This window comes from Phodopus roborovskii, unplaced genomic scaffold (genome assembly GCF_943737965.1).
Source record: "Phodopus roborovskii unplaced genomic scaffold, PHOROB, whole genome shotgun sequence".
NCBI lineage: Eukaryota > Metazoa > Chordata > Mammalia > Rodentia > Cricetidae > Phodopus > Phodopus roborovskii.
Window position 1 is genome coordinate 4,493,227 of NW_026126408.1, and position 72,089 is coordinate 4,565,315.

The window sequence follows — 72,089 nt, forward strand, 5'->3', positions numbered from 1 at the left end:
TTAGCCCCCACCTGGGCCTTTTGTTTTATTGTTATTGTCTACTCCATTAGAAGAGATTCTACCAGTAGAAGAGAAACTGAGAGATGCTGTAGTGCATTTATTTTCTGAGAATCATTTCATTTCACGATACTCATTTTAGTATGGCTTTAAGAGAACAACAGCAGAGTATAGATTTAAAAATAATACTTGGGATGGCTTGAACAAAGAATTTAGGCACTGAATTGCTACAGTGTTTACCTGTTAAATTCTTGAAGACAGGGTCAAATAAGTACTTAAATCAATTTGCTTGAGCCAACAGGAATTAGGAATTTGAAGCATCATTTTTAATCCATTAGAAAACTGAAATTCACTATTATCTTTACTGAGCTCCAAATGGTATTAGCAATAGAAGATAACTAGTTTTTCCAGTCCCTCTCTATTTTGATTTTCCATTAGCCTGCTTGTCCTATTTGATAAAATGTTCCTCATCATCTGAACTCTTAAAGTTTATATTATACTCTTTGGAACATAAACTTGAAACTTTATGAATAATTATAAATTATTAATTGTAAATTACTGAAGCCAACTGCCTGCCAGTCATGCCTTGGTCCACTCACTGAATATATCAAAGAGAGCTCTCTTCATTATTAGGGGTCCTAAAAATTGGACAGTATGATTAGCCAATTAAGGGTTGAGTGACCAGGGACTCGGTGTTGGCTTCTCTGAGGTTGCTTTAATCCTCTTTTGCCTCAGTTTCTCTATAAAAATGGCATGGTAGCTTCTCTGGTCCATTAACATTTCAATGTTAATGGAAAAAGAGAATATATAATATGAGCGTCAACTACAGTGCTGGCTTTGGAAATGGTGTGTGATTCATGCTGCATTTTAAACTGTCAGTTCATGAAAGGCTGGTTTGCAGCACTTGCCTCACTAATGCCTGAGTTTTTCTAAAAATAATCACCAATTTCAGTAAAATGTAGATAATTTTCTCAGTTTCATTTCATAATGACCGTGGATGAGCTTGAAAGAAATACCATTTAGATATGGGGAACATAAACCAGGAAATTCTCTATAACTAGCCCTGCTAAGCAAAGAAAATCTCCACAGAAATGTACTATGTTACCAGTATCTTCCTGGGACATGATAAGCCTTTATTCTAACTGGTGGATTTATTTGAAAACATATGTCTTTTTGTAATATTTAAACTTGCTGAAATACAAGTTATTAGCACTTTATAGTTTATAACAAATGCTATGGTAGTGATTGCTCAAACTGTCCCCCAATTCTTTATAACTGTTTTAGAATTAAGCCCCCCTCATTCATCAGCTAACTAAACACCTTATATTCAACATATCCATGCCTAAATTTATCATTATCCATGCCCAAACTTCCTTTTTGTACATCCAAAATCTCCCCCAAAAATGAAGTGGGAAAGCCCACTGAGCACCAAATGCCCATTTGCAGTCTCCCTTGTGTATCTCCTGGTTGCAGGCCACATCCTAGCTTTTCCTAAGCCAACTGTATACCATCACCTCCACACTTCAATAACTACTAGGGAAAGGACAGTGATTGTGTTCCAGCCTAGTGCTAAGAATTAATGACAAACATGTCTACAGATAATGAAAAAGAGAAACTTTATGTTAGATTAAAATCCTGTTGTCTAAGACCTTGTGGAAATCAGTACATCATGCCCCAGTTGTGTTACACATAATAACTACTATTCTCCCTCCTTACACACACACACACACACACACACACACACACACACACACAAACACTTTAAATAGTATGAATTCAACAATCCTTTCATCAAACTTTCATCTCAGGATTCCTGTCTATATCTATATCCACCTGTTTCTTGTGTGTCAGGCATACACATGGTACACAGTCATACATTCAGGCAAAATATCCATATTCATAACATAAGTCTTGAAAATAATGCATGGTTCTGCAGATTTGACAAATGCACAGGGTCTTATCACTATCCAAGACAACCAAACCAACATAGCACAATTTTATCTCCCTAAAGAACTTCTACATCCATCACAGAAACACCCTTCCCAGTCCCCAGCTCTGAGAAACCACTGATCTACTTTCCAGGTCTGGAGTTTTGCCTTTTCCTTAATGCGAAACAAGCATAGTAATACAACATGATGTGTTAATGACTTTCCTCCTACAGTGGCTAAACACTTGACAAGAAGCACCTGAAGGTTTATTCTGGCTTACAGTTTGGATTAACACAGTTCATCATGGGCAGGGAAGACTTGGAAACAAGAACCTGAAGAGGCTGGCGACACTGCACTTCAATTAGGAAGCAGTGTATGAGCATGAAGTAGGGCCAGGCTATAAAACTACATGTTCACCTTCAATATCCCACTTCCTCCTCTGAGTGTGTACCTCTGGATGGTTCAGTGACTTTCCAAAACAGAAACATAGTTTGGTGGAAAGTGTTCATATACATGAGCCTATGAGGGTCACTTCACTTTCAAACTCTGGGTAACTTCTTGAGTCCAGCTTCTTTGAGTATAACATTTTAAAATAACCACAACCACACTGTATTTTTAAGGCACTCACTTCCTTTTATTGCTGAACATTATCATATGGATTTATTATTTCATCAGCTACCACTAATCACATTATGTAAGAGTCTACCTTTTGGCCATGGGACCTGTGAATATGTAACCTAACATGACTAAGGCAATGTTCACTGATCTAATTTAATGTGCAGTTGAGAAGGGACTCCTGGTTCACCTGAGTGGGCCAAACATAAGCTCAAAAGTCAGATGGGTGGAGCATCAAAAAGTACTGAAGTTCATTTAGTTGTTGATGACATAGGAGGCTACAGTTAAGAATGAGAGGGAATTCTCATATCTGAAGCCAACATACACTCATCCAGTGGTGAACAACCAGATCCCAACATCACCTGACAAAGCAAGGACATTTATTTTCCTGCAGAACTTCCAGAAAGGGAGACAATTCTAGAGTTCAATGTAGTGAATCTCCTTCTAGACATCTGTCCACTAGAAACATAAGGCAGTAAAGTTTGTGGTTGTATGGGATTATAGCAGCTGTAGATATATAATGTACCAGGTCAAAGGCATTTATTTATTTCTGGCTTGGGATAATTATAAAGAAATCTCTGTGCCAGTCAGACTTTTTGCTGCTGTGACAAGTGCATGACAGAGACAATTTTAGCACAGGAAAGATGAATTAGGTATCAGTTCAGTATTACTGGCCCATGTTTGGCTTGCCCCATGGTGAGACATAACATCATGGGAGAAAAACAAGGGACACAGCTGTTCATACAAGATGAACAAGACATGAGAGAGGAGTAGAGAAAAGGGGGCCAGAAACCAAATACAGTCCCTGTGACATTTTCTCCAATGATTCCCCATCTCCAAAAGTATCCAAGATTTCAGAAGAACGCTATCAAATAACAAGCCCCTCTAAAGATTAATTCATTGACAAAGGCACAGTCTTCATGGTTCAATCACTCTCTACCCCCAGTGGCTGACATCACCAACTAGGTACTGAATTTCAACATAGGAGCCTGTGAGAAACATTTTATTCACACATCATAAGTCACCAGTACATGTAGAGGATGCTTTTCATTGTGAACTTGAGGCTTGGCATCCCTTAACTGGAAGTGCTGAAGTGTTTACAAATATATTTAATTAAGTTGAAATTACAAAATGGAAAAGTCCCCAGCATGAGTGACTTCATCATTTTGCATTTTCCCAGTCAATGCTTGAGAATCCCATTCATCCTAAGTGTTCATCTGTACTTGATATTGACAGGGACTTTCTCAGTCATTGACTTTATTCTAATAAAGTTCCTGTTACTTTATGGTTTTGCTTATGTTTTTATAATGACTAATGATTTTTACTCTGAAGAGTATTCATTTTTATTTTTTACAAATTTGAGTTAGGTCATTTATCTTCTTAGTATCAGATTTGGAATGTATGTATTTTGGGCTGTGGACTAATGCTAATAATTGACTTGCAACAATACCCATTTATTATCACAGTTTGTGTGTCAGAAGCCAGGCCTCAACACCCCTGAATTCCTGCCACAGGGTCCTAGATGAATAATCTGAGATGTCACCAGGCCACAGTCTCATCTGGCCCTCACCTGGAGCTCAGCAATCCTTTCTAAGCTTCTTTGGGTTGTTGGCAGAACTCAGCGCCTTGTTTCGACAGACAAGTTGAGATAAAAATTTTCTAGTTGGCTGTTGGGCAGAGTTTGGTATCAGTTCCTAGGGGCCACCCTCAGGTCCCAAACAGATGTCTCTCACAATAGTGCTGTTTTCCCTTTCAAAGCAGTCTAAGATGGATTCTTAACACACCAGTGACTATAGCCATATTTTCCATGGAATGAAATTCAATCAAGGAAGTTATTGTCCTGTAAATGCTAGAAAGTTATGTCAGCACTCAGTGAGAAAGGGTTACATATGGTTATTTGCCAATTCTTAAAAACTCTAAGGGCCATCTTTGAATTCTCTACTATATCTGTGTACAAGTTCACTGTCAAAGTTCTAAGTACTTTCCTGAAGTCCTTTCATCTTCTTAGGCAAAAATTGAAAAGAATTCTAATGTTTACTTTTGAATTCTACATGTTTTCTCTTATGGGTCATGTTTTGGGTGTTAAAGCTAAGGAAAATTTTGGACATTCAAAGTGTTCAAAGATTTTCTTCTGTAATGTTCATACTTTTTGGTTTTATAATTTGAATAATGATTTATTCTAAATGAAGTTTAGCATACAGTGCATGAGTAGAGGTGAAGGTTTTATGTTTGCTCTTTGGTAATACGTTCATGAATGTTATTGCATTTGATTATACAAATCTTTGTTAAAAATTGTTGGGGCATGGTTAAAAGAAAGACACATGGTGGAAATGCCTTGGGGGAACTCTGAGAGAGGCTCTAAGAAAAAGGCAGAGAGCCTTTTACCTCAGGTGCATTGGTTCCCTGGATTGTTCTTGGATGTGATTTCATGCCTTCCATGACAAACATTATTCAGTTTATAAGTCACATTCATTCTTGATGGATATCATAACATAGCTATAGAGTCCAATCAGGTCAGTGTACCCTGAATCTGGATATGGCCTCTGCCTTGTTTTGGGGTTTTCCCAGTATGTGTCAGGCAATTGTGTTTAAATTGACCTTTCCCGGGAAAGTTCTGGGAAAGGGTTGTTCTGTTACTATTTAGGATGAAGTTATTGATGCTTATTTACATGTTTTTCTGACTCTAACAACCTTCCTTAGATCATTGCTTTCTTTGTTCCATTCATGTATAAAATCACATTACAACAGAGGTAAGGTTGTCTGTAGCATTAGACTATAGTCTATCCCATTCTTTCAGGTCCTAATTTCCCACCCAGATCCGACAGATAACATCTGCACAGGTTGCCTAAGAAGCCAACAAAAATATTTTTTTCCTTTGTACTGATTCCTAACTTTTTCAAATATTACCTTTTACAACATACAGGCCTATTTCTAGATCCTGTATTCTACTCTTTTTATCTGTGTGTTTATTCCCACGATACTGTTGGAATGACAACAGTCCTTTATGATAATTTTAAATTATAATTGTATCATTTCTAACAACAACAATTATCAAAACAAGAAACTTTTCATAGACTGTGGATCTGGCTTATATTGAATCTATATACAAGTTAAAGGAAGTTTGATATATTAAAAATAATAAACTTTATGATCTATAAATATGATACTGTTCACCACTTAGTTTTAGTATGTTTGGGTAGTTTATTTAACAACCTACAGTATATGTCCATACTTGTAATATTTTTTGCCCATATATTTAATATATTTAATGTTTCTTGATGCCATTGTAAATGATGCTTTTAGTTCAATATCCACTTGTTCATCACTACTATATAGAAGTACTGTCAATGTTTAGATATTGATTTTTATTAACTTTTCTCATTTTGCATTTTGTATACACTTTTAAAAATTCTTCAGGATTTTTCCACATAGACAGCCATGGCATTTGAAAACAGGAATAGCTTTACTACTACATTGTGTTCTGTTTTTTTTGTGCTTCATAGACATTTTACCTCTCATTCCACTGCCTAGAATTTTCTATTAGTTATGTCTCTTGCTCTACCAAAATGCCTAACAAGTGCAGCTTATGTAAAGGGCTTATTTCTCATTACAGTTTCAAGGTACAGTGCATTGTGGTAGAGAACACATGGAGGCAGGAGATGAGGCAGTCGGTAATATTACATTCATGGTCAGGAAGTAGAAGGGGATGCATGCTATAGGGTAGGTCTCCAAAATGATTGATTACACCACATCAAGCTGTCATTAACAGAAACCATCATGGACCTCTAGTATATTGTTTAATGGGAGAGTGTTTCTTGTTCCTTTATCCTAATTACAGATAAAGCTTTCACATTATCCCCACTAGTACTGTATTAGCTACAGATGCTATGTAGATGCTATATTAGACTAAAAAAGTTCCCTATTTTTAGACTGCTGAGTAGATTTTACAATTAAAGGATGCTGCGTAGTGACAAATACTCTTTGTGCCTCTGCTAAGAGGATTACAAAGTTTTTCATTATTTTTCTGTTGCTATGATGAATTATATGAATTGAATTTTGAATAGTGAATTAACTCAGCATTGCTGGGATAAACCAGAGATAACTGTTATTAATGCATTATTTTCACTGGCATGCTTAAGAATTTTCCTCCTAACTACCTTGTTTTTTTTTTTTTTTTAGTTCTTGTTTCCTCCTGATATTTTACTTGTTTTGTATTTAGGTTAACCTTGATCTTAGGAGTTGAGAAGTGTTCTTTCTATTTTTTTTCCTGAAAAAGTAATAAAATTGACATTGTTTTTTCTTTAAATTCTAGCCCAGTTTACTGGTAAGACCACTAAATTGGGAGCTTCATTGCCAATATAGTTTTGCCATTTTAAATGGTGAATTCTATTTATTTTAAAATTAGTGATCTTTAGAAATTTTGTTTCTTTTCAAGGGATTTTCTATGTTTACATTTCATGGGCATACATTGATTTATAGGACATTCTGACTACCTACTTACTACCTGTCTTATGTCTCATTCCTGATGACGATATATGTTTTTCTCTACTACTGTTTGTCCTGGTTTACCAAATTTAATAATCTTTTCTTAAGAGTCAATTTTCAATTTCACAGCTTTTTGGGTTTTTTGTTTGTTTGGAAAATTTCCTGTTTTAAATTTCATTAAAATTTGCTTTCAATGTTACATTTCCCCTTCTATTTAGTTTGATTTGCTGTATTATTTTCTGATTCTTAAGGAGACACTTGAAAAAGATATTTCTTCTTTTCTAATATATAATTTATTTTTGTACATTCTCCCTAAACATTGCTTTAACCAAATAACAGAAATTTTGATATTTGTATTTCTACTTAAATCCAAATACTTTTAATTATCTTGTTTTAGTCCATAGGATATTTAGAAATTATATTTTTAATTTTATAATATTTAGAGGTTTCCCCCAAATAACTAGTGTTAGTGATCTGTATTTAAATCCACATATATGCTCAACTTTTAAAAGTTTATTGTTTCAATTCTATTAAATGCGTTATCATTTATTTTACAATTCACTTGGTGAATGTACATTTTCAGTTGAGAATAATGAGTCTCCTGATGAAGTTTGAACACTGAATATTTCATATGTCATTTAGATCATCTTCACTGATAGTGTTGTTCAAGTGTACTGTAGTGTAACTAATTCCCTTTCCACTTGGTTTGTGGAAAAATTGTTGCTGACATCTCTAATTTTAATGGTGGGCTTTTCTTTCAGCCTTTTAATTTTTGCACTTTGTAATTCAAGCTCTGATTCTGGATAAATCTACACGCAGAGAATGTCTTCCAGATCAACTGATACCTTTATTGTTATGTGACACCTCTAATTCAGGTGTCCTATGTGAGTGTGTGCATGGGTGTGTGAATGTGTGTGTGTGAGAGAGAAGGGGTGGGTGGCACTAAAACTAGGGCTTCATGCTCTTCCACTGAGCTCCATCTCTGGCCTTACTTTAACTTTCTTTTGTTTGGTGTTAGAATACTATCTTTCTTCATAGTTTTAAATTTTAACCTACCTCTGTATTCATATTTAAAATACATTCTTTTACAGACATAAAATGGTTAGGTCTTTCTTGTTTTTGTTATCCTTTCTTCTAGCATCTGTTGTTAAATTGTAACTTTGAGCTATTTCTATGAACACCACTAAATTAATTTTTCACATGTTCTCTTTTTTTCTCATTAGCTTTCTGATTTCTTTTGGGATAGATATTCAGTTTTGGTAATATATATAATCTCTACTACTCCTCATCTCTCATTTGTGCCAGACAGCTAAATGATCTAAAATTATAGGAAAAAAAAAAGATTTGCTTTGTTGCTTTGTTCACAGCTTGGGAGACTTGAAGTTCAAGGTGTGAAGAGATGAAAAGAATCGGATTTGGCCTCTGGTGAGGACCATGCATGGTGGCATGACATGTCATGACAAAAGAATTTGTGGGGCAGACCTGTAGCAACACAGGAAGTCAGAGAGGAAGTATGGTTTCTTTCAGGCTGACCATGTCTGAGCACATGTGCACACACGTACATCATACATGTACATGTGTGTGCATATGTGCATTGTGAGCATTTTTATTTTCTCCTTGTAGCTTCTCTTGAGTTGTTTGTATTTATGGATTTATACCATTTGTTATTTTGGAAAAATTATCAGTCCTTGTCTCCAGGTATTCTAAGGGCCCATTATTGGTGTTTTTTTTTTTTTGTTTGTTTGTTTGTTTTTTTTTCCCCTTTCTTTCTTTATGAGAGAAATCACTAAAATCACATAAAGATTAGACCCTGGGGTGTTTTTTTCTCCAGTATTGTGATGTTTCATTTAGTCTTATTTTTGTATTATCTTTTCTGGCTGTTTTCCAGTTTAAGCAATTTAAATTGGGTTATTTATGTATTTTTCTAGCCCTTAAGTTTGGAGTCTACTGATGAATTATTTAATGCCATGCCTTATTCCCACTGCTGTATTTTAATTCTTTCCCTCCACTTGACATTTTCTTACATTTTTCATCTCTTTGCTAAGATTCCCCAGGTATTTATGCATGGGTTTTATTTTCTTTTTCCACAGGTTTTTAAAAAATGTTTTAATTATAATAATCTTAATTCTTCTGCCTTATAGTTATAATAACTTCTCAGAGTCTGTTTCCTGTTGGCTTTTTGCCTTTTGGTCTTGGGATGCATTACTTTTCTCTACTAGAAATTTGGACATATGCTACATAACAGGAGACACTGAGGGAAACAGCCTTTATGTAAGTGTCTAAGCACTCCTTACTCTGCATGGTCATTGGTGAAGAGCTTCAAATCTTCTTGGCCTACATTTCAAACTATGATTTCCACAGTCTGTTATCCAACTGCCAATGTATTTTATTTCATCAAGTGACTACATGTGGAACAGCCTGTATGGGGTTGCAAACTACTTTGTATGCAAGGAACCAAGGATCTTACTCAATTTCCTATTAAAATAGTAACAAGACATTCAATATTTTATCTGATTTTTTCTCTCATCTAAAACACAGAACCTGTGTTCTTCTGCTTGACTTAGCTTCTGTCATATATGTCCACCTTTCTTTCTTTGTATTTCAGGCTATTAGATGGTTTTGCAGCCTCATCTCAATGAAAACTTGAAGTCCACAACTTTTTAAAGATGATGGAAGCAATGTATGCTTTGGTGTATATACTAATCAAGTCAGTCTCAAAACAAGTGAAATCCTTAGCTGTATAAAGTGAACTCAGCACTAATGGTTCTATAAGTTGTACTACATACAAAGTAATTAAAAGAATTTCAAGGAGGATTTAGAGTTTATTTCTGTTTTTAAAGAGTTTTTAATCTACTGTAAAAAAAAAAAAAATCCAAAGACAACTAAGGGAGAAAACCACCAGGAGTGAGTGCCTGATTCTCTTTGTTATTGCCTGGTATCAGATTTAAATAAGAAAAATAACCAGACTTTCTGCAAGAAAGACACTGTCTAGGGACTGGTTTCACAAGCTATATGTAGTCTCTTTGAGAGGCACTTTCTAGAATTCTACCACCAATGTGCAGAAATTTATTTTAACAAATCACTCTAACTTTAACATTATCTAATGACTTAGATAATAGATTAGTAAAATTCAGAATGAAACACAGCTTTAAAATGATTCTGTGAGCTTTCTGCCTGTTGACGCGACTGAGGAAGCATCGCTGAAGGCTCTCATTTCCCTGCCGTCATGTCTAAGTCGGAGTCACCCAAAGAGCCTGAACAGCTGCAGAAGCTCTTTATTGGAGGGCTGAGCTTCGAAACAACCGATGAGAGTCTGAGGAGCCATTTTGAGCAATGGGGAACACTCACTGACTGTGTGGTAATGAGAGATCCAAACACGAAGCGATCCAGGGGTTTTGAGTTTGTCACATATGCCACTGTGGAAGAAGTGGATGCCACTATGAATGCAAAGCCACACAAGGTGGATGGAAGAGTTGTGGAACCTAAGAGAGCTGTTTCAAGAGAAGATTCTCAGAGACCAGGTGCCCACTTAACTGTGAAAAAAGATCTTTGTTGGTGGTATTAAAGAGGACACTGAAGAACATCACTTGCGAGATTATTTTGAGCAGTATGGGAAAATTGAAGTGATTGAAAAATCATGACAGACAGAGGCAGTGGAAAAAAGAGAGGGATTGCTTTTGTCACCTTTGATGACCATGACTCTGTGGACAAGATTGTTATTCAGAAATACCATACTGTGAATGGCCACAACTGTGAAGTGCGGAAAGCCCTGTCAAAGCAAGAGATGGCTAGTGCTTCATCCAGCCAGAGTGGGTTCCGGAAACTATGGCGGTAGTGGTGGAGGTGGTTTTGGCGGCAATGACAATTTTGGTTGAGGGGGAAACTTTAGTGGTCGTGGTGACTTCGGTGTGGTGGTGGTGGATATGGTGGCAGTGGGGATGGCTATAACGGATTTGGTAATGACGGAAGAAATTTCGGAGGTGGTGGAAGCTACAATGATCATTGATAGATTCTGGATTCTGTGGGAGAGGGAGTTGTCTTTAGGCATGTACTCACCCATCTCTGAAGGATAGCTCCACACTCACAGCCACACAGACAGGACTCATTAAACCTGAAATAAAACAAATAGACATTAATATAGGAAAGTAGCTTATAGGGAAGGGAGGGATCAGATAGGACTCAGGAGGACATGAGAAATGATAGAATGGAAGTAATCAGTAAGCATTATATGACATAAGAAATGTCAAAGAACAAATATGAATAATAAAAAAATTCTCATTGACCTTTGATAAATATTGGAATATATTTTCAGCAGTTAAATTCTCTTCTTCCTTGATCATACTTAAGGTGGGAAAATTAAAAATGTAGTTGCAAGTACATAGGGAGGAGGGACAGCCCAGTAAAACAAGAGCTGACAGGATACTTACCATTCTGATATCCACAGAGCTTTTCTAGTCTCTCTAAATTCGTACTTAATCTTATGTTACAATATAATATGAACTAAGGGAAAATTTGGCAGACAGAAAAGAATAGCACCAACCAGATGTTCAAATAAGAGTCTGAAGCCCCAAAGCAGTCCTGCTTAATGCCACTCTATCATCACTTTCAGTAAAACTAAGATGGAAAGCACAGCCAGACTGATAAATACATTTGTTCAAAACCTCCTTCATTACAATTCCATTAATATCTCTAGGCTCAGAGCCAGACAGAAACATCTGGATGGATTATGTTTTTGAAGAGATAAACATGCAGATGTTCAGAAATTATTTTTAAGAAAATTTATCCCTAAAATATTGTGATGACCAAACAAATGGCAAATATGTAGTGGGGAAGGTTATAGAAGTACTGAGAAGGGATTTTTAAATAGTTAAATGTAATAAAGCAATATTTCATGGTTATAAATTAACCCATAAAGAAGGATAAAAGCAAATTTAAAGTTTGTCTCCCCAATTCTTTATGAGTTAATTTCACTTGCCATTTAATTTATCTTAGAAGTGTTTGAAAAATTTTAACATTCTTAGGAGTCCAACCCAAGGCCTTCTGCATGCCAGGCAAAGACTTTTTCCTTTTTAAGTGGCAGAGTACTTTAGCCAGCAATGATTTAATAACTTCAATAGTTTCCCACATTGCCAAGATATAAATTCATGGCTCAAGTTTTTAACTATAAATATTGTTTAAATACTAGCTCACCATATTAATTTTAAATGTTGACTAATTTAATCTTGTTTTTCCCTCATACAATTTACTCTTTCTGGTATTAATTTAGTTATTCTGTTTTTGTTTTATAGTTTAAAATAACACACTTAACCCAATGTTTCATCTATTAAATAATTTATTATACTTCATATCTCACCACTGTAGAAAATGAGATATAGGCACTTTTTTCAAGCATCAGTTGTCCTTAAAGACAGTTGTCAATACTAGCCCTGTTTTCTCATTCCTACAGTTGTAACATTTAAAATATGATTCAAAATTCTGTTTAAGATATCCCCAGAATTATCAACAGGGAGATAATAAAACTGAAAACCAAGCAAGATAATATCTACTGATCAAGCAGAATTTATTCCAGGAATGAGGAAGAGTTGGGTAACATTTAGAAAGGGCAATGTATGCAAATTATATTATTTTAAGAAAAAGAAAGAAAAATAAAGGCATTCTGATAGTTACAGAGCTGTCATTGGGCAATATTTCCCATCCACACATGGCTTAAATGAAATCATCTGCCTGAATTGAATAGGATTTCATGATGGTTGTGGTCAGACATACATGAAAACCTACAGTGGTAGACACATGCTATGGTATAGAACTAAACAATGTTCTTCCAAGGAGCAAGAACTGAGCTCTCACTACCCTTCTGCTTAACAGAGAAGACAACCATTGATGTGAAGTCTCAAGAGACAGAAACAACTTTAACAACTCTCAGTCATTTTACACCACTAAATACATAGAAAATAAAATAAAAAAAATGAAGCTGGATTTCTCTACTCAAGCATCAGACTTTTGAAGAAATAATTCAAAAGAAAGCCAAGCATGATAATTTGACTTCAATGCCCAAGACCCAGATTGTGGAAACAAAAGACTGTTTCTAGTAAATTGTCCTCTGATCTTCACGTGTGCACCATGGTACAGGTATACCATGCACGCCCCCTCCCATATACATACTACACTTATACATGAATAAACAAATATATATACATATATATGTATATATATATAGGCTATTTATAACAGCACACAATACTGGTGCAGAGGTAGGTAAAGGGAGAGATGAATATAACAGTATAAAATTGAAATTTGATTTTTGTATGATATATATGTATTTGTATTGCATGCTCATGTGTGTGTGTGTGTATGTATGTATGTATGTCTCTCTCTCTATATATATATATAAAAATTGATAATATCTGTGCATGCCTATCACAGTTATGCAGGACTTTTCCATACTCAGCAACTGTTTAGTTGCTCAGATCCAATATGTAAAGCAGCTGTGATCTAGCTGGCACCCTTTCTTCTTCTTTCTGGTGCCTTCCAGTGACTCAGCAGGTAACTGAACTCAATCACTGTCTAAGGAGTCACTGCATGCTCCTGATCCCTCCTTGTTCCCTCCCACATCCAGCATATGCTTCATGCTCTGCAGCCTCAGTTTCCTTCCTTGTCATATTTACAGGAAAATCTCCAAGATGCATAAATCCAAGGGCCCAACATCTTTGTACCATGGCCTTTTTCATTTTCATACATTGTTGAAGCAAATTTCAGTTACAAAGTCTAATGCTACACATAGCCAAGGTCCCCATCATGAACTGAAACCCCAGGGACTCCCCAAATACATACATTTTATGTAGCGCTAACAAACACTTGTTATATAGTTTAGCTTAAAGTCCACAATTGTTAAGGCATAAGTTCCATTCCAACACTATGGGCTCTTTCTTTTCTCTGTCCCTTTGTCTTCCCTGTTGTCTTGGTTCCCTTGGACACACACACCTTAAAAAATAACTCTGCCCACATCAGACAGAGGTCTGCTCTCCAAAATATACAAAGAACTCAAGAAACTGTCACCAAAACACCAAATAACCCCAATTAAAAAGTGGGGTACAGAACTGAATAGAGAATTCTCAATAGAGGAATTCAAAATAGCTGAAAGACACTTAAGAAAGTGCTCAACATCCATAGCCATCAGAGAAATGCAAATCAAAACAACTCTGAGAAACCAGCTTATTCCTGTAAGAATGGGTAAAATCAGAAACACCACTGACAGCTTATGCCAGAGAGGATGTGGAGAAAGGGCAACAAACTTGTACAGCCATTTTGGAGAACAGTGTGGCAGTTCCTCAGAAAAATGGGAATCAATCTACCACAGGACCCGGCAATTCCACTCTTATGCATATAACCAAATGAGCCATACCCATGCAACAAAGACATCTGTCCAACTATGTTCATAGCAGCATTATTTGTATTAGCAAGAACCTGGAGGCAACCTAGATGCCCCTCAACTGAAGAATGGATAAAGAAGATGTGGCACATTTACACAATGAAATACTGCTCAGTGGGAAAAAACAAACAAACAAACAAAACAAAAAACCAATGGAATCTTGAAATTCACAGGCAAGTGGATGGAACTTGAAGAAACATCCGGTGTGAGGTAACCCAGTCACAAAAAGAGTAACATGTACTTACACATAAATGAATTTCAGACATAGGGCAAAGGATCACCAGCCTATAATTCTTACCACCAGAGAAACTAGGCTACAAGGAGGAACCTAAGTGATTCATACAAGGTCTCTCACAGAAGGGGAATGGAACAAAATCTGAGCATATTGTGAGTGGGTGAGGGGGCCAGTGAGTGGAGAGGGAGTTAGGAGAATGAGAAGCAGATGAGAGGATAACATGTGGGACTAGGAAGATTGACTTGGGGGATTGGGGGATGAATAGAAGAGAAAGAAAGACAGAGAGAGAGAGAGAGAGAGAGAGAGAGAGAGAGATGCACCAGAATAGAGGGAGGGAGAGAGAGAGAGAGAGAGAGAGAGAGAGAGAGAGAGAGAGAGAGAGAGAGATGCACCAGAATAGAGCGAGCCATTATAGGTTTGAAGAGAAATGTCCAGAGACCTACAAGGATGACCTCAACTAACATCTGAGCAACAGTGGAAAGGCTACCATAAATGCTCTTCCCTGATAATGAGATTGATAAATAACTTATATCCTATCATAGAACCCTTATCTAGTATCTGATGGAAACAGAAGCAGACACCCACAGCTAAACACTGAGCCAAACTCCTGGAATCCAGTTGCAGAGAGGGAGGAGTAATAAGCAAAGGGGTCAAGACAAGGCTACAGAAATCTATAGAGACAGCTGACCTGATCAAGGGGAAGCTCATGGACCCCCAGACTGATAGATGGGAAACCAGCATTGGACTGACTCAGACCCCCTGAACATGGGTCTCGGAAAGCCTGGGCAGTCTAAGGGACCTCTGACGGTAGAACCAGGGTGTATCCCTGGTGCATGAAAGGACTTTGGTAGCAGATTCCCCATGGAGGGATGCTCCCTTAACCTAGAGGCAGGAGGGAGGATCTAGTCCCTACTCCAAATGACTTGACAGATTTTGATGATCCCTCCTGGGAGGCATCATCCTCCCTGTGGAGTGAGGAGGTTGGAATGGGAGGGGAGTCAGAGGGCATGAGAGAAAGGGAGGGAGAGCGAACTGGGATCCATATGTAAAATAAGAAAAAATAATAAATATATTTTAAAAAGAAAGTTTAGAATTAAATGTTTTTCCTGCAAAATAAAAAAGAAAGAAAAGAAAAACCAACTCTGTTGAGTCTTCTCTTCCCCTTTATTGTTTGTCTTCCACTGCTTTCTACAAAATATTATCCACACTCACATACTGTTCCTCTTACAAGACCTCTGTAGTTACCCTTGCTTGCATCCCTTGACTATAGAATTTTCTTTTCTCTTCTTGATAAATTTATACAAGCTACTCAAAACTGGTTTTACCTTTTCTCCTTATCGTTGCTTAAGCCCTAGAATTTCTTTCCAGCACTGAAATCTTCTCCTTGATCCTTCTAGAGGACCTTCTTCCCATGCTCCAGCTCAGCCTCTGTCTTTATGACCATACACTCTATACATAGGACAGGATGAGGCAGTTCTCCAAATGGCAACTAACACCCAGCCTGGTGGTAAACATGCTTGAATCTTCACCTGTTCTCTCCCTCTATATCTGAAAATCCCATGCCCTGCAATTTTTCCCAATTTCACCTATCCATTCTCTCCCAATATGCTGCCATTGGCCCCTTCCAATCACAAATCAATTCCTTTGAATCAGTTCTAGTTTCCTACTTTGCTATCAATACACCACATACTCCCACACATCTTCCATCATTCTCTGCTCTGATACAGATAAACCAGATAGGTCACTATCTTCCCATTGCCTATTGAGCAAGATCAAATCTCTTTAAATAGAACTACAATCGGAACCAAGGTTATTACAAAGATCACCAGAGAAGATGCAGAAATAACTCCAAATAATGACTTGAGTGAAATGAAAGGGTCAAATAGGGTAAAATGAATAAGGGTATAGAAGAAAACTATAGGTGTGGTCCTTTGAGTTGGTCACAGGCAGAAGGAACCCTGCCAGGGTGTCAACAAGAACACAGTCTAAAAACAGAGGACAAGGCTGGGGAGATGGCTTAGCGATTAAGAGCACCAGCTGCTCCTCCAAAGGTCCTGAGTTCAATTCCCAGCACCCAAATGGTGTATCACAACCATATATAATGAGATCTTATGCCCTCTTCTGGCATACAGGTATACATGCAGATAGAGCACTCATAAAATAAAATACATAAATAAACATAGGACAGAGAAGTGATGCATAGGAACTGAAACAAACTGAAGAGATGTGAATTTATCTACTACTTAACACTCATGCTGGTATGTTTATTTAACAGCAGATAAACGTACAAATAGCTAGATATTTACAAACATATTTGTGGAATGTGTCTGGGTTTAACTAGCAGGTTTGGTGACAGCATACATGCAAGATGGTACTGTCATTAAATCTGATTTGGAAAAGTCACTGAACATTTACATTGTGGTTGTGACAGTTTCCACAATTTGTTCTCTGTCTCCAGAAACTGTCTGCAATCTGAAAACTGATGAAGAGTTGACTTTAAGATGAATAAAGACATTTGCAGCAGGAAACAAAATAATAAAAGAGCTCCTGGGTAGGAGAGACAGAGTTGGCCCATAATTAATATGAACATCAATCTTTTTGAAATGTTAGGGTGAAAGCTTGTTCTTGCTGAAATAATGTGATTTGCTGCGTCTCAAAATAGCTTAGGAGAGAAGACAGAGGGGGCCCTGACAGAGAATAGGATCATGAAAACACTGGGGGCTGGCTTCTTCCCATATTTTCTGTGCATGTGTACTCCAGTTCTGCAAGGGGAGAAAGGCTGCTCATATTACACACTGGGTCAATGTGCATCTTGCACCCACCCACCGGGAGAAGCAGTCACTGGTTCAGGAGTAGAGATGCTTCTGGAAAACAGGAAGTTCCTTGATCAGTACATATGACAGGTTCAGTGCTTTTCCAGAGGCACTTTAGTATAAGTACAACCTTCCTTCAGGATATGACCTTGAAACAACCTTGACATAAAGTACCACCCATGACACTGCATGATACATTGTTAGAAATATCTTTTGCTGGGGCAGGAGTACTGCTATGCAGCAAACATGAACCTTCAATCTACTACTCCCATCAGTCTTTCCATAAGCTCTGGGAGGCAAAGGTGATACCCATTTTGGAGAGAGGGAACTAGAGACTCAGAAAGACTATTGTTCTTCCTTCCCTGGAAAAAGTCTATTTTTTTTTTTCTAACTCAGTGGCTCTGGGATCAAGGATCAGACTTGAAACTCCAGACTAGAGTAACAGATCGATGCTGTCTTTTACTTCCACATAGGAACTAAAGTCTGTCTCAGAATGAACCCCAGAGGGAAAGTACTAATTCCCCAGGCTGAAAGAGGGCCAATGTGTCATGCTGATGGTAATCTATGTATTAATTCACCCCGGTTGTGTTGCATGAGCACTATCTATGAGCAGTAGGCATCTAGAACATAAAGCCCCATGCATAGTGGCTGTGTTAGCAGTGACATACCAGATCAGTGAGGACTAGCTCAAGAGGATAAACTTTTATAAGAAAATGCACAAAGCAGAGCCACAAAGATAAGTGAGTAAACCTATGGGGACTGTGAAACATGCTCACCCTCATATCCCCTGTCTACATACATGTTTTGTTTCAGTGGAAGTATTCCACAATAGTTATGGTCATTTTTTTATCCATAGAGTAAGCCAGGAGTGAAAGAAAAATCAATGAGTGCTGCCAATTCACTTTCTTCATCAAATCTTCATCAAATGTGTTCTTTTGTCAATTTTACCCATATAACAAGCATTTTAATTACTGCCACCCTGATTAAGGTCATGTGACACCACTCCCAGTTTTATTCTTGATTGTTGTTTATCTATTGTATATATGTGTATCTAAGTGCATGCATGCAGTACCCACAAACAGAAGAGAATATCAGATCCTCTGGAACTGGAGCTACAGGCATTTGAAAGCCATCAAGTGAATACTGAGAACCAGACCCAGATCTTGTGGAAGAGCGAGCAGTGTGCTTAACCACTGAGCTATTTCTCCTGTCCCTGTTATACTCCATCTTGTGTTCTGCATAAGAAGGAGTGAGCTTGTACAGAGGGCTGAGCCAGCCAATAGGCCTTCTTATTCCATGACTTTCTTGAAAGTCAACCAACTACTTCTTACATCTCAGAGGACTGTCACCAACCCATTTACAAGGGACCCCACTGGTCTAGTGAATACGAATGAGGGAGAATGACTCCGGCAGGGATAATGTCAATCTCATCAAAACCATAGACACTTGTTTTAGGAAACTGCATTGCATTAGTGTGTTGGGGTATGCATAAATCACTATACTGATTGATTTCTTCTGCAGCAAGAAGAAAAGCAACTGTGTACACTCAGCTCAACCACCAGTGGCACTGGGATATTTATGACTCAAAGACCTAAATACAGAAAGGAAATTGGCATGTTGTTGGATCCATTTTGTGGCCAACAGCTTCAGTTTATGAATTTGAGTTCAATATTCCATTTTAGCCATTGCTAAATAATTTTGTATTGCTATGTTTAAACACTAGTTCTCTTAAAAGGAATGTAATAATGGAAAAGAAAGGTTTATATTTTTCTGCTTTGGTGCACTGAGCATTAAGTAGAGAGAAAATAACAGCATGAGGCTGAAATGTATGATTTGAGGATCATATTATTGGCTTAGCAATCTCAGCTATCAAAGCAACATATTGACTTGGAACTACACTTTTGTTAAAGGTCACCTGACATACGTGTGTTTTTAGGTATCTGAGCACATCTCTGTGTGTGTGCATTTATAATGTAAGCCTATGTTATGTGTCTGAGTACTAACAACTCATGTTTTTATATGCCAAATCCATCCTTTTCTGGCTGAAATAGGTACTTTTATAGTTCCCCTCCATTTGTTTGCTGTTGTTAAAGAACAAAATCAACCCTTCAGAAAGAAACCTTCCTTTGACTGCTCAATGTGTCATGTAGGAGAAATCTCAAAATGCTTCTCACTGAAATGGGTGAATAAATGGATTGGCTTCCTTCATTTGAGCATAATCTGACAACATATTTAATCCCATATAATATGTCTCATATCTCAAAATTCAAATACTTTAATACAATAATTTTTTAGTGACTACTATGTTGGAGGAATGTTATATGACTATCAAGATATATTACTAACTTAAATATGTTCCAATTGATGGCTATTATCTCCTGATACCTATTTTATGTAGCAGTAAATAAGTGATGGGGAATTTGTTGACCTGTATTATGAACCAGGTCTTCTGTTGTAACTTGAAATTTCAGGTGGGAACACATACATGTGGCCTTAGTACTAATTATCTATAGTAGACAATTATAATAATATAATAAGTTCTACAGTACAGTACCACTGGAAAGTGGTTTTTAGAATATGGTTAAGGCACGTTAGGAAGAAATATTTAACCACAATGCAAATCAGTTTTTTGACACTGGTAAGAAATAAGATTAAATTGTAAGATTATAGACTTGGGACATAGCATCCTATGAACAGGAATTAGTATAATTAGTATTTGTTTTAAGAGATATATTTCTGTATATCTTAGTGGAACATGCGAGAGTTACATTCGTTATTTATTTGGGAGTGGGACAGCATATGTTTTTTTCCTAATTCTTCAAATAAATTTTTAATTTTGTTTTGAAAAGGCAGCTTTAGAAATTGACAGTTTTGATTTTTTATAACAGAGTTTAATTTTTCTGACGTGTGAGTTTTCATACTAAGGTGTGTGTGTGTGAGAGAGAGAGGGGTGGGGAGAGACAAAAGGGGGCATTATGGAAGAGATTTATATTTTCTACTGTTTTTAAAAAATTAGTTTTCAAATGTAGTATAAAAGAGGTACAAAAGTTATTGGTGCTCTTTTCCCTTCTCATCTATAAAAATATGAGTTCCTCCCCTGCATGTAAAAAATAAGTTTTGGAACTATCTGTCAATGACTTTATAGAAGCTTCACCAGCTTTCCATTTTGGGTAGGCAATGTCTTCAGAAGATACCCACACAAACTATGTGAATGGAGGGTACCCACACAGCCTGAGTTAATGGAGGGTACCCACACACGCTGTGTGAATGGAGGAGCAGTCCTATGCTGGATGGTTTGGGCAGTGTGCTCTTCTGTAAAATGTGGCCTCACCATTGAGCTAATTAAGGTGCTCTAAGAATTAAAGGATTTTCTATGAAGTGCTCATCCCACTACACATGGTGTCCTGTGATTGGCTGCTACCAATAGTATCTAGCCAATTAAGAACACCTTCTTGGGTACTCTTCTTCCATTAAAGAGGATTGTTTAAAATCAGCTGAAGCATAAGAAGAAATAATGGTTCAGCCATTCTGAACAAAGACTCTTGCCAACAAAGGAAAGCTTTTCTACAATATTATTTACTAATATATTTTAAATGCCTTGCACACAATTCTATCCAATAAATAATAAGTATACAATAGATAGAACTGCCAAAATATTAAGTGTATGATTTAAGACCAAATTAGTTGGGTAAATATTTTCAAACCATTTCACTTATTCTTTGAGAAAAGAAATATTTTGAGTTTCTCTAATTGAAATGTCTGTAAAATTATGCCTCCTGTCAAGCTGTCTAAAAGCATTTTTACTTTCTGCTATCTCTTTGAAGTAAAAAGAAAACACAGAGAGAAATAGAATATTCATGAATAAAACTAATGAAAATCAAGCAGGACGCAAATAAAGTGAAAATTCTAATTGGAAGTAAAAAAGTCACATAAAAGAACAAATGTGTATATGAAAAAATACAACAAATGTCTAAAAGAAAGTTCAGTACAATGTAGTTAGTTCTCAATAGTCAATACATCAAGTCCAACCAAAATTCCACTAGTTTTTCCTAATTACCAAAAAACTTACACAAGTTCATCTAACATAAGTATTTTGCAAAAAATATGAGAGTTCATCCTGGGATCCCCTTGGTGAGGAGATGACACAGCATCTCATGTAGGCCAGGCTGGCCTCCAACTCACTTAGTAACTGAGGATAATTCTAAATTTCAAATCTGGCTCTCACCTCCCATGCTGGTATTTCATGCATACTTTTTACTTTGTAAGATAATTGGTTTCACTGAGCTAATTGACACAGTTGAGGATGAGTTCTAACAACACTCTTAGTTTTCAAAGCAGAACAAATGGCTGAGGTGTCTACTTAACATTTCAAAGCAGACACTGGTGGCCAGATTCTACCTGTATCCTTCACATCCTACCTGTTACAGAGTATGGCTGGCAACAGTTGCCCAATACCCTGAACTTCTCCAGCCCAGGGGCTGGGCTACCTTTTCCCATATAATCAACCATTTTGGTTACCAAGTCTTCTTTTGTCTACTCGGGGCCACCTGTCTGCTGCAAATAACTCTCCTCTAGCCCTTCTTCCCTCCTCCATTCCCTCTTCATTTGGCACAGCTCAGTCTGGTCATAGCTACTCTTCCAGATATTCCTGCCTCTGTCTCTGCCTCCCACATATCTATAATAAACTTTCTCTTCCACCATACCTAGAGCAGCCATGTTCATTTCCTTTTTAAATGTTTTTTTAATTCACCTGGTGCCAAAAACTGAGACCTGACACATTTCCTTTCCTTTCCCTTTTGTTTCTTTTTTCTTTTCTTTTCTTTTTTTTCATTCAAACACTAAGTGTGGGAATTAAGACCTTGGCTAAGAATTCACTTCCCCATGCTACCCTCAGGGCAGGCAGCTGTAACCATAGGAAAAGAAAAACATATTTACTAAGGCAAGATGTTCCTTTGGTTTCTGGAACCTTGTGACAGGCCCCTGAAAATGCCTTAACCAGTCCTTGGAACCTGAGATGACTAACTGCCCTCCTCCATTTCCTCCTCTTCCATTTGTTGCTGGGGTATAAAAGCTGACCCCCCCCCCCGAGCAAAATAAGGAGAGAGCCGTCTTAACATCAAGCAAGAGACCTGTGTTGTTAATCCCGATACCCTCCGCAGATTCTTGGTCCCAGGCCGTGCAGGTGTGGCAACTAAGTTTATTTAGTGCCCCAACAATTCACCACCTCTGGTTTACACTAGGCTGCAGATTGTGCACAAAATGTCCATGCTCTTATTTTCTGAGCTACATTTCTAATACCTAACTCTCATCTTAGAGAACAGATACCATATTCTAGCAACATTTTCTCTGTTCAAACTTTGTGTAAACTTAGTTCCTACATTATCAGTAAGGAACAGAATGACTTATCAAAGAACTACACCTGAGTTTCAATTTACTAGTATATATTCTTAATGGATTACAGAGTGAAAATAAGAAGTTATGGCTGAATGAATATGGGCATAGTAAATAAACCACAATAGCTGCTCCATGGGTGAAAAGAGAAAATGTTTATTCCAAATTGCTGAAGTTGTCTCCTGGGAAAGCAAGGAGAAAGGATGGGGAAATATTTTTAGGGTTAAATGGGAATTGGAGAAAGGGGGCTTGTGATCTGGAGTGGGACTTGTGATCTGGGGTGGAGTTTGTGAGCTGGAATTGAGTGAGCCTAGAGGCTATCATTGACCTTGTCAAGTTAATAGGCACCACAGTCACATGTTAACAGAGGGCCACAAGATGCTCTTGCCAGAGATAAGGAGATTGACTGGCTCTCTTTTTAGCCAGAAGGAACCTTTTTCAAGCCCCCAAGGAAATGGTAGTTTTTCTCTAAATTCAGGACCTTAGGAAAAGGACTTTTTGGGGGGGAATCAGACAATGGGCACAACAGAAAACAACATAAGAAAGTAGTATACATTACATCACAAGGAAGAGAAAATAAGTTAAAAAATCTGATATATTGAAAGCTAAATCAATTAGCTTCTTCAGTCCATCCCATGGTTCAAAATACTCACTTGTTACCAACAGTTTGTTGGGCCCCGTCTTCAGAAAGAGACTCCTTGAAAGGAAACTGGAGTCCATGAGCCAAATGATAAATATAGAAGCCGAATGTCAACAAACCAGTTTACTCCATGGCCTAATAATAGAGAGTGATAGCCCAGAGCACCCAATAAACTTTTCAACTCATTGCAAGTGAGGAAATTAAGGAAATGACCAGGGAGCCGGGCTAAGCTCAGATAAAGGAAGAATGGCTATGTCTTTTTCTAGAATGGTAAAGATTATTCAGAATTCATCTATCACTTTTTGTTCTTATTTTTGGTTGCAGCTTTTATAGACTGACCTCTCCAATGACAGCTGATAGTCATCTCATTTGGTACAGCAATTAGATTATAATGGAGTGTGAGGTATTCTAGAGGTCATTTAGACAGCCAATTTGGACCTGGCTGATTTCAGCCAATTATCTTCAGGAGGAACCAGTATGTTAAGAAGAAGCAGACTAGGCTGTGTAGATGTATGCAGCAACAGCCTCACAGCATTCCTTACACAGGAAGAAGGTCCTTTTTGTTTCTACTTCTTTGTAAATCTCCATCCATCTTATGTTCTCTAAAAGAAATTTGGGAAAAAGGAAAACAAGGGATGGACAATTTTCACTTGAGGGAGTATGCTATCTTAGTTAGGGTTACCATTGCTGTGATGAGATAGCATGGCCTAAAGCAGCTTGGGAAGGAAATAATTTATTTGGTTTATACTTCCAAATCATTGTTCATCATCAAAGGAAGTCAGGACAGTAACTCACACAGGCAGCATGCTGGAGGCAGAAGCTGATGCAGAGGCCAAGAAGAAATGCTGCTTACTGGCTTGCTCACAACGCTTTCCTACAAAATTCAGGATCACCAGCCCAGGGATAGCATCACTCACAATGGGCTGGGATCTTCCACATCCATTGATAATTAAGACAATGCCCTACAGCTGGATCTCATGGAGGCATTTTCTCAACTGAGATTTCTTTCTTTCGATAACTCCAGCTGGTGTTAAGTTGACATAACTATCCAGCATATATGTCATTTTGCTCATAAGGAGATTGTAGTTGGTCTGCCCTCAGTTGGACACATGAATAATGAGATAAGACTAAAGAGTTGGAGATTTTAAAGAGTCATAATCTGAGGGAAAGGACTGCTAGAAAAATTGTAAAACAGATATAAATGCCATCTTCCAGATTTCCTACTTTACAGACCAGAATCATCAGCCAATTGGCAGGAGCTCACAAAACTTATAGGTGTCAGGGAACTAAATGAATGAAAGTTAATTCTTCTGTGTCATGTTTTTCTAAATCAACTTCACTACACTAGATTTATTAATCAGGTCCTAAATGAAGGATTAAGCAAGGTTCAAGATAAATAAGCCAAAGCTACTAATGTCTTCATATCACTTATTATTTAGAGAATAAGGAACAGTAATGACATGAAGATGGGACTCAAGAGAAATCTTGACATTTTGGGAGTCAGTCATATTAGAGTAAAAATGTGACCACACATCTGAGCTCTTCTGGTTGTCTAAAATCAGCTAAAAAAAATTTCAGGATATATATATATATATATATATATATATATATATATATATATGAAATTATGTTTATTTAACTAGCCTTCATAGTTTTTTTAATCTATAAACTTTTACCCTATTAACTATAAAACCAAGACAGTTTTTAATCTCTCAGTCAAAGCAGCCTCATTAAGACCTGTGCATAGTTGTCTCTGATAAATTCATTAAATAACATATATCTAATAAGAAAACAGAAAGGGATTCTCAGAAAATATGGAGGTAGAAAAATTTCAAAATTTTGTAGAAATAATAAGCACCCTGAAGTCTGTCAGTTGCAGACCCAGATATATACATATACAGCTAAATTTTTCAGACTGTTTTGTATGTGCTATCTCCTTGGGTCCCCAGTATATAACACATGAAAAGTTGGATATCACTGTAGGGTGGTAATGGAGAAATGATTTTCTTAATGTCTCCTACTGAACAGGAAATTATTTTGCACAGCAAGATCATTTGACCCTGACATCTGTAGCCTTTCCTGGAAAGCATAAATAGTAAAGGGAAAGAACAAACATGGATACCATTTCCTGTTGACTTTTCATTAAAATGAGTCCTGGGGATGCTGAAAATTTTTGATTAGTAGTATTGTCTTCTTGGAACTTTTTTCTTAAAAATAAGTTATTTATTCTTATTTTTATGTGTTTGAGTGTTTTACCTGCATTATAAGTACAACATGTGGGTATGGTACTTACAGAGGCCAATAGATGCTGTTGGATCTCCTAAAGCTGGAATTACAAGTAGCTATGAGTCACCATCTAGATGCTGGGAACTCCACCCAGTCCTCTATAGGAACAGCCAGTACTCTTCACCTTTGAACCATTTCTTTGGCCCTGAACTCTGTGTTTCCTCAAACTTCAGGACCATGGGAAACTGTGTTTCACAGACCCATGTGATGTCAGACCAGTCTTTACAGCCTGGGTATTTATAATGAAGGAATGGTCACAAGCTAACAAGGAGAGGAAGGTAGCTGCCAGGAAGTCAGAGGACAAGAAGGACTCAAAAAATAAAGAGAATTGCTTGATTTCATTCCAATTATGTTAACTTATAGATAATATTTGCTGGTAGTTTTAAACTTTAGTATACCCTAGATACCATGATTAGTGATTTTATTTCTTCTTCATCACAACCTCAGAATCCAAGGAGTTCGACTTCTCACCTAGTCTACCCTTGACAAATTGGCAACTTTATTCCATAGGGTGTACTGGTGGATCCCATGGTGGGTGAGAGACAAATGTACCATGTAGGCATAACTTAAGCAGTTAGTTTTATTAGGGGAAATGAAAGGAGTGAAGAAGGGAAGGGAGAGAGGGGAGAAAGAAAGGAAAAGAGAGAGGCAAAGACATGCCTGCCTCTTCAGAGGAACAGCAGAGAGAAAGAGAGTAGGTGGAGCTTGACTCTTAAAGGGACCTTTTGTGGCTACATATCAAGCCAGATGCGCAGGAGTGACATACTCGGCCAGGTCCCCAAGGTAAGGAACCTAGGTAGGCCTGGATGGTAACACTCATACTATATATTTCTAGACAGTTATTCAGCATGACCTAGAACCCACTATCCTCCTCTCTCAGCCTTCTAAATGCTGTGCTTGCTTAAGGTCCCAGGCCTCTGCCATTGTCACCATGGTGGACGTAATCCTTAGCTTCTAGGTATTATTTCTTGATGACATGGATCTCATTTTCAAATTGTTACTTTTTTTTCACATTGAAACAAAATGATTCCTATATTGGTAAACCCATTTGAGGCTTCTTTCTCAGAAGTACAAATGAAATACAAATTCCTCTCTTCTAAATGGGACAAAAGATGTGGCACTCACTCAAATGGATGTCTTGTAGAAGGATTGATGTTTACGCGGGTGAATAAAGACTGAAATAACCTTGGATGGAAGTGAAGGTCTTAGAATTCCTTTGGTCAAAGATCTTGTGACTTGCCTGCACAGAGCAGCCAGCAAAGAAAGTTCAGATGTGGGAGCTATGATGTTTGATGAAGGAGAAATCAATGACTCCTGGCCTCCTTCCTTTGTTTTAACAGTTTCCACAGACGTGTAAGGCAGCTGTACTCATCAATCAATCCAGACATGGAGAGCAACTGCTCATTGCACAGCCACTGAGATCAAGGGAGATGTGGGAAAGTTAGCTACAAGCACAGGCGAATATTGACTGTGACATTACAACAGTGTTAAGCATCACAGCAGACATGAGAGGGGAGAGGGGAGATCTGCATGGTCACCAAGTAACAATAAAAGGGGGAGGGGAATGGTGCAATTCCAACAGTTCTCTGCATCATCATCAGCAGCAGCAGCATGTGTATAGGTGTATGGGTAAATAAGCATGTGTGTACATATGTGCAGGCAAGCTTAACCATGCCATCCACACCTGTTGAGGAGATCAGAAGGTATCTGGGAGTCAGTTCTGTCCTTCCTCAGTGAGTTCTGAAGGTGAAACTCATGGGACCAGGGTTGTGGTTTTACCTGCTGAGCTATTGCCCTGACCCAGTTACAGGAAGTCTATTTTGACCACATTCCTGATTAGAAACAGAAAATAGTCACCTGTTGTTTATAATGGCAGTGTCTTTATGTTGCTTGCCAGGTGCATATCTGTGCATGTGCCCATCTGTGTCTTTGTGGGTGGGCTAAACAAATAGTTGTGCCTATGACAACCTGCGCTAAACAAACTGTGCTTTGTTGTCATAACAGGTGCATTGACAGGAGTACCTCAAGCACACCCACCTGTTTGCTTCATAGTCAAACTTGAGACCCTTGCTGTTATACCATCTCTAATGATTTCCTGTCTTATCCCAGGTATGCCTCCTCTAATGATTTCCTGTCTCGCCCCACCCCTGATTTGGGTGTCAATCTTGTTCATTTTTCCTCTTTGTGCTTTCACTCTTCGAACCAGTACTTGGTTAGAGACAGGGGGAGTTGGACCACCTGGAGCAGTTGTTGAATGTCTGGAGATGAAGTGTTTTGCACAGTCTCAAGGGATTGAGGTAAGCAGAAGCCTGAAATGGCTGAACATCTGGATTTACACAGTACAGCACAGGGATGGTTGATCTTCATGTATTTAAAAATTCAATCCCCTGCTTTACTGGAACCCTCATCTACTTCCAACCATCTGTGTGCACATAGCTCTATTTAACACAAATACTGCCCTGCAGACATCAATGGGCCCTGGCATTTTAATTAGGCATCCCAGTGCTAACAGGGGACTCCATACTCAGGAGCACCTGCAAAGAGAAAATGAAAAAGAATGGATACAAACTGCTCCAAGCTGATGGCTGGGATAAAAGTATCATTGAGTTTCTGCTTTGCTTAAGCTTGAAACACTAACACATTCCATTGTTTCTCTCTTTGGTATTAAACTGACTCCAAATTTAAATGGAAAATGTGATGAAGCATTCAGCTAGAACCCAGCTACTCAGCTCAAAGCCCCTTTCCATTATTTTACTTGCTATTTCACTAGACTAGACTTTAGAAGTAAGAAAACTCTTCTTAAACAAACTTTTGTCCAGGAAAACTTGCTAAGAATCGAAACCAAGTGAAAGAAAAATCACCATTCAGTGTCACTTCCCTTAATGTTTCCACTGGATATATTTATATTCATTCTGAAAGTGATATTGATTGTGTATCACAGCCAGCTGGCTTTTACCACCAGCCTTGTTATTTTTTAAAATTTTCCTTCCACACTTTTCTCTGAGAATCCCATTTCCTAATAGGCAGACTCTCCCCTGAGAACATCCTCATCTTATTTCTTTACTTTATAGTCACTGTAAGTTACTAGGGGCATCTTATCCTCATCTGCACTCTTGAACTCTCAGAAGCTGTGATTTCTTGTGCAAGACTGGGCCCATCAACACTCTGAATCATGGGAGGGAGGGAGGTTCATGGAATCACAGCACTCTGGAGGATTTATAGGTAGACTTTAGGTTTAGTGGTATTGCTGCAGCCAAGGAGCCTATGCTCTTGCTGATGACCCTATTTCCTTGCCCTGCAGGCAGCCCTAAGGCAACTCATGCATTGGTTACCAAAACAGAACACAAAGGTAGGAGAAGGGTCTAGTTGGGAAAACAAGAAGAGTTTCAGGACAGGGAGTGAGTCTGTGATCCACCCCCCCCCAACTCCAACCCCTCTGTCTGTCTGTCTGTCTCCCCAAAGCACAAGTCTGACACAGAGTGATGTTGATACTGATTAACATCAAGCAGTTTTCTCTTTCTTGATGAGCCAGCTAATAACCTTTCTCCTTTATACATCTCCACTTGTCTTGCAACCTGTATGCCACTGGTGGGCTTTGGGTAACTGGAGCCTGTAGGTGGACATGTCTGAAGCTCCCTTTGTGTATTCTATTCTTGTTTCTTCCTCTTACCCTAAATTCATAAAATAAGGCACCCCCTAGTCTGACTCTTGCTGTCAGAGCACTCTTCTTAGATGGATGCACTTCATGACCCTAGTTCAAACCCAACTTTCTCCCATAGATGAGGGGTTCTCAGGAAGCTGATGTGGTGTTATAAAGAACAAAAGTGAGAGTGGTTGCTGTGTTGCTTTGCCCCCCTCCCCCCCATGTAGTCAAAGTCTCTTTTCTGGTTCTGTTTTGGTTGCATAGGCTGCACAGGAAATGATGGCCTAGGAGACTAAGGACATGGAATGACAATGTCTGTCCTATAGGCTATCAACATCATTTCAATGGTTCCTTGGAACTTGGTCCCTATGTTTGTTTACAGAGAGATATATCATTCTTTGTTCCTGATAAGCCCTAGGTTGGTTGGAAAGTGAGCGTATTGCTAGAATGGGGGAGCCGGGTTAATTTTGACATCTGTCATTCATCTTCCAGAAATATGGGTGGCTTAGCTGATGGTGGTTAGTCTAACTTAAAAGGGAGGTAATTGGCACCTAAGGTTCTCATTTGGACACCCACTATATGTCAGACAAGACAGGAAAGAGCCCTAATTTAACATCATCATATAATTAAGTCACAACCTATAGTAGCATCTCCTGATTAGGTATGGGAAGTGTGCACACATTCCACCGATGGTAGTTTCAAGCTAATTGCTCTACTCTCTATTTTCAAAGATTTATTTTTGTTATTTCTAATTGTATGTGTGTTCTCATGCACATGAGCACATGAGTGGGATGCCTACAGAGGCTAGGACACATGACACATGACACAAAATCCCCTGGATCTGAAGTCCCATAAAGTTATAAGCCACCCAACATGAGTGCTGAGAATCAAGCTGAGGTCCTCTAGAAGAGCAGTACATGTTCTTAACCACTGACAAAGCTCTCATCCCCTATTAGCCATACTTAAGGAGAGACTCCATGTTTCATGGCTAGAAACGCCTTTATTTTCTTGTTCCTAACGGTGCTTAGCCATTGCTTAGGTTCAAAGCATCAACTGGCAACCACCCAATGCACCTGATTTACACTGGCAAGCTCTCCCTTCCTAGTAGTTCTTTCTTTATTGGTATGGAATTTGTAAGCATTGTTACTTCCCCATGATTTATTTTTGATGCTGAAATCTGTCCTCATATACCCATAAGAACTGCTTTCCCTAGAAACTTTCTTTACTCATCAGGAAAGCTGATCATTAACCTTCCCTTTATGCACAAATGGAGAAGAGCTCCTAGCCCAGTTGCTGATCACCCTGCTCACCTCATGACCCCCTCTTCTATCTTTCCCCTTCCATGGTGTGACGTTGCATAATGTATAATTCAGGGGTTTGTCTGGTCATTACTCAGAGGTGTGGAGTCTCCAAACTATTCAAGATAATTTTCTGACTCAAGAAGTAAGCCTGGAGCCTGACATTCAAACTAAAATCTTCCTCAAATGTTCTGCTCCTCAGAACTTTCATGGTCAGGGTGACTATACATGAAATACAATTAATCCACCCCAAAGCCCTATGCTGTTACCTTCCCATCATCTCAGGAACCATATAAAACTAGGTTATATAAACATAATAGATGGATTTAATCTAACCCAAGTGTTTACTTTCATTGAGCTAGATTATGCCTTTTTAATGTTTGGTATTTAAAGAATTTTACTCTATTAAAAAGGGAAATTAAGAAATTATATTTGACTCTGAAATCTCACTCCCAAGGAGGATATGCAAGCATCTGTGCAAAGTACTTTGAGTTAAAGGTGGAAAGGGTTGTAGAGATAAAGGTTCGAGGAAGAAGAGTTGGTTCTGACTGGCACAGCTGGGTATACCCATGGAACAAACTGCTATCAGGTGTGCTGATATATTATTTATAATTTATAAAAGCTTGCCTGAGGATTCAGAAAGCAAAGTCAGGCACAAGCCATAGAAGCCAGGAACACACCTTTAATCCCAGCAGCCAGAAGCTAGGAGGTGGCAGTATACACTTTTAATCCTAGGAGTCAGGGTTAAGAGGTAGACTGATCTCTGTGGTCCAAGGCCATCCAGATCTACACAAGATTGATCTAGTCCTAAAGAGAAACAGCTCACACAAAGATGATCTCAGCACCTAGGATCACACACCTTTGATCCCAGCATTAGGGAACAAGGTCTCAGTATCAGGATTTATTCTCAAGCCACATAGGGGATAGGAAGACATTGAAGTCTCGGGATTCTCCAGCCACACTAAGGAGATGTTTGGTGAAGCCAGGATCTCATTTCAGTCTGAGGTAGAGTGAGAGCTAGTGACCAGCTGCTTTATTTTACTGATCTTCAGCTTGAAACTTGAACCCCAATATCTGTCTCTGGGTCTTTTATTTATTCATGCTATAGTCAGGTTGGTTCTTATAGAGTTAGCAAGGTAGGCCGGGCAGAAAAAAAGGTGACCCTGAAAGGGGGCTGCACACAGGCAGGAAATGCAGAGCTCCAGATGTGTTTCTAGAGCAGTAATTCGCCCAGTGGGTATGAGGACTGAGGATTTAGGAAAATAAATCATAGAAGGGAGAGAGATCTTAAAGGATAGATTTAGTTTGGACTTAATTATATATGAGCAAAAAGAAAAAAAAACTGATTAAGGCTCCTGGCTCCTGGAGGGGAAATGATGGTTAGACAGTTACATTAAATGTATTCATATAATCACATTTGATTATGACAACAGCCTGATGAGACAGGTACTGCCTCATCCATGTCATACTGATGAGGAATTAAATCACTTGTCAAGGATTCCCTTGGCTACAAACATTCCAAGAAGAACATGCTTCCACAGCAAAAACCACATCATTTAATGACTAGTCTCAAAACCTTGGGCTTGGAAAGTGTGTCCAAGTCTCTAGGAAGGGCCCAGCTAAGTACAGATCTCTGGGAATTGGTAAATTAATAACTGCATAATGTAGAACATCACTGAAAGCCGAGAGGCCTCGATGTGTCACAGGGATAAGCTCTGTCCTCTTTCTTGTGGGATACGCACAGAAGCATTGGGTCCCAGAGCACTCATAGAAAAGCAAAGTGACATGTGGTGATGTTTTGTTTATTCTCTAACAAATAAAGCTTGCCTGGAGACCAGAGAGTGGAGCTAGCCACTAGTTAACCTTTGAGGTTTGGAGATCTGTATAGACAGACAGGAAGCGATATGGCTGGGTGGAGAGAGGAATATAAGGCCAGAGGAGACAGGAGCTCAGGCTCTTTTCAGCTGAGAAGTTGGTGAGGTAAGGTGTGGCTCTTTTGTCCCTCTGATCTTTCAGTATTTACCCCTATATCTAACTCTGGGTCTTTACTAAGACTGATTACAACTTGTGCTAAATGACATACAAAAGGAGGAAAAAAAGGTCCCTTTTGTTACAGAATTGAGAAGGTTTCATGAACTGAGTATAGCTGTACTGAATGAATTATTTTTTCACTTATCATTGGATCCTTACAAAGCACAAAGTGTTTAACACAGAGTGTATGCTCAGTACTTGTTGATTACAGCTGGAGTCTTGAGAAAGTCCAATCTCTCTGATATCATCTACTCTAAGGACCTGGATCAGCATTCTTGTCCATGGTCCTTTGATATAAAAATTGCTTCCCTTTATACCAGTGACAGAACAGGATGTAATCTGTCTAGTATGAAACCTTGGGAATTTATTAAGAATAAAAACAGCTTCTACTTTCCACCCCTTGTGAATTCTGCCTTTGTCACCACCTATGTAGCCACTGGGAGGCCTCTATCTCACTGTAGGATTCCTTTTCATAGGCTTACCTGTGGGGCCACCATGCATTTTAACATCAACTGCACTTGTACATTTTTCTCACTCATTCCCTGGAGTTAGAACAGATCTCAGCTTAAGAAAAACTCTCTTATGTTCCCACAAATGAGGAATGAGCTCGGAGACATGTATTGTCCCACTTCCCACTGTAGCTAACACATTGAGTATTATAATAATATTCTCTGACATCCTGGAGCCATCTGACTTTATTTGGGGGAATCTCAGAAAAGATCGCCCCAATGTAAAAACACTCCGGTCTAGCTAAAATCTGTCAATTTTGGTTCTCATAAATTTCTGTGCTTCTTCAATCTTTTCCTATTTTTTTTTCTAGACACAACTAATTCTTTTTCAGTTCATGCCATCTTTGGTCTGAGCTGCTCTGTCTTTTTCAGTGTCCTGAGGTGTAATATCAGGTTATTATTTAGGGATTTGTTTCTAGCACAGAAATTTATAGGTACAAATTTCTTTCTGAGGAATCTATTAACTGGATCCCATTTGTTTTGGTTTGTTGAGTTTGAGGTTTTATTCATATCAAACTATTTCTAATTTCCTTGTGACTTCTTTGATCCTTTGAAGTCTGTGTGCTTAATACCCATGCCTGTAAGATTTTCAAACCTTCTTGTTAGGTAGGTGTGTATAAATATGCATGTGTGCATACCATGTGTATTAGCATGACAGTGGTAGCTGTCATTCTTCAGGTACCAATTATCCTGATTCTGGAGACAGTGTTTCTCATTGGCCTAGAACGCAACGATTATGCCAGAATGGCTTGCCAAAGAGTCTCAGATGTCCATCAATTTCTACCTCCCCAGCACTAGGATTACAAGTGAATGCCAAAAGGTACCTCACCTACATTTTTACATGGGTTCTGGAGATTGATACCAGGGCCTCATGCTTATATGAAGAACACTTCACTGATTGATTGGGCCCCAAGTTCTTTTCTTATGTTATTGATTTCTAGTCCTATTGTTTTGTGCTCATAATATACTATCTATAACCAAATAACTTTAAATATATTGAGTGCTGTTTTGTGGCCAATGATATTGTTCATTTCGAGTATTTGTTTCCCCAGAAAGATTGTACAAGCTGCTTATTTGGGCAAATAATTCTCTAGATGCCTACTAGAGTTCTAGTTGGTGTGTTTTCCAAGTCTTTTATTTCTTTGTTAATCTTTTGTTTAGTTCTATCATTATTGATTTCTGCAGCTGTTTTATTGATCTACAATTCACTTACCATAATAAAGCATACAATTCAACAGTTTTTAGTACATCATTGCTAGGCTATGAAACCATCATTACTACTTTATTTTAAAATGTTTTTCAACATCCTATTTGAATCTCCATGTCCACTAGCAGTCACATACCATCTCTTTATAAAGCACCCTTCTGTGGTAAAGGCCAAATGGGTATTCAATATGATGTCTAAGAGATCAGAGTAAGGCCACCGTAAATGAACTGGAGTATTATCCTTCAGTTTGAGGCTCATCCTTTTCTAAATCCCTAAGGTGCTGACAAGCAAAGGATAATGCATAATCTATTTCATAGAACTTAGAAGTTCATTTGAATGGCACGTGACATTCCTGGGCACAGATTAGAAGCTACCATCAAGCACTCCTGTAGAGAAGAAATACTCTCTTTTCATTTTCTAACAAGTATAAGGTATTAATAATAATCTCTAATTAAAAAACAGAAAAGACAAAGTATTAGGATTGGTACTGAAAAGTCTATAAAGTCTCTCCTACTCTGTAGGGTCAGTCTACTCTCCACCCAGATCTTTAAATATACCAAAAAGGGGCTGGGGTGGCAATGTTCAAAGAAGTAAGACCCTTTAGCTAATTTTTATCATAAATCTTTCAGGAGGTCTCACCATCACTCTAAGTGGCATTTCTTTACAGGTATGAAAACTTTCAGTCCCTTGATTCACTCTCATATCCTCTAGACTATGGGCCATCCAACATCTCTGTCTGGTAAATGTTGATGTCAGAATTAGGTTTGGGCTGCAAGCACAAGCTACATCAGGGATTATAGCACCCATGAAACTGGCTCACAAAGAAACAATCTCTGTTGTCATGACAACTTCTCTCAAGCTGTCTCAACTCCCCTATTCCTCTAGTAACTACAGAGATAAGTGCTGCTGAAAGTCTATGAAATTACACTTCACAAAATGAACTCTGGGACTGACCACAAATGATCATTTTTGTACTAACTCAGATCTCATCTTTTAGTTCCAGATGTCTTTCAATACTGGAACAGTAATTCTTAATTATATCACTATAAAGCAACCAAGGCTGGGGAATGTCTGAATTTGCTTGCTGTTATTTGGTCCAATGTGCAAGAACAACAGTTTGTTTTCTGAAAGAGGAAACTATGCAAGAAAATGAATACCTTGCTCAACACTACTTGCTTAATTAGCCAGATTAAAGAAAGGGAATACTGTAGTGAGATAGTCCTTCTGTGGCACTGACCACACCCGTTGGGGGGTGGAGCCATGACGGAAGTGACCTATGGAAGGAAGTCAGAGGGAGAGCTGGGAAAAGCTCTCTGGCTGGCGTGACTCGGACAGGAGAGGATCGTGTTGAATTTCCTGGTGTTCATCTGTCTAGGTTGTAAGTTATTTCTCCCTGAATAAACATCTATTCGGCCTATTTGTTTATCCTGATCCTTATTTAACCGCGATAGAATGCTGGTTCTAATAAGCTTGCAAATGCAACTCTCCTGGAGTAGACTTAAAATTTCTGATACCTGGAGAGATTACATAGTACTATTACATCAGGATCTTCTGGGGCAGGATGAGAAATCAGTACATTTTTAAAGTTCACAATAGGAGTTCAGAGTGTAGCCAAAACATAATATCAATGATTTAGACAAATGCTTCACAATGATGTTCAATGACATTACTTTAAAATTATGTTTAAATGTAGATTATCATTCTGTGGGGTAGAGCATGAGAAAAAGCTCAATTGCTCTTTTGCTAAAAAAGCTCTGGGGGCTGCCATTGCTACTGGACCATGGGCCATAATTCAAATACCAAAGTTCTGAGGAGCATCAATCACTAAATATTTTTTTATGTTCCAATCTACCAGGGAGCTTATACATTTGCTTGGTGGACTGTTCAGTGAGCTATCACTCCAATCAGGCTTGTTGAGAATGGGGCACAGATAGCTGTAAATTTTTAAAAGTTCATTGAGTGAATCCAGTAGGGCATACACTTGTGAGACAGTAACTGAGAATTTCAGCTCTTTTTATTCAGCATGTTTTATGTGTACATGGTGAGAAAGCATGAATGTGTTCACATGTGTATGGGCACATATTCGTACTTAACTTGCCCATGTAAAAGCTAGATTGAGTGTTCTTAGCATATTTTTCATCTTTCATACTGAGGCAATGTCTCTTGCTCTAATGTAGAACTTGCCAGTTCAGTTAGCCTGATGTAGAACTTGACAGTTCACCTAGCATGCATGCCATAGGAATGCCCTTTTTCTACCTCCTGAATGCCATGATGACAGGTGGGTCACCATGCTCACCTGGAATTTACTAGAGATCCCAACTCAGATCTTCAAGCTTGCATGAAAAGTGCTTTACCCAATAAGCCACCTACCCCAGTCCCGAGATTTCACCTCTCTGTGTTTTCAGATTTGCTATCATCCAGTGGGCAGAAATTGTAATCCTAAAGAGATTATAACTAATATGGCAAGGTTATTTCAGAAAGCAAGTCAAGTCATACCTAGCATAAAAGTATCACATGACTACCCATCGTGTCATAGAGGAAGGCAAATTTGTGTGCATGAAGGGATTTATCATCTCTAGCTTAGAACATTTGAAGCGACATTAGAAGTAAGAGATAGCAGACATTTTTCTATTGCTATGAAAAGGCACTATGACTAAGGCAACATATAAAAGAAAATATTTAATTTGGGGCTCAAAGTTCCAGCAGGTAGTAGAGTATTTGACCATGATGTTTGGGAGAATGGCAGCAGGCAGGCGGGCATAACTGAGAGCTTACCTCTGATCCCCTCTGAAGCAGAGGGGAAGAAAGAGACAGAAGCAGAAAGAGGCAGAGAGAGAGAGACAGAGACACAGAGAGACAGAGAGAGGGGCACTAACTAGCAATATCACAGGTTATTGAAACTCCCAAACCATCTCTCAATGACACACTTACTCCAACATCTCAATGACACACTTACTCCAACATCTCAATGACACACTTACTCCAACAAAGTCAGGCCTCCTAATCCTTTTAAAAGAGTTATACCAACTGGGAATAAAAATATGAGCCTATTGGGGCCATACAAACCACCACATCTGTATAGTTACAACAGCCAAGCCAATCTTTAGTGGATAAATTTGCAAGGAGAGGTTTAAGCACAACATATGGAAATTCTACAAACTGTTTATCAAACTAAGGTTGACTATTGTAGTCACCCATATCCATTTATCATAAAAGGTTGGGCAAGGACAAGTCCTTAACTATTTCTTTTGCTCTAGCTCACTCTGACTCTATCTAATACCTTCTTGACAGTTAAGTATGTAGTATGTACTTTGAAAATATCTATCAATTGCACTACTTCTTTTGGTCTTTCCTATAAAACTAGCACTATTTCTTGCATTGAGTATAGAAATAATCTTCCAACTAAAATAATCTCCCTGCTGAAATAGCCTATACAGTGAGAATGGCCCCTTAAGCAGAAAAATCTCCCTAATGGGAATAGCATCCCAGTTTGAATAATTGAGATGTGCTTTCTTCCATAACTGTACCCTATAACTTCTTGTAAATAGACTGGACATTTTGTAACATTAAATCATGCCAGTCTTTCACTGCCACTCTTCCACTGCATTTAAATAGATCTCTGACCATGATGAGCAAGACCTTCCCAGACATTGCCAAGCACACCTCTCAGTAATTTCCAGTCCTCACCAGTCTCTCAAGTCACAGGTCTCCTTGTTGAGTCTTGAATGTGCCAAGACAACATACCTTGAGGCCTTTGCTCTTACCACTTCCTCTATCTGAAAAGCCAGTATGACATGGTCAACTCCTTTGCTCATGCAATCCTTAGTTCAAATACCACCCCCTCAGAAGATTCTTTGCTTGCTCTTTTGCAATGCTCACACTCCTTTTCCATTCTGCCCAATAACAATTAACAAAAGTTATTAACCACTCACTGTGTTGCAGATGTGTTTTTGCTCTTTTAGGATACAGACTGAGGCCAAAGCCTATTGGAAGTCACATTCCAGCAACTATAGGTCTAATCAGCATATTAACTTATTTGTGTGTTGTAATTTGCCTGTCTCCCTCCCCTAGACTTCTAGACCAATGGGGTCTTTGCAACATTTCTCCTCACTGTGTAAACAGTGTATAGAAAAATATCAATGACATAGTCATGATTCAATAAATATTTTGAAAAAAAAAACACTAATAAATGAATGAAACCTTTAAAACAGTGAGAAATCTGAGATTTATTAATTCTATCCATCAGAAGGTTCCAATGTTCTTCTTTTAACCCAATAGTATATGCTTGTGAGGCTAATCCCTCAAGGTCACTATAACCCTGAACTGGGTCACTTGAAAACTATTAACAAAGGCAAATTCTGAAATTTGCTGAGTGATTCTGATATGCTGAAATTCCCAGGTGATCCCTAAGCATGATAGATTTTGAGGCTAACACAACAGTCCATGTCCCTTTCCTTAGAGACAACCAACTAAGGCCAAAAACAAAAAAACTAAAACAAAAAACCTGTGAGGAGCCCAAGGAATAAGGCCAAGTCTGCCAACTTGAATGCTGGCTCTCTCACAGCCTAATGCTTCCTAGGTATTATAATTTGAATTCTCAGAGGATTACAACACAAACTTTGCAGCCTGAGGAATGACTCCATAGTGAATATTCACCAACACCAGCCCTCAGACACCTCTAAAATCTACAGCACATGTGCCTACCACCCTTGCATCTTACTTTGCCCAGCATCCTCTCCCTCCTACCACATGACTCCTAGGTGAGTAGATTCTCTATGAAGGCTGGTGTACATCCAGGCCCTTGGTTTTCTACATAAATTACATTTCATTGAGTTATCAGCCACCAGGAGATTTTATCTGAAATCTTTCTGTGGATAGTGTTGTTTCCTGTCCTCCCTATTAGATGCTGCCCATGTCCTCAGGTAGCATATGATTCTGCTTCCTAACTGTATGTGACTGGGCACTGCAGCTGAGTGTCACTGCTCCCCCAGCAGAGCCAGGCAAGCATGCTCCTGTTGTTTGCCTCTCAGTGCAGGAAAACTCTGCAGTGCAGTAGAATTTCCCTGAAGCCTGAGATTTACCAGCTGCTGTGTTGTCATATTATCATCCAACTCAGTCTATTCTCTGTAGGAAGCTAATGCTCACTTTGTTCCCTTTCTAAAAGATTATGATACATGGTCAGCAGATTGAACTTAACAGATTGACTTAACAAAAAAAAAAAAAAAAAAAAAAAAAAAACCAGGAAAGGGCATTTGAAAAAACTCAATGCTATCTTTTGCATTCAATCACCTACATTTGGAATCCTGGTTTGGGCTGTACCTTAAGAATTTGCACCCCCTATGTGGCATGGCATTGCTTCCTTCTATGTCACATCAAATTTCAAAGGACTGAAAGGACATAAAGGATCTAAAGTAACAAATGTAACAATCTTTTAAATTTTTATCTATACATAGTAAAACTTATTTTTCTCCTACAAAGATAGACATTTGCAAAATATCATTTACTTTTCCCTTCCTTTTTTTTTTTGGAAGGAGCAACATATTTGGGAATATGTGGATTTGACGTTGATTTATATCTCTGAGGTTTACTCATTCCATGACATTCCCTTGATCTTTCTGAGCCAGTGATTCTGTATTGCATGGGACTAATCCACTACAAAGCGAAACTTTATAAACTGCTTAGAGCTCCTAGAACATGCCAGGTATAGCTAGTTATCATCAGAAGCCCTTGCTAGTAGTAATAGGAGCACTGTACACATGTATCATCTGCCATATAAATTATTAAGCTTGACTCTACACTACTAATTATCTACTGGCCCAAAGGCCATGCATCAACTTTGATGTTAGTGTTTACTATTAAATTGACTGTCTCAAGAATTTCCCAAGAGATAGAGTTATCTAGCTATCTTATGTGGAGTTGTGGTGGTATGAATGTAATAGCTCCTGTAAGCTCCTAGGCAGTGGCACTATAAAGGAGGTGGCCTTGTTGGAGGAAGTGTGTCATTATGGAGGTGAGCATTGAGGTCTCATATATGCTCAAGCCATACTCAGTGACTCAGACCACTTCCTGTTGACTGAAGGTCAAGAACTATAACACTCAGCTCCTTTTCCAGAACCATACCTGCTTGCACACCACAATGTCACACCATAATAATGGACAGAACCTCTGAAAATGTAAACCACCACAATTAAATGTTTTCCTTTGTAAGTGTTGCTGGGTCATGGTGTCTGTTCACAGCAATTGAAACCTTGCTAAGACAGGAATTATCTTGATTGTACCTTAATTGAGTAGGAAGACACATTCACTGTGGTGATATCATTCTCCCTGGTTGGAATCCTGGATCTTACAAATGGGAAAGGGGAACTAACCTGCGGCATGCATTCACCCACTCTGCATCCATGACTGTGGATGCAGCATGGCACTCAAACTGTGAGCTAAAATAAACCCTACTCTTTTAAGTTGCATTTGTCAGAGTATGATATGACAACAGGGTAAAACTAAGACAGCTGCTGACAATAATGATCTTCAGAGGACATCATAGTCTGAGGTGGCCTCCTGTGAGTATACAGGATAAGAATCTCAGGGTATCTATCGGCAGACACAAATTGGACCCAAGTTCTGGCTCAGAAACATATCACCCATTAAAATTCTAAGTTTGATAAAACTGAAAAACATTTGGTAAAAGTGTGCTTCCCATCAGGCTTCTAGGAAGAAAATCTTAAAACAATTTTACAGTAAAGTGGTTAGATTTGATGCAGAGGGCCTCCAATATCTTACTCACTTTTGTAGATGTAATACACTGTCAATTTGTTGGCAACACACACAAGATTAAATGTTTTCTGAGACTGTATATTCCTTTTATGATTTCACTTTACAGTGTCCTAGTCTTATCAAATTGCAGTAAGTCATACACAGTCCATAAAACGTTCCAAAAAGTTTTTTATACGTGAGTCCTAAGTTGGACATTCCTCCCTCCACTCTATATTTGCTTTTTTGTTGATTTCATTTTTGTTTGTTGATTTGAGACCAGTCTCACTGTGTGCACTGGCTGGCCTAGAACCTATCAGGTAGACCAGACCACCTGTTTCTGGATCCTAGCTGCTGGGGATAAAGACTCTGCTACCACACCCAGCCTCAGTCTACATTTCAAACATCATAAGTGTTCTGTTGGTGAATTACCAAAAAGGTACCATGTATCAGCCCCTATCAGGTGCTTGGAAGAGCCAATCTCCTTCCCAGATTTTACAGATATATAGAAAGAATGACTAAAATGTAAAATAATACTGACTTTATAACTTGAAACAAAAATAGTGAAAGTTAGTAACTAATTCCATGCCCTGAGTGACTCTTAAGAGGAAACACACTAAGTATTTATCTAGATGATACCTGATCAAACAAGAAATGATTGCCTCTTTTTTGTTACATACTAGGAAAGAAAGAGCCAGAGAAGTGAGGAAACTTATTCAAGGTCATATGGAACACAAAGGAAGGGCTGGAATACTCATTATATATTATTTGCACTATCAAATTCTAAATTTGGTTCTAAAACTTATATATTACTTGTATTATCAAATTCTAAGTTGTTCCTTTTTAAATCAAAATACATTTAAAGCAAAATGCCATGGATTCTGATAAATCGTCAGTATATCTCATTGCTGGTAAGAAAAATATTATTGACTTGCTGGGCAGTGGTAAAACACACCTTTAATCCCAGAACCTGGGAGGCAGAGACAAGTGGATCTCTATGAATTCAAAGCCAGCCTGGTCTATAGAGCTAGTTCCAAAATAGCCAGAGTTGTTACACAAAGAAACCATGTCTGGAAAAAAAATACATTGGCTCAAAGGGTTTGTGTGTCTAAATTTAGGTGTGAATCATCAGCCCCCATAGACATGACCAACTTTTCAATAGATAATTGTCAATGTATTTACTGTCACTTGCATGTAATGAACACCCCCTCTACCAGATGGAGAAAACATGACTCAGCAACTTTATACTTGTGATTTCCCTTCCTTCCTTTCTTCTTTTCTCCCTTCCTTCGGTCTCCTCCCCATCCACCCTTCTTTCCCCTCCTCTTCCATCTCCCATTTCCTCTACCTTGACCTCTAGTTCTCTGTCTCTCAGAGCATCTCAAAATGAGCTATATATGATTTAATCAAATGAGCCTGGACTGTGTTTAGTTCACAAACCACTCTTGCTAGCAAACATGTGTTTTCATCTTCTATGAGTTTTCATTGGTAATTCACTACTTAAAATGTCCACCATCTCTGCCTCATTTCTTGACCTATCAATATCAACATCCCACTCCCTTGCTCAGTGTGCCCATATCAGGTTAGTCATGCTATTATTTTGATGTCAGAGCTCCTGGTTTCTTGGTGTATCAAAATACAAGGCTGAATTCCTGGCAAGATAAAAGTACTATTGATTCACTCTGTATTCACAACTTCTCTTTCAAGATGTGCTTAAAAATTCTAGATAAATATGATATGATAGACTTTGAAGATCCTCCATGGAAGGTCTCATTCTCCCTGGGGATCAGAAAGGGGGTGGGATGGGATGTGGGGGCAGGGGAGGAGGGGAGGCTGAGGGAACTGGGTTGACATATAAAACAAGCTTGTTACAAATTTAAATAAAAATATTATCATAAAAATTCTAGATAAATAGGAAATTGAAAGTAAAGTCTGGTTTCCTCTCAGCTTTTATAGAGGTCCCATAAAACACAGTCTACAGAAATAATTTATGGCTTTAGTCTATATCTACACTGATCAAGGCTGACTCCCATAAGCAGTCAGAAACCCCAAGGACCCATGAGGGACTGCAGAGTTCCTATTAGCTGAGAGAATTTTATGGATGGGGAAATAACAGAGATCACTCTTGGGGAACTAGATACTCTACAGGCTTCCTGGGTTTTCTCAGTAAGCAAACATGTTTTCACCCATCCCAACCTCTTCTAGTACCTTCACTTTAAAACCCCTCAGCTTCGGTATTTGACATTCTCTATCCCCACATGCCCACCTACACTCTGTGCCCTCCTTCCATTCTTAAGAATCATTCTTTTGATTACTTGCCATGGACCACCCCAGCTGGGTATGGGGGGTATGTTTTGTAGCTTTTAAGCAAGGCTTTATCTAAGATAAAGAATAGCTTCTCAGAGATTGCATTTATTGAAGCAAATATAGATAGAACAAATGACATTATTGTTGTTAGGTACAGTAACTTATAACTTATTTAAAGCTAACAATAAATTAGAAAATCATTTAAGGCTAACCACAACTAACTGCTTACTTTTTAAGATTATATTAATAAATCTTTATGGTTAGTTATTGTTTAATATTTGTTGCCTAGCTCTTAAGAATATTTACAATATTGAGCTATTTGACTTTTTTTTAATCAAAAGGCTTTCTTTACCAAATGTTTAAACTTACTCTGTTACACATATACAGTCATATGAAATTTTATTGTTGTGAAAGTTTTTTATCAATACTATTTGTATTTATGTGAGTGATTTGAAAGTGCTCCTCTCATGGCGATGAGGTTATGGTCAGTGACCACTTCTTAGGGGATGGTTTCTCATCTCAGCACGGAATGTTTTATCAATTTTCATCAGCTTAGCCTGGTTTGGATGACCTCATTTCCATGAGTAACTCAGAGAGTTCATATCAACAGTGAAGCCACACTTAGTCTTTGAAGTACTCATAATCAAGCTTATAATCTAGTCCTAGAAAACAAGGAACTTTGTCTCAGGAAAGGGATTCAGGCAGGGAAAGAAGAGAAAACGAGAAAATCCTTGAAACATCTCAAAGTGTCTGAGGGGACAGTAGTCTAATATTAGTGTTCTCTGGTGTAACCAATGGCGACTATGCCCTAGTTAATCTATTATCTTTATATGGAAACCCCACAAGGCAGTCCTTTCTGCCTCAACATTGGAGTGTCTTCATTTCCCAGGCTAATCTGGAACTGTCTTCAAACATCTTGTATCATTGCTCATTGCTCCTCAGTCTTCATCTAATTGCAGTTATTTACATAAGGCTGCTTTTTTTCCCCCTAAACCTCCAGCCCATAAAGATAATGACTGTCTATTTTGTTTATTCTTGGATCTTCTCCAAGCAACTAGGACAATGCCTATCTCCCAATCATGAATTATTGATATGGGTGTTTTCATATAACTTCAAAATATCTACTTTATAAATGAAAAAATTGTGGCTTGGAAGCTGAGATCAGCTCAAGGTCAAGATGAAGTTTGACGTGCATGAGCCAATTTTCCAGGTTTCTCTAAGCTCACATGTTTCCTAGAATGTATCTCAGCTCCAGGAATCCTACGCATCTATTTATTTTATTTTTCCTAATCTTTCTGTATAAGTATATAGATAAATACGTTTGACCTTCTCACTGGAACTTCTTAATAGATTTTTAGATAGATCTTGCATTGTTGTCACATCAAGAATCAGTCACACACACACACACACACACACACACACACACACACACACACACACTAGAAGAGATGTTTATTTTCTGTGTCAGAAACCATAACCAAACTTTAAATTCAAATGAGATCAAGGCAACAATTTTATCAAACACATCAAAGAGACCCAATAAAAACTTAAGATGATTCTATGGTTAGAAGATGAAATATTCTACACATAACTAGAAATCATGGAGAATGTTCTACAAGGTTCAGAAGAAACACTAACCTCACCAACCTCATAGATAGATACTGTATAATTAAGTTATGGGAGACTTATCCTAAAAGTAAATATAGGAAGGTCTGAGTCACAGAGTCCTCCTCTGACATGTAGCTACAACACACTGGGCATTATTGTGTTTAAAACCAAAGAATGTGCTATTTGGGAAATGTTTCTAAAAGACTTCATAAATATAAAAATCCAGAGCTGACAAGTGGAAGACTGAGAAATAGTTATTTATTTCCATGGGCTTTCCTATGTCACAAGCCTGCTTGAATTGAGTTAAAGACAAATAGCTCCTGAGGACCGAGTTCCTAGGACTAGTGAAGCCACACAAATTTATCCAGGACCAACTTCAGACTTCTTGCACACTGTAGACTTCATCCATTCTAGAAGAGAACCCTCTCAGAATCCATCAACCTCACTTTTAGCTCAGAGTGCAGCATCTATAGCTATCAGCATCATTTTGCAGCACAAACTTCATTTAAGTAATTTATAGGTAGAAGAGAAAGTCTAATTTGCACATAACTGACAGCAGAAGAATGAAAGATGGGTTCAGTAGTATATAAGATGACTCGGTAATACAGCTCAGAGGCTTTAAAATTCCCCCCCCCAATATTTAAAGAAACAGATATACAGATATAATAGCCCCACAGCCTAATGATTAGACTCTGCTCTATGCTTCAAGCTCTTGTGCTGACCTTCTAGCACTATTCATGGCTACCAATTAAATTACTGCTGCAGGATGCCCTGTTCCAACTGTTTCTTTCTTGCTTGTGGCATTCTTATTTTTAAAATTCATTAATATATTTTAGGTATTCTGTACATTGACCTCTTTTAGGTGCTGAGTGTGGGTGCATGTTGGTGATTGTGACATTTCCCTACATGGAACTCCTGTAAAGACAGATCAAGTACCTCTACCCACAGTTTCCACAGTCTTGTCCTATTCCCTTTACGAAACACTCCTCCCTATTTCTGAGTATTTTTTTCTGAACCTTCTTGGGGCCCTTCCTCCTCACTCTGTACCTCACTCTGACATTTCATAGGTGTCTTCTATTACATCCAGTGTGGCAATTGTTGGGGTTAATGTTGTGGACAGGTCAAACGTTTTACAAATGTTAAGTTTGTAAAAAACATTATGTAGAACATCATTAAACTCTGGTGTACATTCAAGAAATAGCCCAAGCTCTAAGCAGCAGAGTCAGGCTTCCAACACAGGCAGTCACATGACTATCTTCGGTCCCTAAACTTTACCATCATTTCTCTGTCTCCCCCTCATACCCTCTGTCTTTTCCTGAGAGTTTCCTCAAAGTGGGCCTGTGTCTCATTTACCTCCTATTCTAACCTGCCCATCATACTCTCACTTCCTGTCAGTGTGCTCCCATGGATCTAGACAGTGAGTCAATATTTGTTGGGTTTAATTGAATTCTATGGATAACCAATTTAAATTCTGTAAGCTTTCCTTGGATCATCTACATATGACCTTTTGAGCTCTTCTAACATACAAGCTCACTTTGTCCTTCAATATTTCTGTGGCTTAATTAGCATAAACCCCTTGGTTTTTCTGCCGACAGCTGTTTACTGTGCAGGGAAAAGCTAGATGGGCTTGCTGATGTTCACTCCGTTGCTATTGTAGGAAGTGGGCAGGGAATTCAATTGTCCAAAAGGCTGAATGGTATTTTAAAGGATGGAAGGGTATACACATAAAGCAGATGGGGCTTGCTGGAGGGTACAGTTCAGGAAATGCCTTGAATAGCTGTACTGGCTTTACTCATCATTCTTCATGTCAGGCTCACCTGGCATGGCTGCCTGGGGTACCATTTGAGTAGTTCCAAGCAGCAGGATTCAACCCAAAAATACAATCATGCTTTCCCCTAGCAAATCCACCAGGAATTGTTTGTGAGGAGTTGTTAAGTCTGAATTCAGGAGAGAAACTTGAACATTGGTTTTAGTGAAATAACTCTTCATTTCCCATTAAGGCCTTCACTGTGATGAAGAGGTGTGCCTTCCAATAATCTCAGAGTAAAGAGGTGGGGTGGTACAGGAGTTTCTTGTATTAGTATACTCTTGGGATTTCCACAGAATTATGAAAAGACAGTTGTTTCATCCACATATTTGATGTTATAGTCTGGATATTCAATACAGCCTAATAGGATGGTATGTTCAAAGGCTCAGTCCATGGTGGCAGATTGGAAGGAAGTTGAGTCTTTAGGAGGTGGAGCCTAATAGGAGATCTTTAGGTTCCTAAGGGGATGCCCTAGAAAGGGATTGTAGGAGCTAGGAGGTGGTGGCACACACCTTTAAACCCTGCACTCACAGGGGCATCTGTGTGAGTTTGAGGCCAGCCTAGTCTACAGAGTGAGTTCCAGAACAGCCAAGACTGCACAGAGAAATCTTGTTTCAAAAAATAAAAAAGGGGTGTGGATGGGTTGTAGGGCCTCAATTCCTTCCTTATACTTCTTTTCATTCCCAGGGGTGTGGTGAGGTTTTTTTCTACTACTCCCTCTTATCACAATGAGCTGACTCACTGCAAAAATGAAAGTCAATCAACCAAAGATTGCTATCTCCAGAGCTGCAAGGACTGCATGCAAAAATAAACTTTTATTCTTTTTGAGTAGATTAGCTAGGTATTTTGTTATAATAATGGCCAGCTAACATGTTTGTTGTAATGTAAACACACACACATACACACACACACACACACACACACTGTGGATTTCCTAGATTATTGTAATGAAATACTTAAAGATACAAAATTTATTTTGTTGTTACTAATATGCATAGGTAGGCAATACAAGCATGAAAATTATGATCATATATCATATGTCTATGTCACAATAGTTCTTAGGGTTGAAGAAATTATATTGAAATTGGAGCATGGATTTCCAAAACCTAGTATTTCTTGGAGAGGAACTAACATAAGCTAGTTACTTCAGTGAAATGAAATGGAAGTTCTAATGTAAACACCCAGTACCAAGGAAATAGGTGAACAAATTTTAATATATACAATAATATTGTATAGTATGAAGTACTAAACCTGACAGCAAAAATCTCAGCAACACAATGATAAGTAAACAGGATGACCAAAGAAGATAAACTGATATGAAACTCATCTATGTAAGAGATGTGCAGAAGAAAGATAAAATTTTTCCCATTAGAACAAACATTGAACTTCTAGGTTTTCCATGTAACTATGGCAACCATATCTCAGTATGCTACATGCTTTTCCTACACATTCTCCCTCTCTCATTAGCCTGGTCAGCACCTGTTTATCTTATAGGTCAAAGTTTAGAGAAAGCATCTATCAAAACTTTCCATACTTTCTACATAATACCTCTGGGAAACAATTACCGGAAACCAGTGGCCTGCCTTTTTGTAGAAAGGATTCATGATCAAGTGGCTCATAAAGAGATATACTGTACATATTTTTTATTTTATGAAAAAGCCATTTTCAATAAAGTGTACAGCTAAAATTAACAAAAAAAGGGAAAGACAAAAAGGTAGGATTATGAACTTGGAGTTTCTCATACATTTGGAATAAAGGGGCCTGTCCCATTCCCCTCCCAGGAAGCTTCCTTCCTCTCAGTTACCAAATGCAGGAAGAGAAGACTTCCATGTTCAATAAAGCATTAAGCAAGACTATGCTACCCTGTGCAGTATCAAATCAGAAGGGGGTTCTTCCAAAACTTCTGTAGGTTGGTCATTATAAAGTCCTCATGTTAAACTTATGGAACAGAGCTTATGGAATGTAAAAAGTATGAAGAACAGAATGTGCCTAGCACACTGGGGGCCACAGATCCCTAGACTTAATCCTCATCCTTATATTCTGGAGTCCCAAATATGTCCTAGGTGATAGGTCATTTCTCTACAGTAATCTGAAAAATGACTTTATAATGGCATTCTTTTCACTCTGAATTAAAGGATATAACTTTTGAAAGGTTAGGCAGTTCTTGTGAACTAGGATCTATGGCTGATCATGAGTAGTAAGATTTGATGTTACTGTAAACTGCAAACCACAGCTACAGTGGTGTCTTCTAGAATTCTGAAATCCTCCACTGTAATCTTAAATTTCTCTGATAATAAGACAAACCATCCAAATTTGCAACTCATCTTTATTAAATATCCACTTTCTGCAAAACATAAAACTAATGTGTAGTTTGAGTTTCATGGAATTATGTTCTATATGTAGGAGGAAACTGCAATTACATTTTTTCTTGGAGTATTTCATTCATGTATATACTTATCCTGACTGCTCTCACTGCATCATCTTTTCTCCCTCTCTCTGTTGTCCACCCAAATCTCTAGCCAAAATGCATGTCTCTTGCTCTGTTGTGTCTCTTTGTATTTGACCATGGCCATTAGCATTGCCTTGTGATTTGAATTACCCAACTAAGCATGGTAAGTACAACACAACTGAAGGCAATGCCTTCCTCTCTCTCAGAGTCCACCAGAACACTACAGTTCAGGAATAAACTACAGTGTTGTCCCATGAGTCTCTCTCCCATCCATCACTGATGATAAATGTGTGATGTCTCTAGCAATAAGGGAACAAATACTTCAACAAAATAAAGTCTATATGTGGCAAACCTATAGCTGCCATCATACTAAAAGTAGAAAAACTCAAGACATTTCCCTTAAGATCATTTATAAAACAAATGTATACATTGTCTCAAGTAGAGGATACTGCTACAAATCTGCTGATCAGGAGGCCCATGAAGTCCCCCAGAAAATTCAAAGTCTTGCTTTTCTGCTTAGTTGAACTTGACACTTTCAATTTAATTGAGGCTGGCTTAGAGATCAGAGGTTTAGTCCATTATCATCATGGTGCGAAACATGGCCACATGCAGGCAGAAATGATACTGTAAAAGGAGCTGAACATTCTACATCTTCATCCAATGGCAAAAGGAAGTGAATTATATTACATAGTGGGCATAGCTTGAGCATATGAGAACTCAAAGCCCACCCTCACAGTGACACAATTCCTTCAGCAAGGCCACATCTACTTCAACAAGGCCATACTTCCTAATAGTGGTACTCCCTATGGGCAAGCATTCAAACACATATGTCTATGGGGGCCATTAGTATTCAAACCACCACAGATGGTAAAATGATTAAGACAAAACAAAAACAAACAAAAAACCTAGAGCATGAATTCCTTTATATTTTTTCCAAAGCAAAACTTCACCAATAAGTCCCCCCTGAGAGGAATCTCCAGTGTTTCTTTGATGACTAGACAGTTGCCAAATGTTAAATTGTCAATTATGCTAGCCCTCAGTACTACATGGGATTCCATGTAAAACATGGTTTTTCCCACTCTTTTCTCTAGTGGATTACTTCAGTGATATGAGGCAATGCTCTAACATCCCCTTGGAGATTAGCTGCTGTGTTTCAAGACATAAACACAGCCCTGTCTCTGGCTTCATGTTTTTAATTCATCTGGGCTTCAGGCCAGCTCCATATATTTTCTGCATTATCCATAACTAACTTTATAACTCATGCTTTAGTAGCTACTGAAGGGAAATTCTCAGGTCCGTATTAAAGAAGGTTCATGGCTACAAATCAACTCTGTCCCCTCAAAAATTTATATACTAAAGTCCCAAAGCCCACAATCCTTGGGTAGAGTGTGGTCTTATTGCTGAATACAATTGTTATATATAGGAATGGTTAAAATGAGATCATGCTGAGGGAAGATATGTATCTTCTAAGGCTAGCCTTCTCCAACTAGCTACCACAAAGTTGATAAATAATACTTGTATTTTACAGCTTTAAGGTTAGGAAGGCCATCAAGTTGGTGGCCAGTTTGATACTTGGGACGTATCCCCTAGGTTACAGATGAATGACTTTTGTTTATATCTTCAGACAGTAGAGTAGTAAGATCAGGAGGAGAAACGTAAACCCCTCTTTTTTCTTACAAATGTAACTCCTAAGTTCTACCATTATGACCCAATCACACCACCCCCCAAGGTCTTCAGTTTCCCATACTATTATATTGAGTGTTAGAATTTCAATATATATAGTATTTGAAAGCCACAAGGAACTCCTAATGCAATATGAACATTCTTATAAAACATTGGCATCATTACTTCCTATTGGTACACAGCTTCTGCATCACTTTACTGAAATTTTCAAAACACCTGGTCTCCTTGTCAATTGAATGTCTTTCTTTGGTCTCACAGACAATCCTCTAATGTGAAAACTAACAATCTAAGGCCTTGTGGACTTAGCAGTCAGTGTCTCTGCAACTTCAGCCACCTAAACAGGTTGTATCACGTTCCCCTTATAAGGAAGAAGGGAGACTATGCCCATTCTCTTATCTCCCTGCTTTGTCATTACATCTTAAGACCATATCACCTTCACATTGTAAAGCCTTTATCACTAAGCCCTTTGGAGAAGAAGATAAATGATTACATTTGTGACTGGTAGGGCCATGATTTAAGGGCAGCAGATATGGTTTCTAGCAGGGGGCTTCTTCCCACTTTACAAACAGATAGATGATAGAACCAGACACCCATGCCAGCTTGTACTAATAACACCCAACTAAGAAGGAACAGATGTGAGCTTCATGTAACTTTCTAGGGAAATTAAGTTTCAGAGCCTAGATTCCCGCATTGCAATTGCCGCGATATTAGCAGCTGTGTGCGTATAAAGTCAGGTTTTGAAATAAGCAGTAAAAGGAAAATTGGGATTAGAGTAGACCTCAGTGGATGCCTAAGGGATAATAATAGACCCTGGAATGATACTCCAGTTACTTAAAGGAAGGGTCTGTGTGGTCTATCTTTATTGAGTAGCATTCCTTATTTCTCACTTGCTGCCTGCAGGAATGAATGAATGTTTTCTTGAATGTATATTTAGCTAGGGTTTGTATGTAAGTTTCTGTTACTGTAATACCAAGGAGATGCCAAAAAGATTGAATCATGGGCTGGGGGATGTTCAGTTGGTAATGTTTGCAGGGCAGACATTTTACCAGGCATGGTTGTGAATGTCTGTGTCAGTGCTACTGGAAGTAGATAGACTGATCCCCAGAGTCTGCTGAGCAACGAACCAAGCTAACCAGGAGCTAGTACTGTAAGTACAGTGAAGACAGCATCTTAAAAGATATTAGGTAAAACCTTTGGGAATGTAGTGGCATACTCAAAGCTGCCACCAACCCAAAGAATTCCATCAAACTGCATCTCAAGCCTAAGGCAGGGATTTTCCTATTCATAACAACCAACCCACTTGATATTTCTACCAGCATCCTTAAAACTGCCTTGATTGAGAACTCTCTATTGTCCTGTTAGCACAAGAATTCCATCTTATCGCTTTGTACTGTTGTATTGAGGCTGACCTGAAGCTGTGCTCCTGAGGCATGCATGGTCATGCTCACTCGTTATTAGACTGGAGAATAAATGATCAGTTGTACTTCATGAAGCAAGGAAGCTGTAGCTGTGGCTGACGGAGGACATGGGTGCAGATTTCAACCTTGGGTGTCCTTCTAGAGATATCTTGGTGTTTTGAAACAGGGTTTCTCATCATTGAGTCCTGGGACTCACTGCTCACTAAGTTAGCTGGAAGCAAACAAACATCTAGGGTTTGCCTTTCTCTGCATATGTCACCATCCCTGTTCGTGTGTTTCATAGGTGCAGGGGATCAAACCCAGCAGGTGTGTAACTGATTGAGCAGTATCCTCAGGCAGTGAGTGATGCATGAATAATAAAACCCAGAGGCAGATATGGGGTAAAAGCTGAGAGATTAGAGAAGTAAAGGGCCAGCCACAGTCACCTCTTATCTCTCTGACTCCTCAGACCTATAAAAGGGCTGAGCTCTTGTCTATGCCCCATCTTACCACTTCCTCTCTCTGCCCAGCCATATCACTTCTTGTCTCCTGTCTCTACCTATGGTTAACAAGTAGCTAGTTCTACCCTCTGATCTTCACGCAAGCTTTATTTGTCAGAACACAAGCAAAATATCACAACACCTGAGAGCTGTATTTTTACATGGACATAATGAATATGATAATTTAGCTTAAAATATTTTATAGCAGATATTTATATCAAAATATCATGCCGTACACATTAGCTATATATGATAAGAACTGAAGTATGTATGTAACATGGAATAAAGGCCTTTCTTATAAAGAAGGGTGCTAAGAACCACAAATGAAAGATTTTGGTATTCCTTACACTTTCTGGGAAGATATCAAAAGCACAAAATATGCGATATTAATCTCACACACAACAAAGTCAGCATCTGGTTTTTTCCCTCCTGCAACCCCCTCAAACAGAAGTGTATCTGAAGTCTATCCCCTATTACATTTTAACACATCTGAGAGCTTGTCTTACCCTGAATCACTGTTTAGTCTCAGGAAATTGATTTATCTATTCCAGCTTCCAGAGCCCAGCTTACCTTTGAAATTCAAATGAAGCAAATGTATAAACACATTATCTCCCTCTCATGAACCTCAGACAGGAGTCTTCAGAGAGTGAGGACAACACCTGGGAGACCCAGTTCCCATTCTGCCCTCCTGATTTCATGAGATTGCATTATAGGATTAAAAGCCACATATATTAAATGCTGCAGCAGCTAAGCAATTGCTCAATAATGACGGCTATTGTTAATTTAGCAACTTAGAGTTCCTCCTTGTCTGTGCAGAAACAGAGCATTTGAAAACATTTTTGACTTCAAAATGAGTGCATAGCTCTCCTTCAGTGAAAACCTTGACTCACTTCACAAGTTATAACAATGCCCTGAAAGAGATTTAGGTTTCTGCAATAACAAGACATACTGCTTACAAACGAGTTTGCTATGAGGTTGCATTGTCTAAACTCTTATTTGCTGGGTCCCATACGGCTCCAAAAGAGGCAAACAATGTTTTCCAGTGGTTATGTGAGTTCATAAAATTTTCTGGATAAATGTGCTTTATCAGTAGATGGTTAAGACCATTGGCTTGTCATTTTGTCTTGGTTCTGCTCTGTCAGGTGAAGACTGAAACAAGGTTTGAGAAACAATTCAGGTTGAAGAAGTAGATTGATGTGGTTCCCTGTTGCTTCTATGTATGGTCAAGGTGGACCACGTCTTTGTAGGGGCATCTCAGGGATAGTATGTGAACTGACCTCATGGCTCTAGGCCAGATATTCTAATGTAGAATGTGTGCCAAAAAGACTATGTCCTATGTCACCTGGTGCTATAATTAAATGAGGCATGGCAAGAGTGAACTCTGCAGAAAGGGAAGTGAGACTGCAGAAAACCTTCTCAGATCTCATCACTTAAAAGGAAAACAGATGATAAACATTTTCTTAACCTGATGGCCACAAAATTCAGATTCCATTGTAAAATTATTACCATCAATTTAAAATTTAATTGTGTATTAAAAATGTTAATAATCATTGTAAAAGTTTCTCTGTTAACCATCATCCACTACCTAAAAATTTTCTCTGAGAGCTGCATTAATCTATAGATTTAGAAATACAAATTTAGAAAGTAGTTTGATGCAGAATAACAGTAAATGGTCACCACTAAAACTAAACTATGGGTTCTTGGCCTTATTCAGTACTAGGCATTATTTCCACCCTATGAAATTGACCTTAAATCCAAACAGAGTGATTTGTTATCTCTGTAACATCTGTGCCACCATTGAACCCATGGATATACCTTGCCACACTGGTCCTCACTGTAGTTCATAGGGTTCTAAGCTAAGGAAGACTTTTAGTGATCCATAGCCTCTAGCAGCCTATACAGCATATTGTGGTACCATGTAACTAACAGGGAGCTTTCTGGACAATGCCAACTTTGTTTCTCCATGTCCTGTGATCAAGCATGTGGTCTTTTCAGTAACATACTCTTTCCGTCAAAAGTAATGGCACTAAATTGCAAAATTTAAACTATATTTAATTTATATTTTCATTATGAATTGTTATTTATGTTCTTAACTCATTTTATATGATTTTCTGAAAGAAGATCACTAAATAGTTAAGTTTTGGGCTCAATAACTCTTAATCAGCTAGTCCCTCCTTCTGGTCTCTCAGTGTAGACACTCAGTATAGACACTGGCTTTGAGTTTATCTGGTAATTAGCTATCATGATATTCTATAATATCCATCAGAAGAGAAAGAACATTGGGAATAAAATGAGAATTAAATATCACTTTTAATAATGGATGTATATTCCTTCCTCAATTATGAAGTACCAAAGTACAGAACTGAAACCAAGCTGGAAGAAACATGACTCATCCAAAAGTCAAAACTAGAGATAGTAGGCAATAATCAGCTTCTTATACAAGTTAGAAATCTGTACCATGAGCTTACTTCAAACAAACTGCAAGCCTCTATTACAGTTTGAGTGCCCCTAAGGCCTTGTGCATTGAGATTTAATATCAACGAGATGTTATTAACTTGATGGAAAATTGGCCTACAATATATAGAGACAGAGGCTTTAGAAATGGTTAAGATTAGATGAGGTCATTAGACTGGTAATTTGAAACATATGCACAGAGAGACCTAACTCCCTGTCTGTACATGTGATGCCCTGCACATCATTTCCTAGAGACACTGCCAGCAAGGGTACCAATACCAGATGCATCCCCTTAACCATCTGCTTTTCAACTTCTGGAGCACCTCTCATTGTTAAGTCACCAAGTCAGATGTATTCATTTATTAGCATCTGAAGAAATAAAACTAGCATCCTCACCCATCAATGGCAGGTGGCCCACCTGGAGTTGAAAGTCAACAACTATATTGGGGCATTGAATTCTCTGAAACTGAAGTCACAGGAGTGTGTGTGCAGCTTAAGACAGGTGCTAGGAACTGAGCTCAGGTCCTCTGCAAGAGTAGTAATTGCTCTTATCTGCTGAACCATCTCATTTCTAGCGTGGAAATGTCTGTTACTATCTAATAGAAGTCATGTTAGAAAGGCAAGTATGTCCAGAGGAGATGGAATGATCCAGACAAGATATGACAAATTCTTAGAGAAACCAGTGCTAGTAGAAATTAATAATTCGGAAAAATCAACCCTGAGTAGTAGTTACCTGGAACTGAATGTACATTGACTGAGAAGAGGAAGGGTTCAGTAGAAGCACACTTGTGTTTCTGAGGTTTGTGGAGCCTATAAAAATGAGAGAACCAGTCCCTGAGGCAAAGGTCAGCACAGCTTGACTCTGGCAATAGAGCCTAGCTGGAAGACTGCCTGACGAGCATGCACAGAGCCCTGGGTTTTATTGCCAGTATCTCAGAAGATAGGCATGGATGTATACATTTCTAATTCCAGCACCCAGGATATGGAGGCAGGAAGCTCAGAAGTAAGAGATTATTCTTGACTATATAACAAGTTTGAGGTCATCCTGGACTTCAATATATACATACATACATAAATACATACATACATATTGTGTGTGATTGTGTGTGTGTCTCTGTGTATAGTATATAAGTGCAGAATAGAGTATATAACTCCTAATATAATCCCCAGAAAAGAGATGTTAACAGGAGGGACAGTAACTGTTAACATTACCTAATCATTTAATTTATTCTAGCAATTATGCTAAGAGTTTTAGACAAATTGTCTTATTCAAGTTGCATACAAATGCTATGAGTAAAGAATACTGAGCCTATGGGACCAAATCACATGCATTTTAATTTTTCACTAAGTTGTTTACTGTTTGGTTGGGGCACAGTATTTAATCTCTATATTTAAGCATCCTGATAACAATCATGCAAGGATCTGACAGGAAGTGACCTAATGATGGATGTTTGTAACTGTGCCTGGGACATGAAAAGTGTTGGATAAACATGAGCAATTGTTTTTTACTTCACTTACCAAATATTAAGTTATAGAGACAATAGCTACTAAAAAAATCTCACTCAATAAATGGTCATTTTCATCCACTCCCTAGATCATATGTAACCTTTGAGCTAGACACAATTCACAGTAAGACAAAATGCTCAGTGCCACAACCCTGGAAGATGCCTCCTTGATCAGTGGATGTAAACTAAGTATATTTAAGTAGACCAGGAGACAGTGTCATCAAATGAAATATCATTAGAATTTTATAAGAAGGAGAAATGGTCAATAATTTCTAGAGCTTGAAATAATTAATTTCATAGAATAAATAAAAATAAATGATTATAATGGAAAGAATGATACATTTAGCCATCAGAAACTTTTGGGGGACACTTGAGACAAATCACATAGGGCAAACATTTAAGAAATGATTGCCTGGGAGGAAAATAAGAGTGGAAAGTGAAGACCTGTCAACAGAGTGGAATTCAGTGACTTCCCAGTGTACCTTAAGTAAAAAGTTAGGGAAGGTTTTCAAGGAATTAGGAAATCTTAAGTATTTTTATTTGTTTACAGAGACAGCCACTGATAAGAGGTAGTGATATCTCTGTGATGTGGCTGATAAATGAATCAAGGACCAGCCAAGGATGATGTAGAGATCCTTGGTAAAGCAACCACAATGGTGCCTTCTAGCTTTGGGAATGGAATACAGAGACTAAGTCAAGAAAATGGAAGATATTTTAATATTTAAAGTGGGAGAGAAGTGGGGGAATTGATTCCCTAGAGGCTTCTGTATGTTTATGTGAAGAAAGCAGCTTTTTGAAATGGCCAGGAAAGATACCTTGAAGAATAATGAAAATATTGTAGAATAGAGGCCCCACCATCCCAGTATAAAACAGCTAGTTAAGCAACATGTACAAGGAAACATACGATATTATGAATATCCCATGCACAGAATAAGATAGAGGGAGTGAGACACATAAACAACCCTGGGGTGGGGGGAATAGCACTGCTGGCTAACACACATTTAATAGGACAAAGCATAATGTATTTGAATAAGCATAATGCATGTACGTGTGTGCTAGGCATGCTGCACGTGTCCAGGAAAGGCTTGTACAGGCAGAGTATTACAGTGTTTCATTCAGACATTGCACCCACATGATGTATCTGTAGAAGTATAAAGATGGAAGATTCTAATTCTGACTCCACTATACATGTCAACTGACCTGGCTGGAAAGTTTCTTCTCTTTGAACTTCAACTACTGTTCCCCCAAACAAAAAAGAATCTGAAGGAGACACCTTATAAGGATTGGTTTAGTTTAAAACAGCCTAAGTCTATTTTACAAATGATAAGATACATTGCTTCCCTTCTCCACTGTCTATACCTACAGGGCTCTTAGAAAAGAAGAGGAAGAGGAAGAGGAAGAGGAGGAAGAGGAAGAGGGAGAAGGAGAAGGAGAAGGAGAAGGAGAAGGAGAAGGAGAAGGAGAAGGAGAAGAAGAAGAAGAAGAAGAAGAAGAAGAAGAAGAAGAAGAAGAAGAAGAAGAAGAAGAAGAAGGTCTAGTGTTGAGCTAGCATTAAAGAGATGTATTAGTTAGAGCACTTGCTATTCAGGCTTACCCTGATGCAGGGCAGGTGACAGCTAAGGTACAGGGGTGGGGTGGGAGGCACTTCATTCTAATTTTCCTGTGTAGCTTCATCTGCTGCCTAATCTGCAGCGGGAGGAATGCAGCACTGTTCCAGGGGTTGAAGTGCTCACATCAGGTGATCCAGTGGAATCATTGACCCTATTCCAATAGGCTTGGATGGATTTGAGTGGTCTCTCCTATTCAGCACCCTCTACAAAGGGATGCCTTTGTTGTTTTTATGGATAGTTCTGCAAGCCCAAGTTAAGATATCAGGTATGTATGTAGCTTCAGGCTATTGCAACATACAAAACAAACACACATATAAGATGCCCACTGAGTACCAATGGTGAAAACATAAAAAACACAAGAGGGTGACAAACTAGGATTGCTGATTCTTTCCACTAAGCATCACTCAGATACTTTTCACACCAAGGATATGGTGCGAATTACTCATTGTAACAGAAAATAAAACCCCTAAAGATTTATGTGCACTGTCTCCTTATTGCCTCTAGAGACCTGCATTTTGATGATTTCCTCTATCAGATATAATGACACACTCTTTCCATTGCTATAATTTATTATTATTATTATTATTATTATTATTATTCCTCCCCTTGCTTATTTCAGGGCATACAGGCAAAGCATGAGACGGGAGGACCTAGTGTATCATAGGCACTTACTACTATATGTTGAAAAAAATGTGCTTAGCTCAGTCTTGGCATCTTAACACATAAGGGTTATTTCACACTTAGAAAGAATATTCAAGAGGCAGTCCAAGAACCATTTCAGTTGTTAGAATACACTGTCAACTTACAGTGACAAAGTGATCCTAGGTCACTTGGTTCATACTTTGTGCTAGCACTCTATCTATAGTTCCAATAGGGAATTGTGGAGTAGGCCCACCACATGGGCCTACTAAGTATCTAAGTAGATGGGTACTTAGAAAAAGAAGTTGAAGTTAAGTTCATGATATGATTTCATAACCATAGCTTCCATTAGTCTCACTATCCTGTCCAAAGAAAAACAAATCAATGTATAAGTCTTACAATTCCATTTGTATTAAGAAATATGCTTCACAATGTTGTTAAAGAATGATTTTCCCTGTTTTAAGAGGTTCCCCAGCTAAAGCACACCCCCCAGACACAAATGCATTTATAATCATTTTTCTCATCCATGACTGAAGTTCAGACATCAACATCCTATTTGAGTAAACAAGCACTCACTCTTAACATGAAACTGCAATAAGAAATCCCATTTACTCTGAGAGATAAATGAATTAGTGTCAGAAAACAAACCCTTATCGACACAAATCAGAAATGTTCACTCAGAAATGCCAGTCTGGAAAATGATGCAATGTGTGAAACAAAAGAATCAAAATTAACTATGGAAAAGATATATTGGAAGTCACATCAACTTTATAGTAAAATTATGATAATAGGGGGAAAAAGAGCTGATTTTTACATATGAGTATTGTGTTAAGGTGGAATAACAATTTTCTTCTTGCTGAACACTAGAAAACCTACACAGATGATTAGGTTCCATGGCACAAAAGTGATCAAACTCATTATCAGTATGATAGTCTGTTGTAAAAGCAAGTCATTTTTTAAATGCAGCACGAAAACACATTACTAAGAAGTTCTATTGCAATCCCACTTATGAATAAATCCATTTACTAATGCATCTTTTCATGAGTCTGTATTTCAAGCCACATAGCGCCATTTGAGAATGATTGAGTTGTTTAGCAATTTCCTCAACATTGGAACATTCCATCCTGAAGCAAAGCTCATGCGACTCAGTAAATAAATGGGCTTCACAAGCCTGGGAAAGCTGAAGTGTACAAGAATCACCAGGTGGGGCCAGTATACAAGACCTGCCCACAAGGCTAAAAAGGCAGTAAACAATCCCTTGGCGACTCTTGACCATCTGAGCTGCTGCCGGGAGGAGATTAAGCGTATTGCTGTCCATAAGTAGTGCACAGAACTCCAGGGCTGCACCTTCTGTGAGTGATCTGTGTTAGGATGGGCTTTTCTACATGTAGCTGACTTTGAGTTAGCCCTCTTCCTGTAATCAACCTTTCACCCAGTATGTAGTTAAATTAAAATCATTCGCTCACCAAAATGGACTTCAATGTAATTGCTACTTTGGTCTGTGGTAAATTCCTTCTCTGGGGGTACGTGGACAAGTGTGTCATATCTCCCCAGGAAAAGTCTCTAAAAACATATGATAACATAACTAAATTTTGAGTATTAGGAATGATTTAACAATAGAATAAAATTCTAACTTGCAACTTGACACTTCCCTCCACACTGTTGCTAAGAGACTAGTCTGATTTCAAGCATCTTGGATCTTCAAAATATTAACTCACACTTGAATATGAATAAAAATTAATTGTATTACTTTCCAAGTACCCTTGCCACCTTGTTCCAAATACTTAGATGCCTCACCCTATACTAAAAATTAATTCTGTTTCTACATGAAAGGATTGTCTGACCCAAGCCTCCTTTCTTGTTGATCTCACTACTTTCCAGTAGAAGTAGAGTTATATGTATTTCCTTTACTAGCTCTGTCTCTAGTTTTACCCTTGGAATTTCTTATGTAACTCTTCCATCTTTATGTGTTTACCCATAGAAACTCTATGCAACCTCTACAGTTCATGGGAATCCTTCTCATTGTGTGTCATATTTCTGTGATTGGCTGATTTTTACTGATTGGTCACCTTCCAGCCTCCTGGGATTTTGTCTATGACCTTGTAGTATTTACATCATTGTAATGAAAACAAGTTATTTGTCTTGTCTCCTTATTCTACTAAAACCTTCTTGAAGCAGGCACTGGTTTTCTTATTATTATTTGAGTATTTTCAGTTTTGTTTATTTTACACATGAGACAAGTATTCAGCCGAGTGAATTAAAAATAATGCTTGAGGAAACAACTTATATAGTGATGAATTTGGAGATAATTCTTTAATCTCATAATGTCTGTACAAGTGTTTATTAGATTAAATCTAATTAGCTTTATAATTCTCAGATAATCTGAAAGTAGCTCTGCTCACCATATGAAAATATTATACTGTGTGTAGACATGCTGAGCATCCCTGATGCAAACCCATATGTATCCATTTGAGAATTTTACTTCACCAGAAGTAAAACACTTTCACAACCTGTGGAAGTATAGGACTTCATGTCCTATTATGAGAAAGACAGATGATATAAAATGAGAAAATACAGACAAACATATAAAATATAATTTCAATGCTCTAGATTTACAAATGTTAAGTTGAAATATCTTTTGTTGTGTGTCCTTCTCTCCTGCACATATTGTTAGTGTAAGATTATCTGGTCTAAGAATTAGGTGAGACTTATTTGCTCTATTATCTACACTAACCTATCTGCAATGGTGGTTGCAGGGAATTCCTTAACCTATAAAAAGGTGTCATCAATACAGTGACAGTAAAACTGAGAATATTTACAGTTCATGCAGCCACATAGGCATGTACTGCATTTCATATCATGCTCCTCGCCACCTGGGGTCTAATAGGCATGCATACTTGGAGGAGTCAGATTCAGAAGCTTAAACAGTTTGGGGCTCACATAAAAATATCCAGGCTCCCCCCAAGAATGCTTTCTAAGAGTATATTTAATGATATAACATAACATTTTAAAAACCGAAAAGAGTTATGTCCTAAACAAACAAAAAAAAATGAAAAAAGTGCTAAACAAAATATCTTGGATTCTGGATAATTTAGATATTATCTGTAAAGTGTTGACCACATCCCATGCTTAAATCTGGGACTGACTGATACTGTATCATCCTGGTCCTGTTGGTTCTGAGTCTCATGTTTCCCCATCTATCATCTGTATGCTCTGGTTCTGTTGAAGAAAAGAGTTCTAATGCTCATCTTGCTGAGAAAACTACTGACCTCTGTTGTAGTTCACAAAGAAAGCCAGTCTTGATTTGCACAGCAACTTGACCACCACTGAGAACACTACTGCTTAGAGTATTTCCAGAAGCCTCATGAGATCATGTTATCTACAGGCTCACTGGAGAGAAATGCTTGCACCAGTAGAACAGGAAACTGGGCTCCCAGTAACTAGTCCTTAAATGCTCATCTGATTCACATTCACTGTGTCACCAGACAGATTAGTGACAAATGAACTTAGTGGTCAGTGCTCTCTGACTCCTTCCTGCTCAAGCTAGTTTGAATAAATGAACATAATTTAGGGGGAGAAGGAAACACAGGTAAATAATAAGTTTTTTAAAGAGCACTCAGAGACTCTTTGAAGAAGGATTATGTTGAAGAAATGAGTTGATACAGTTCCTTATAGTCAAGTGTTTCCTCTCTCCAGGACTACAGATTACAAGACATGGCTATCAACCATCAATACAGACCACCTTGTACAGATGTGTTGATGGCCAAAACTCTTTAAATAGAACTTTGTCTGATATATTTAATTGATTATGGTTGCAAATTCATAACTCGTGTCTGGTTTTTAAGTGATAGAAAGCACAGGGTCTGGATATTAGTTGCCTTACACTTTGCTGGGACAAAATAAGTGACAAAGGAACAAGTTTTATTTGGGTTTCTAATCAAAGTTACAGTCCACAAGAAGCCACTGTGGCAAGAGAATGAGGCAGCTGCTAACTTGGCAACTATAGAGAAGAAGAAGAGAGAGATGAAAATATTGTACAGTTCCTTTTTTTCTTAACTCTTTCTATTGTCTCTAGGACCCCATCCATGGAAAGGTACCTCTCACATTTAGGCTGTATCTTCCCATCTCAATTAATGTTATCTAGAAACTACCTCACAGATATGGTCTGAGGTCTGTTTCCATGGTAATTATAATTGCCATTGTGTTGACAAGAATAATCATTAGCCAGTTACCTTATTAAGTCACTATAAAAAGATAAGCATTCAAGTATATTTTGTATAAAAGGAAGATGAGAATCTCAAACATGCAGCCCTACTGAGTATGACATCTATATATCTCATCACCAGTGATTCATGTTTAGTGAATCCCCTGTGAAGATGGGTCAGCTAAATGAAATAGTGGATTGCAATGATGTCAGGATCCGTTTGAAAATGTTCAAAACTAGATGAGAACTTGAAAGGGGCCTACCAATGATTGTTTTACAAAACCGAATAAATGACTTTTTTTTCTTTTGTAAAAAGAAAAAATCCTTATTACAGCAATAAGGCTTCAGTGAGTAGAACTTAGGCTGTCATCCTTGAGACTGTGCCTGGCCCTGTGGGACAAACATGATCATCTAAACATAACCAATTGTCCTTAATCACCTTTTGTGTCCTAGAAAACAGACATAAGCAGGAAATGGAGAAGCTTAAAGCAAGTCTTAATTTCATGGAGTACTCAAAATAAACAAGGTAATAGTAAAATTTTCCTTTAATTCATACCATGAAATCATGGCTTCCCTTTCTATTCACAGGGTTTGCACTTTCTGCTCTTATTTCCCTCCTGTGCAATCATTTCTTAAATTATCTTATGTGTTTGCCCTGTGTGTGTTGTGTTGCCTCTCATGTCTCTTACATGCCCCTTGAAAGTTTCCCAGCTCTATTGCAAGAAAATCTATGGGGCTTTAAACACTCAAGAATGAGGCGTTTGTTTTGCCTGCTGCAGCAAGCAGAAGCTGAAGTTGAAATCAATGCAGCAGCTACTGGAGCAATCTGCAGCCATGGGGCTGCAGTTTCTTACAGCCATCGATTTCCCTTGGCTTTGAGCTTGGGTTCAGCTCACTCTGACCACCTCAGTCCCACTGTGCCTCTAAGGTATCAGTAACAAAGTCTCTGCTGCCTTGAAAATACTTCAAGGTCATCATTTGGTTTTAAAGCTGCAAAGGGCACTTGGGGGGGTGGAGTTACAAAGAGGCTTCCCAGCAACTATTAACAATTCCTTCATTGTTAGCTAAGCATAACTGAATTATTCCTAGGGAAATCAAGTTCACATTTGTTTCCTAATTCAAAACTTCACATTGAGGATAACACCAAGCCATTCTCTTACCACATGATCCTATTCCTCATACCTTGCTCCCACAGATTGTAATAGAAGTCTGTTTTACTAAACATTTTTCAGATTTACCAGACTATAGAATTCTACTCAAGATTTCTACTTCTATGTATGTGTACATATGTATATATATATTACAAATATGTCTTTCTATATGTGTCTTTATATAGTCCTTTTATATAATTATATACATCTTTTTATATGTCTTTATATAATTCTTTATACAAATTATCTCTATATATCTATATATCTTTATCTATATCTCTCTAAATATACATATATATAAGTCCATATATATACATACACACACACACACACACACACACACACACATATATATATATATATATACATATATATATATATATAATTCCTTTAACATCTTGCTCATGAGCTACTTGTCCATATCACCATCTACATTGTTTCCCTCTGTCTCCCCTTAGGCATTTACATCTTCACCATTAAATAATATGTATTTTCTTAGGTCTGCCTCCTCTACTTATTAGTTTCCCGAAAGTCATTCACATTTTATCCAATACCATGCCTTGTGAGTGTTGATGCACAGGGTAGTTAGCTAGAAATAAATTGATTGGTAATAACAATGAAAAGAAAGAAATTGGCCATGTGAACTCTAGAGTTATGGCCCTAATGGAAAGGTCATTTAAGTTATTTCTAACTATACCTAGAAGCAGTCCTTAGATTGGGCTTGAAAGGAAAAAATAAAAAAAAAAAGGATTGACTGAGGAAACTCCATGTTGTCTAGAATGAGACTGTGCAGAGCATGTTACGTGCTTCCAGACAACACTATGCTGAGCTCAGTCTCCAGGGCTCTGCCAAGAGCAAAGTTGATCTGGACTAGAACACCTATTTATTACATTATCTATCACGCATCTATCTACTGACTACCTCAGTCATACTTAGTTTTCAAATCTCAGTGATAGAGGGCTAAGGGGCTGCAAATGAGTTTGTAGATTGTGTTTACATGAATTGTCTATAGTGTTTTAATAAAAACTCTTGAAGATGCTGACTTACCTCTGTAGACTAACAGAAATTTAACAGATAAAGTTCAACATTACAATGTGGTTTACTCTCCTAGAGCAGAGGTAATAGTAGCAATCTACAAAGATAGTGCATTGCAAATTCTGGGGAGACTGAAGGAAGGGGAAATGGCTGTTGTGCATGTGGAATGCACTTTTCAGAACTCTACAAACTCCTGATGAAATTCATTAAAGGGATGGAGGGAAAACAAATCTATTTTGACCTTGTGATGTAATTTGGTTTGCATAAAACAACACAAATAATAGCTCAGAGTGAATAAGCAACTTGCCAGACAGGATATAAGCTCTCATTCCTTTACTTCAGCACAATGAGCATCTTAAAGAGTTTATTCTACGCAGACATTGTATTTAATAAATCATGATTATTTTAGATCTTGAATCTAGTAACTTCTCACAAATCAAAAAGCCTCTAGACTGTGTCAAGAAGGCTTTAAATCCAAGTAATGAAAAGCATTAAATTTGATCTCTGAGGTCCCATTTGACTCTGTGTTTTCCCTGGATTCAGTTTTCCCTGGATAAGGCTGAGCTAATGCTTGGGAGGAGAATAATGAAGTCTAAGTGGATGCAGTTAATTGTGAAAAATGAGGATTGCATGGAGACAGTATTTGGTCTGAGTTGAGAAGGAAACTGCCTGTGTGCACTTTAGTTCAGGTCAAAATGAATGAGTTTCTAGTCTATTTCAACATTTTATTAGATATTCTAGATTTAACATGGGTTGAATTAAAATGCCCTTTATATCTAAGGACATCCACCTGCCATTCAAGTGAAGGGAAGCATAAACAAGAAGCTCAATGTGAGACAAAAATATTGTGATATGGACCAGAGAGATGGCTCATTGGGTCAGAGCCTGAAGGCCTGAGTTAGATCTCTACAACCTATATTGTATAATCAAAGAACTGACCTCTGCAGGTGTTCCCTGACCTCATCACTCATGTTGTAGCATGTTCATGTGTGAATGTATACATATGTGTGCAAAAAAGTATAGTAATTTTAAAAATATGGTAGTAGGATAAGTACAGAAAAACTGTTAAGCCTGAGAAATGCACTCCTACTACCATCCCTGTAGTCAGAACATTTGTTAGGGGGGGGGGGGGACACTAGATTTTACCTTACACTGATATTAACCAGAAGTCAATTAAAAGAAAGGACCATCAAAGAAGGTGTGGCTGAACAAACAAATCCTAGCAAAAGGAGGCAACACCTGTGTTTCTAAGAATGCAAACCCTTCCACCAACTGTACTGTTGAGGAAGCTGTAGGGGTAGATCTGACATTCCTTATGGTACTAGGAGGAGAATCACTGAAAAAAAATACACTAGACAAATTACACAGGAGCCTCTGATTCAGAAATCAGCCACCAAACAATAGTGTGGAGCTCAACAAGGGACTCATCACCCACAGACACTCAAATGTGTATATACTAATATTTGAACAAAGACAATATGCTTTAAAAAACAGGAAGGAAATATTTTTTCCCAAGTAGACATTACACACTTTTTAACTTCAATTAGAAAAAACTGTAGAAGATGAGCACCATCTTGGATTTTTGCTAAAACCCAATTCCTAGATTTCCAATCCTAGTCTAGATGTCTAAGACCATAATCATCTTGTCTAGTCAGTCTGGTATGTTATGGATCAACAAAACTGCAAAGCAACCACAAGCTTTTGCAACTATACATTCCTTCCACCCTACCACAAAAACCTCAATGTTCTAATGCCATAGCTGGGCTACTAGGATTCAACTAATGAATTAGTCAATCCATTAAAAGTGACATCATCAGAATGTAGTTCTTGCCAATTGCTCTTGTTTCCTCGCTGGCAATAAGTCTTAAGTGTATATATTCTTACTTTTCCTTCTGCTAGAGCAATCCTTTTTTTAAATTTTTTTATAACCAAGTACAATTAAATGAAAACAAACATTTATAGACAATATTTGGGAATTTGGGCGTTGTTCTTTCCAAACTATTTCCTGCTGGTAAGGGGCACTGTCATGGGGGATTTTAAGAAGATGCGGAAATCCAGTCTTTAGTCTACAAGGCTGCTTTGTCCAGCTGTTTTGAATGTAGGATCACCTGGTACTCTGTTTCAGGGGGTCTGGCTTGATCAAACCACATTAGTCTGGAAGGAATCCACAGCTTTTCATTTTCTGTGGAAACAAAAATAGAAATCCTTTTTCCCCAGTAACTTGTCCTTGAACTTAAATTTTGGAGTCAAAGCATATTTTTTTTTAAATTTTAATTTATCATTTTACATGTCAATCCCAGTTCCCTCTCCCTCCCTCTCTCCCTCCCTCCCTTTTACCCTCTCTGCCCTCTCACATGCATCTTAACCACCCTCCCCTCCCATCCCCCCACCCCAATTCCATATGTAGGGGAATTCCATCAAGTTGGGCTCATATAGATCTGACAGGTCATATGAAGAAGGGAATAGGGAATCTCTCCTGTCTCTAGGTTAAGGGAGTTATCCCTCCATGGGGGATGTGTTAGCAAGGTCCTTTTGTGCACCACTGGCTCCACTGTCTGAGGTCCCTTAGACTGCTCAGTCCTTCTGGCTGAGACCCATATTCAGGGGGGCCTGAATCAGCCCCATGTTGGCTTCTAGGGGCCCGTTAGCACCTCTTTGTTCAGGTAAGCTGTCTCTATGTGTTTCTGCAGCCTGGTCTTGTCCTCTCCATCTGCATCTGGGTTCTAGTTTGACTCAGTGTTTATGGATGGGTGTTTGCTCCTGTCTCCAACAGGCATTAGTTGAGGGCTCCATGGATAAGTTAGTTGTTGATCCCACTCTCCAGGAAGTGCATTTACGGTAGCCTTTTCACAGGAGCTCAAATTGTTAGTTGGCAGCAGTATTGTAGTTCTCTAGACTTCTCTTTGTGTTCAATTTTATCTTCAAACCAATACTGGCTCCCTCTTTTATGTTCTCTTTCTCTCTCTCTCTCTCTCTCTCTCTCTCTCTCTCTCTCTCTTCCTCTCTCTCTCTCTCTCTCTCTCTTTCCTGTCTTCTGTTCCTAACCAGGTTCAATCTTCCTGGAAGCACATGTTTTCCTTTCCTCCCCCTTGCTTTCTCCTACTTCTCTCTCCATTTGCTGCCCTCCCCACTTCCCCTGAGTTCTTGGGGACTTGTCCATTCCTGGTTCTGTGAGGGACTTTGTATGAATTTCTTAGAATACACCTTGTATCCTAGTTCCTCTGCTGGTGTGAATTATAGGTTGGTGATCCTTTAATCTAGGTCTAAAATCCATATATGAGTGAGTACATACTGTGTTCCTCTTTTTGTGACTGGGTTACCTCATTCAGGATGGTTTCTTCAAGTGCCATCCACTTGCCTGCAAATTTCAAGATACCATTATTTTTTTTCTGCAGAGTAGTATTCCATTGTGTAGATGTGCCACATCTTCATTAACCATTCTTCAATTGAGGGGCATCTAGGTTGCTTCCAGGTTCTTGCTATTACAAATAGTGCTGCTATGAACATAGTTGAACAGATGTCTTTGTTGCATGGATGTGAATCCTTTGGGTATATGCCTAAGAGGGGGATTGCCGGATCCTGTGGTAAACTAATTCCCATTTTCCTGAGGAACCGCCATACTGATCTCCAAAATGGCTGTACAAGTTTGCACTCCCACCAGCAGTGGGGGAGTGTTCCCTTTCTTCACAGTCTCTCCAGCATGAGTTGTCATTGGTGTTTCTAATTTTAGCCATTCTGCCATGAGTAAGATGGTATCTCAATACACCACTCTCAACACTAGACAAGACTACAAATCAGAAACTCAACAAAGAAACAAAGGAACTGACAGAAGTTATGTCTCAACTGGGGTTAATAGACATCTATAGAACAATCCATCCAAACACAAAAGAATATACCTTCTTCTCTGCTCCACATGGAACCTTCTCTAAAATCAACCACATACTACGTGGCATAACAAACCTCAGTTGATACAAGAGAATAGGAATAGTCCCCTGTACCTTATCAGACCACCATGCTTTAAAATTGGAATTGAACAACAACACAAATAGCAGAAAACCTGCAAACTCATGGAAACTGGACAATGTGCAATTGCACCACACCTGGGTCAGAGAAGAAATAAAGAAAGAAATTAAGGACTTTCTAATATTCAACGAGAATGAGGACACAACATACCCGAACCTATGGGACACCTTGAAAGCAGTGCTACGAGGGAAGTTCATTGCACTAAGTGCCCATATGGCGAAAAAAATAGAGGATAGTCACATAAGAGAATTAACAGCGTAACTGAAAACCTTAGAACAGAGAGAAGCAAACTCACCCCATAGTAGTAGACGCCAGGAAATAATCGACTTGAGGGCTGAAACCAACAAAATAGAAACCAGGAAAACAATACAAAAAATCAATACAACAAAGAGTTGGTTTTTTTGAGAAAATCAACAAGATAGACAAACCTTTATCCAAATTAACGAAAAAGCAGAGTGAGAACATGCAAATGAGCAAAATCAAAAATGAAAAGGGGAACATAACAATGGACACAGAGGAAATCCAGACAATTTTCAGGTCATACTTTGAAATTCTGCATTCCACAAAAATTAAAATTCAAAGGAAATGGACAAATTTTTGGATAACTATCACCAAAATTAAATCAAGAACAGACAAACAACTTAAATAGACCTATAACCCACAATGAAATAGGAGCAGTCATCGAAAGCCTTCCAACCAAAAAAAGTTCAGGGCCAGATGGATTCAGTGCAGAATTCTACCAAACATTCAAGGAAGAACTAATACCACTACTCCTCAAACTGTTCCACACAATAAAAACAGAAGGTTCATTGCCAAACTCTTTTTTATGAGGCCATAATAACCTTGGTACCCAAGCCTCACAAAGACACAACTAAGAAAGAAAACTATAGACCAATATCCACCATGACCAAGTAGGCTTCATCTCTGGATTGCAGGGATGGTTTAACATAAGAAAATCTATCAACGTGATCCACCATATAAACAAACTGAAAAAGAAAAACCATATGATTATCTCCCTAGATGCTGAAAAAGCCTTCAACAAAATTCAACACCCTTTCATGATAATGGTCTTGGAGAGATCAGGGATAACAGGAACATACCTAAACATAATAAGAGCAATATACAGCAAACCAACTGCCAACATCAAACTGAATGGAGAGAAACTTAAGCCAATTCCTCTAAAATTAGGAACAAGACAAGGCTGCCTTCTCTCTCCATAGCTCTTCCATATCATACTGGAAGTTCTAGCTAAAGCTATAAGACAACAAAAGGAGACCAAAGGGATCCAAATTGGAAAGGAAGAAGTCAAACTGTCTCTATTTGCAGATGATATGATAGTTTACATAAGCAACCCAATAAACTCTACCAGGGAATTCCTACAGCTGATAAACACCTTCAGCAAACTAGCAGGATACAAGATAAACTCAAAAAAATCAGTAGACCTACTTTTTTCAGATGACAAAGAGACAGAGAAAGAAATCAGAGGAACATCACCCTTTACAATAGCTTACCAAACAAGTAAAAGACCTATATAATAAGACCTTTGTGACTCTGCTAGAGCAATCTTGAAATGTACTGTTTTTGTATATAGTTTTGTGTCAAGACTATATCTTCTCTTTATACTAAAAGGGGAATTGTAGTAAGATACTCACCCCACTCACACCTGTTGGACTGTGAGATATCCACCCGGCCCACACCTGTTACATGGTGTGTGAGTGGGCTGGATATCTCACTACATCAGAACATTAATAATTCCTTTTTGTAAAGATATAAAATCTATACAGAAGCAAAACAGATGACTGGTAGCATGTACCATGGGTTCTTCAGATTGTTTAATGCATATTCAATATTATTTTCAAGAAGTCCAGATAGATCCAAGCCTTAGACCAGATTGAGCAAGATAAATCTCCTATGGCTTAGCCATTTGCGATTGATTTGTTGATGTGACCCTTTGATATATGCCAACATGGTGCTTTCTCTACTTTGAAATTTATGCTATGACCACTTGCATTCTGAATTATGGATGTTCTCCTCATTTTATTCAGAAGTTCTGTTCTCCACTGCCTGGGAAACTATAAGGGAAATTAATGTCCTTATACTTATACAGGATCTGTAGAATTCTCCCAGATCTCAAGAACCCCAAACCTTACACAGTTATACAAATATATTTGGAGGAGTGGATGGACAGATGGGGAGTCTATGTGCCATGTGTTGTTTTGAATGAAAAAGAAACTTATGGGAAAGAGGTTCAAAAATGGGAAAGGCTGAGTAAAAGAAGAATATGAATGGCAAGTCAAAAGAGCTTGGGTATTGGAAGGAAGCTTGTGAGATAACTATTGCATAATTATAAATTTGTAGCTATTTTTTAATAACCTCATTACACTGTGGTTTTCTACAAATGCCCTTACTTTATTAGATAATAAAGCAATAAATCATTGGTTCACATTCTTGATGCCAACCTGT

General features: G+C 38.2%; 1 pseudogene; it reads left to right on the forward strand.

Annotated features, from left to right (window-relative positions):
- The first annotated feature begins 10,219 nt into the window (after positions 1–10,219).
- On the forward strand, positions 10,220–11,031 carry LOC127220142 (heterogeneous nuclear ribonucleoprotein A1-like; annotated as a pseudogene).
- Positions 11,032–72,089: the final 61,058 nt, after the last annotated feature.